Below are 72,089 nucleotides of genomic sequence, written 5' to 3'. Positions count from 1 at the left end.
GGAATATATAATTGGCAAATTGTAGTGTAAAGTGGTAGAGAAATTGCCAAACAGGCAACAAATCCAGGCGTCTTGCCGAAATAACAATGACATTTGTAGGTTTGTTATTACTTGATACCGTTGGTAGGAGTGTTATTCCTTCTTTATGATTTTCATTGTATGCTTGTGCATACAGTAGCATACTGAAATAGAAGGTATACGTAATTCAAGGAACTGTTCAAAATGTTTCTGTCAAACATATAGACTTCCATTCTTCTGAATATAAGGAGTTAGTTTTGTCGTATAGAATGTCAATCCGGTGTACAGTAGTAGATTATGGTCATTGAGCATCAACGGTGAGGGACTACGTTGACGCGGTGTGTCTGAGTGATCAACAGGTTGTCGTCTACAACTTGTTGCTCTGGGAGGAGACTGATAGTTTCGGATTGGATTTACCATCTTGCACCTCTTCCTTCTCTGTGCACGAACGTTGTTGGTTACTGATAAACAGATTAACTTGTATTTTTCTCAGTTTTCAAATAAAGCACTGTACTTTCAAAATGATTCGACAAAAAAATTAATAATTTTTACTGCTTCGTCTAGTTGTGTAGATGAATTATTGTTGAAATAATATCGTGGTTATAAATTTCAACAGGCTTTCTTGTAATATTAAAGTGCCTAATTCATACTAAACCACGTTACTGAGGTATAGCTAGGATGTTATATATCCTCAGGTCTGTAGCTACCTCATGTTCCTTATTTTTGTAAAAAATAATGTATTTTGTGTTGCTATGAGATGTGTTATATCTGAGAGCCTTGCAGCAAAGACGTTTCTTCTGTAAGCTCCGCATATCTATCGCGACACCAGCCTCAAAATGTGTGCAAGATGGCGGCAACACAAGCGCTCTTGATCGGGCCGCAGTACGTTGTTATGGAGCCATACGCGGGAATATTATTTCGCTAATGTCTATTTACGTATTTTGGGCATTTATCCTCATCAGGAATTTTGATGTCTCACTGTATTTGTAGTACTGCGCGCAGATTATAATTGCCTGATGACTGTCAATATCCGATGGTGGAATGTTTTCCTGTAAACCGTTGTGCGCCGTTATGCCTTTTGAATATCCTGGTTCGGAATGACAGATTGGAGGACAGACATTCACCCAAACATTTAATTTTGGGCTCTAAATGTTATGTTGTGAATTCGCCGAATGTTTTGTTTGTTTGACGCTGCAATGTCCGCGTGGATTTAAATAAGGGCCAATAATCAGAACCATCCGTTGGTTGGGTTGTTTCTCCCAGTTATGTGCCAGCCTTCATTTTAGGATGTCTCTGTTTGCTGAAAATCTGAATGACGCAGAGCTAATTGCCCGAAAGAAAATTGTTACATCAGATTTGCATGTTATTTGTTAGATACAAATAAGAGTGTATAGTAAATGAGATAGTGTTTAAAATATACATGCAGTTCCTCTCATAGCGCTCCTCCTGGATAGAGCAGTTGTTTTCTTGAGTTTTAGTTTGACGCTCTACACAAATTTATTTAAATGATGTTTGATGTCAGTGTCTGCTAGGGAACAGTGAGTGAGAAGTGAAGTCGCGTCACTAAATGAGCCTCTTGTTTTATTTTCATAAATTTTTAAGGTGTATCGTCCTGCTAACTCAAGGACCGGTAGAGTTACGGCACAAATTAAACTGAGGCTTGGGGTTATTTACCGTTGTTGGAGCAAACATCCAAGTGATACCCTGCAGAGATTTACAGAAGACATGTAAAGTGGAAAAGGGTGGGCGGGAATTTAAACCGCGTTTTCTCCCTGTAAAGATTAATGTAGTAATGTTGGTATTTGAGAAGTGTTACCGAGCTATCCATTGGATTCATAAAATCATATAATTTTAAGATTAATTTGCGACAAACCCCAAAGCTTACCAATTCAGGATTATCCGATATGGAACCATTTTAATTGTTAAGGTATCAGGGAACTTGCTTAATATGGACGTTCGTCATTGTATTTACGAAGTAAATTTAGCAACTAATTTTGCCGCAGTTTATGGCTTATTTTGCTTTTTCTTGAGAAACATTGGGTATCGACCATGTTCTTGAGTACAGATCAATTGTTCAACCTAAATGGTCGGTCACATTTGATTTACGTTAAATTTATTTCTTCTTTCATTGGATTGATATGTAGCTGAGTACTTGTCTTTTGATTTAAATTTGCCATCTCGAGTGTTTTCATTATGTAAGATGTCGAAGCTTCTACATTGGAAATTACCTGTGCTTGCGCTGACTTATTGGACATTATCTTCTTCGATGTGTCACATCGTGGAGTCTTCATAAGTGCATTTTGTTTCAGAAGTAGAAGTGTTCGTCTTAGTCACAGTCTAGACCATCAACATTAACAATCGTTTTACACCTTACATGAATCAAATGTACATTAACAATAAATTTTATTTGCGATTTATTTATTGCCTCCATAGGGGCACAGACTTCATAATACCTTTGGCCGGAAGGTTAGTGTTTAAATATGTCACTTTTAGTGTCATAAGACACTGAGCGCAAGCTCAGTTGTAAAAAGGTGGGAAAGAAATCCTGCCGATGGAACAATTCTTATATTCTGCTATAGTTCTCTGGAGAAACCAAAATCGAGCTTGTCGGAGAGATGTCAGATGTCCATGTCATTAATCTCTAAAAGTATTTACAGAGGCCATTCCGTTGATTGGAAGGGCAGTCCAAAGAAATTTGGTAATGACTAAGCTGCATGTGTAATTATAGTTCAGGAATTGAGTTTGTATAGCGTAATCACTGTAGTCATGTAGTGTTAGAGAGAAACCCTTGCCACTAGAGGGAGGAAAAGTCGAGATGATGAAATCGATCGTGGCCGTAAAGAATATAAACGATAGATGTAAGTACTTTCTTGAAGGAAAAAACCCAAATGGTGAAGCATCCCAAGCTTTTAAATTGGCTTCCATGCTACGAACCACATCCATGTTGATATTTATTGACCTATATGAAATTTTGTGTTTCATTTGCGGCATCAGGATCACAAGGAGACTTACTTCTTTATCGTAAGGCAGTGTAGTGATTAAGGCACTGGAATCGTGTATATTGGCCGTGATTCAAATCCCTGGCCTGGCACGCAGTCTTAAGTTTTCAGTTTCTTCGTCATTAGCCTGAGGTGAATGCTAGGTGGTGGTGCCCCTTCATCAAGACCGTGTACCATTCCTTTCACAGTTTTCGTTTAGCGACTATTGCTGCGTCTCACACCATCTCCTGAGTATGGGAGCTTTTTCGAATGTCAAGATTTTAAGGAAACACCCCTCAGGCGTCTTAGATACTGTTGAAGGAGAAAATAAGTTATGTCTGCCAACACTGAATCTCTGACTGCATCACTCAAAATGCTCCATTCTGCCACAGCTGCCGTGTTATCAACGTTTAAGGCTATCCATGGACGAATGCTGTGAAATGATATTGCAGCTCAAATTTGAATAAAAATGCTCAGATTCCGTCACAAGACCATGTATTGATTAATAACAATAATAATAATAAGACTAAATGGCTGCACAGCAGCATCTCTCTGCAAATTTTTACTCTCCCAACGAAAGATATTTTCACTTTGTTCATTACATAACTGTTCTGGGGTGAAACTTCCTGGCAGATTAAAACTGTGTGCCGGACCGAGACTCGAACTCGGGACCTTTGCCTTTCGCGGGCAAGTGCTCTACCATCTGAGCTACCCAAGCACGACTCACGCCTCGTCCTCACAGCTTTACTTCCGCCATTACCTCGTCCCGAGTTCGAGTCTCGGCCTGACACACAGTTTTAATCTGCCAGGAAGTTTCGTATCAGCGCACACTCCGCTGCAGAGTGAAAATCTCATTCTGTTCTTGGGTATCAGATTTGATTCATTGCCTCAGTAACATAGCTAAAAAGACACAGATTAGTGCTGTTTCATAATTTTCTGAATAGTTTCGCACCCAGAGTTGTTTCAATGTCGACGATGAAATACGCCGTTTTTCTCCAGCCTATTGCTCGAAAATGAAGCCAGTTATAATGTAGGGCACGATTTGTTCAAGATATTCGACCTTGGGGACTAGTTGCACTGTACTACACATTGTTAGCACATGTTTTTGAAGACCGTAGAGACATGTATGACAGGGTTAATAACATATGGGTTAGGTGCCGCTAGATTTTGAATGATGGTCATTGATATGAAATTGTGGTCGCAAGTCCACTTAAAATATCTCGATAATGATGTAGGAGACAGGTAGCCAAATATCACATCAATGGGTAACGAGCTTAGTGAAGCAATTTGAGGCTGAAATAACCTGAGGTTCACAAACCTTGAGTTGTAATTGTTGTTGTTGTGGTCTTCAGTCGTGAGACTGGTTTGATGCAGCTCTGCATGCTACTCTATCCTGTGCAAGCTTCATCATCTCCCAGTACCTACTGCAGCCTACATCCTTCTGAATCTGCTTAGTGTATTCATCTCTTGGTCTCCCTCTACGATTTTTACCCTCCACGCAGCCCTCCAATACTAAATTGGTCATCCCTTGATGCCTCAGAACATGTCCAACCAACCGATCCTTTCTTCTAGTCAAGTTGTGCCACAAACTTCTCCCCAATCCTATTCAACACCTCCTCATTAGTTATGTGATCTACCCATCTAATCTTCAGCATTCTTCTGTAGCACCACATTTCGAAAGCTTCTATTCTATAAAATTCAGATTTTTATCATTTTTGGTGTGGCAAACTGATAATAAACAGAGCTTGTTAGTGGTGACTTAAACGGGTATTGATAAATGACCATTTCGAACTATTAACCCGTTCCCTACCACAGTGTTTTGTATTATAGTTTCCTTCACATAAACAGGAAGTTCACAGTAAAACTATGGTTTAACATAATGTAATTCATTTTGTCTGTGTTAATCCAAATAAACCATGAACAACCTGTATGTGAAACTGTGTCCAACTAGGTAACTGTGTTCTAATATGTACATCTTTTGACGAACAGCATGTGTCACTTGTAATTAACGTTTTGTAAACTTTGGGGTCATTAGAGACAGTGTTCATCCGGGATTGGTAAAGAATAGGATTTAACGTCCTGTTTAGGACGAGGATATTGCATATGTGCATTGACTTAAAGAAAGGAACCATCCCAGCATTCATTATAATCGATGTAGGGAAAAGCACAGAAATCCTAAATCAGGGTGGTAGGAAGGGAATTTACATCTTGATCCTCGCTCAGTTGTACCAGTCCGAATCAAGATGACGAAATCACTTCACTTCGAAATTTTTGCAGTGAGAAAGCACTTTTACCCAACTGGTATTCGTATCTCGGTTGTCTCGGATACGAATCAAACAGTTCGTTGACACTGCAGTCACATTTGATAGGAATGGGGTGCAAATTCTGATTTAAAACAATCGTCTTGCGGACAGTTCGTAATTTACGCTACGATCAGTCGTGTCTGTACTGCTTTTTCGTCCAGCGTGGTACTTCGCCACTAATGTCACGGATGTTGACAGCAGTTCTTTTCTTTTCTTCGCTGCGTCGTGGAGCAGATCGCCTTCAGATGAATTTTGAGCAGTTACAAAAGTTCCACCTCAGCTACCCCTCCCCCTCCAGCACAGAACACGTTATAGTGTGAAACTTCCTGGCAGATTAAAACTGTGTGCTCGAACTCGTTCGAGTCTCGGTCGGGCACACAGTTTTAATCTGCCAGGAAGTTTCATATCAGCGCACACTCCGCTGAAGAGTGAAAATCTCATTCTGGAAACATCCCCCAGGCTGTGGCTAAGCCATGTCTCCGCAATATCCTTCCTTTCAGGAGTGCTAGTTCTGCAAGGTTCGCAGGAGAGCTTCTGTAAAGTTTGGAAGGTAGGAGGCGAGGTACTGGCAGAAGTAAAGCTGTGAGCACCGGGCGTGAGTCGTGCTTCGGTAGCTCAGTTGGTAGAGCACTTGCCCGCGAAAGGCAAAGGTCCCGAGTTCGAGTCTCGGTCGGGCACACAGTTTTAATCTGCCAGGAAGTTTCATATCAGCGCACACTCCGCTGCAGAGTGAAAATCTCATTCTGGACGTTATAGTGTGATTATTACTTAATGCAAATTATCGTCGTGATTAAAAAAAAATTGGGCGCTTCCACTAACAAAAACTGAGAGCTATTTTGAAGGACCCTGTCTCCAGCGCCCGAATTCATGCAGACTATTATTCTGGGTCTTTCTCAGGACTTGTATTGTGGTGGCGCCCCTCTGTAATTCGTATGCAGCTTTCACGATTTAATTTTTTCACTGTTACTCATTATTCAAATTTCGTGGAGCTGGTCGCTTATAACTGAATACCGAGGTGAATCTCCCTTCCACCCTGTTTCCTGTTTTGCGCCTATGATTGCGTCTGTTTTTACAATAGAAACTAATGTTCCACCTCTATCGATCTCGCTGCCGATGGAACGACAAGTTCGGAAAGTTGGTATCTGTGTCAAAATGGCTCTGAGCACTATGGGACTTAACTGCTGAGGTCATCAGTCCCCTAGAACTTAGAACTACTTAAACCTAACTATCCTAAGGACATCACACACATACATGCCCGAGGCAGGATTCGAACCTGCGACCATAGAGGTCGCGCGGTTCCAGACTGTAGCGCCTAGAACCGCTCGGCCACTCCGGCCGGCAAGGTATCTGTGTCATCCTATAAAGAAAATAGTTGGACACTGGACGTTGGGTACAGTCCTGAGAGAGACAGTGTGTCTGTGGTCGCTTGAGAAGAGTCCTCGGTGGCGTTTCTCAGGCGTCTGGGAACGTGGTCGCAACGCCTTCGCACGTTATATGTAACGAGCCTAGCGGCCAGCTTTCCACTTTCCAGTTACTGCCAGCATTTTGCAAACGCCTACTCCACAACTTTATAGAGTAACCACGCGCTACTGGTATGAGGGCCGCGTGAAGAGCTAGCGTTTGCAGCTGGGATGCCCCTACGAATGCTTTAGAGAAACGATCTAACGTCGCCGTAAAGTAGGTAGACTATTGGTACGAGAAGATCTCAAAGAGATGAGAGGATTATGCCTAGTAACGGAAGCATTGCATAATTTTCGGGTTTGATGTCGATACTTCCGAAGGTGGTTCCGTTTGCTGCACTTTGGTAGGAAAATGTTGCACAGAAATACGACAGTTCATTTAGTTGCGATGTTTTGGACACTAATAATAGTGAAATGAAAACTTCGAGTGTTTAGCTACTCTAGCTCATAAGCTGCACACCAAAGACAGCTAACACTGGTAATTTGCCTATTTGGGGCGAAATCATTAAGCCGTGGCCGATTATTCATTGCGTCGACTTTTGTGCCAGTTAAAACTTTGCAGGAACAAACCGACCTATCCCACATCCGATCTCATCAGAAGTCAGTCGGGATTAATCATCGCTTCGATACATGAATCGATATAAGGGGACGATCAAAAAGTTTCCCTTCGAAGGCCTTATAGTCCACAATAGGTATGCCAAACAGGCGAAATCGCAGTGAGCATTGAGGCAATAATCCCACCGACGCACAAGGTTGAAGGTATCCGTTTGGCACAGTACTGTGTCCTGCCGCACGAAGTCTGTAACTGCCTACTGCACATCCTCGTCCGACAGCAATCTTCGACCCGTTGAGGCCTTTTTTAGGGGACCGAGGGGAGCGTGTTTGACTCCCACTTGAGTTGGCGTAACAGCCTTATGACATTTGCGATATGGAACGTGCGTTACCAGGAAGACCCTTTTCATACATATCGATAAAACAAATATTACACTAGACTAATATGGGGATACACTACCGAACGGGCACGTAAAATTCCTGTTTTAAAATAAGTTTTTTGTCACGGGAAACAAACGAACGCCTTCCGTCGACACTGGCTGGGCGTCGCATGAAAGACGTGATGAGCAGTAGTCGTTTGGGCCGACTCCAGATACACAAAGCAAAAACGAAATTGGAATTATCTGCTAAAACATCAGAGGAACTTTGCGTGACACGCTCTGTATAGCGATCCCAAAACGGTATATACAGTGCGTCGTTTCCCAGTAAGCTAGGAGCTGTAAGCCTAACAGGGTCTTTATTCTGAAGACTGGGTCGATGCAGCTCTCCGTGCTAGTTTATCCTGTGCAAGCCTCTACATCTTTGCATAACTCTTACAACGTACATCCGTGCCATCCTGCTTACCGTATTCGGGCCCTGTTCTGACTCTACAATTTTTACTACTCCACACTTACTTCCATTACAAAAGTGACAATGCGTCGTACAAACCGATCCCTTCCTTTATTCAAGTTGTAGCGTAACTTTCGTTTTCCTCAGTTCGTTTCAGTTCCACCTCATTTGTTATTCGCTATACCTACCCAGTCTTCAGCATATTTATGTAGCACCACATTTCAGAATCTTCTCTTCTTGTCTGGTGCTTATTGCCCATGTTTCATTTTCATACAAGCTACACTCGAGACGAATACCTTCAGGAAAACCTAAAAACACAATAATCGTAATGTGAGTTATCTGTAGTTACAACTCAAACCGCGTAATGCTATTTCAGACGAAACGGTAAGTATTCTGTTCGGGTTACCAGAAGTATTTATCGTGCTATGTTGTCGCCTGCGGTGTGATGTGGTGTTCTGGGCGGTAAATTGCTGCAGTGTTGATCGATATGACTGGAATTTCACTACAGCTGGAAACGTAACTTAGTCTGCAGGAAAGGAACGAAAATCTGATTGTAGAATGTGTAATATGTTCACGCCGTATTGTGTCATATTGTCACAGTCGCGACTCGGACATTTTCATATCTAAAAGCGACATGCCAGATGATTGGAGTTTAATGATGAACGCGGTTTCTATTTCGTTATGTTGCGACGCGATGCGAGTAACACGCGGACGCACGTGCTGGGAGCTCGACCGCGAAGAGCCCGTGATGTTAGTGAGATGGAAAAAAAAGGAAATTAAAAACGGGCATATGCCGATACAGTGGTGGTTTGAGCGTTGGGATCTGCCACATCAGTGTTAAGTGCTGCGGTACAGCGGCTTGTACGCTTCGCTGCGAGCTTTCACGGCTGGCGTCACCCGGAGTGAAGTGTTTGATTGCGTGCTGGAGTCCTTACAGTCGCTCGTCCACAAATCACGGAGTGGGCACGCCTCTCTGCAAGTTTCACCGTCTGCTGCGATATGCAGACTGTAGGTGTAGATTCACCGAACTCCTACATCCTTTGTGTACTCTTTGTAACCGCTCGCTACCACTCGTCATTAATTTCCTCTGTTTTGTTATACGTTTTTATTGGTGTTTGGTCATCACTGTACAGCTAGCCCTATGCACCTGCATAATTTATTCCTGAAACCTGAATGTGGATGACTGGTCGGGATTTTGAACCCTTGTGCTTTCGAATCCGAATCCTATGCTGTAAGCAGTGTGCAACCTAGTTATGTATTCATTTCTCGTTTTTTACGTCTCCTAGTTTCTAACACCCTGCAGATGTTGCAGATTATTTGGACCGGTCATCCTATCTTCCGCCACCCTAATGAGCTGGTTAATGTTCCGCGTATTAGCACCCCCCCCCCCCCCCCCGCCCCTTTATTTCTGAAGCGTTAGCATGCTTGGCCTACCAATTACTCGTTCGTTGTGCGCCATTACCAGTGATTATGATCTTCTGGAGACCAAGTGTACTTGTCCTTAGCACATCACATAAGTATGCTGTTTTCTGGCTTCAGAATTGCTTATTAAGTCCCAATATGTTTGAACAACTTTTGCTAGCTTTTTTTTCCACAAGTTTCAGTGCTTCACCTGTATGGGTACATTTCAAATGCTTCGCGTTTCTTTGAGGAGGCAGCGTTCAGAGTCCACATCCGAGAATCGTGCAACAAATTTGACCACTGATCAGCTTTTGTACGAGTTGGTGCTACCTTCACACAAGTTTTTCTGCTTCTTAGCAGCATTTATCTTCCATTCTATATTGGATGTTATCTTTGGTTTTTGTCATACTGTTTTCCATGAGGATATCAAAGATACATGGAACGGCTGTGCAGAAGACCTTGCACAGTATTGTGTCTCGTCAATATTTGTAGTGATAGCGAGCTAAGTTTAGTTTCTATCCACTGTCTTGGTATTATAAAAAAAATTATTGGTATTAGTACTGGGTGAAAATGTGTATAATTTAAAACATAGTGCTGTCAAAATGTACAAGATCCTAGACAGTGATTACAGAACAAACTGCAGGTTGTGACGAATACCCACTGTGACTCGAAAGGCATCGCACAAAAGCCTTAAGAAACGTGTCAAAGAATTTACTTTTTCTAGTTATTGAAAGAAAATGTATTTTTACCAACCTGTAAATTTTTTGCGGTTGTACAGGGTGTCCCAGGAGAAATGGTCAGTATTCAGGGATATGACGAACGATCATTTGAAGCAAAAAAGTGTGGTAACATGGGCTCTAAAATGCAGACCTTAAGATCTGTGAGTACTTGTTCAGTGGAAGAGATATGTTTCACAGGAATGAAGATGAACTATTGCTCTTAGCTCTTAAGGTGCCTGTACGCTCTTTAGAGCCCATATTTTCAGGAATTTTTGTCTCGGTTTGGTCCATACTACCATTTATGAAAATATGGAAAGCAAAGAGCTTGCAGTAAAACACTCTCTCGACTCGTAAGGTACTTGACGTCTCTGCTTAAGAGTGATCGTTCCTGCCGTATCTCCTCGTGGGACACCCCGCGTCAGCTGATCAACACATTCTACACAGCGATTATTTAGCCGCGAAGTCGCTTCTCCAAGTTTGTCTCCGCGTAGTGCTGTGAATTTAAGTTTGTCATTAATTCGGTGACTCCGCGTTGTAACCGTTTTAAGTCATTTCGAGTAGTAACCCTCGACGACATCTAAGGGACTCGACGCAGACGCCCCGAAATCTGCATACTTGACAGTTAACAGAACTAGATCTCTTACTGTTACTGATGTGTTTTATTAGTCTTCATTTCCAAGGGCGGACTTGCAGTGGTGCAATTAAACATCGTAGTGCACTCTTATTCCCTTACCTTAAGGTGTCTTTATTGGCCTAGTCGACTAATTTTATTGGCCTAGTCGACTAATTTGGCGCATCACGGAGTTATTCGCATCGCAATAGAGAAACCGTTGAGCTCTACTGCTTGTGAAGATAAGTACTTAACCAGTCGTACAAGTTGCAGCTCAGTAATTCTCTTAGTCATTGTTGGAGCTTCGGCCATCCGGACACGGTACCAGACCTATTTAAATTTCCAACTTAATCGCGTGCTGTAAGCAGCGTCCCTACTCGCAAATTATTGATTCCCGTAGGAGTTCTGGCGATAATAGTGCATCCGCACTGAAACAAACGTTAAGGAATCGTCGCTTGGTTAGGAGAACATTAATAAAACCGACAAACTCCACGGAAATCGTGGGAAAAAAGGTCCTATGAACGTGTGTCCGGAAATGGACGGTGTGCGCGCAACGACAACGAATCGTCAGAGAACACAGTACAGCATCCATATCCCAACAGACGTTCAAGTGACCTCCATAGCTGCGCGGTCTAGGGCGCCTTGCCACGGTTTGCGCCGCTCCTGCCATCGGAGGTTCGAGTCTTCTCTCGGGCATGGGTTGTGTGTTGTCCTTAGCGTAAGTTAGTTTCAATTCAATTAAGTAGTATGTAAGCCTAGGGACCGATGACCTCTGCAGTCTGGTCCCATAGGAACTTACCACAAATTTCCAAGTTGAGGCCACATTGAACGACTTAAGCGTCGATGATAATGATGATGATGATGATGAAATGATAATGAGAACAACACAACACCCAGTCCCTGAGCGGAGAAAATATCCGAGCTGGCCGGGACTCGAAGCCGGGTGTGTTACGTGGTATTCAGGCACGCTGACAATTCAGCGAATGAAGCGGACTGCTTTGCAAGACATACAGCCGATTCTCTTTTCCATCCTTTCGCTGTCTGAATTCTTGTTCCACCTGTAATTATCTCGTCGACGATGCGACATTATAAACAATCTTTTTTGCTTTTTCCCCAACTACAGAACTTCAAAGTGTTCGAGAATGGGTTATAACTAAGTGGATACTAGAATTTGTCAGTTTTGCTGGGCAGTTCGGTGGCCGAGTGTGATTATCTCGTACTAATGACGCCGTATCGACAGGATGTTTAGCCTTAATAGTTTCCTCCGGCTACGATTGTGTCCAGAATATTGAGGCTGAGTGATTAGATGTGAGAGGTGAGGCGGCTACGGTGTTATGGCTGGTGCGAAGGCGACAGAGCCGACACCGTCGCGCTTCCCTGCACCCGATGTCAACGCTCCGTGGCTTGCCCGCAGCAGCGTAACGGGAGGACAACTCCGGGCTGTATCAACTGCTCACCTCTGCCTGCTCCATGCTCCAGCTGTTGCGCCTGTCAATGAACAGTCCTATCATTTACTTAATACGGTGTTGGTTCGTGTGTGTTGCTGAGGTACTATAACACTGATGTGAAAAAACTGAAGAGAGACAAAAGGAGAGTTTATGGCAGCGGCCCGTCGTGTAATACGGTCCGGAGGATAATTAAAATCTTCATCCGGCAATCAGCGTTAAGGTTTTTCGTGGTTTTCCGAAATAGACTGAGGCAAATGCCGGGTTGTTTCCTACCATGAGATTGCGGTCGATAGCCTCTCTTATTGCCCCCATTCAGAGCTTGCACTTCGTTGTCGACACGAGGTTAAATCCTAAGCTTTCTTCCTTGTGACTCTCGGCAGTATTTCCGTACCGAGGCAGCACTCTGTCCGGAGACAGTGTGTGTAGCGTCATCGACGCTGGAGCCTGCCCGCTTCAGCCATCTGTCTCCTTCAAGCACCAGAGGGACTTTCTTGATGTGCTGTTCCGATAATTCGACCGGAAACTTTCTTAAACCGCGACACCGAACGAAAATGTGCATTTACTAACCTGACCCAGTCGGGATAATTACATTTTCTCGGCAGTTTTCCAGTGTTCGCTTAGGTTCTTCTGGGAATGTGGCATCATTCGCACAACAGCGAAACGAATCTCTTTACATTACGTAATAAATTTTAGATGTTTCACAGTACTGACACGAAACGAAACGTGGACATTGATCGACAACTGTACAAAGGCATCAAAACATCGTCGGGCTCGACCACACGTTCGAAGGAGAAAATAAATAGTAGTAGGTAACGTTCTTCTTACGCCTTTGAAAACTCATTCGCACACTGGCGAACCATTCAGTACTGAGAGTTGCATTACATATCCAAAGCGAATAGACAGAAGTTCGGGCGGCCAAGTAAGGTCGGCAGTAAACTTACTTTGTGATTCGGCACAGGATGGGCCGCTTGGTGGCAGGAATAGCGTACGCATTACATAACATGTAGAGTAGGATTCTTCCACACAGTCACACTGATAGATCGCTCTTCATCTGTGTGCAAGTTTTTTTGAAAGAATATTAACCGGTTATTGTTGGATAAAACATTCTCAAAGGACGCAGTTTTCCTCAAAGTCTTGGAAACGTTTCTGGGTTGTTAAACACCGAAATTCAGCGAAACCTGATTCAACTGCTCTTATATCGTCTTTAGAGGGGAAAGGTAGGAATGAATATGAATTAAGGAAATTTGGCTATCGCAATTAATGAAGGTTCGTTTTGATCGAGTTACTGTCGGAAGTTTCGCTATCACATACGGCATTAATGTTATTGGCAGTCTGCCTTCGGGGAATTGTGGTGCTTTTATTTTGCGATACCGTGAACGATGAGCAAGCATCGACGACTGTGGGAGCAACTGGTGTCGGGCCCAGGTGCGGTTTTTAGCCACGAGTATTTCCGCCTCATTCGTAGTCACGCACGCGCTGCCTGTCGCAGACGCAGTCTCTGCGGTACCTCTCGCATTCCCTCTCAGGTGCCTACATTTCGGAGATTCTTTCATTGCCAGACCCTCGAAGAAAGCCGAATCAGCATGTGTCACTGTAAACGATTTGCTCGTAGATCTTGAATGGAAGAGATGACCCCACTATTTCCTGCAGAGAGGTACATTTTTTGTAATGCAGTGTCTGTTTTTGTTCCCATCTGCTCATCATTTTCGCGGCCGGACGGTGACTGACAGTGTTTTACCCGCAGGTAAGAAGATGATGACCAGCTAATTAATTAATATTCATAAAAAATAGAGAATGTCCTGTAAATTTAGCTCCGACCATTAACAAGGCCCGGTCGAAGGTGGTTTGCCATTTACGTGGTTAACTGGTTACGCGTTCCAGAGAGAGGAAGGAGAGGGGTGGGGGCTGGAACTGCAACGCCAATGAATAGTAATCGTGTGACCTGCATCGGGTGTAATCCCAGTTATTTTGTCTGTTTTACCTGTGACGTATGCAACTGAACCACCTAGCCTCGCAATTAAGGAATTCTACATGCTCCAACAGTCCGCAGTTCGTGGTCGTGCGGTAGCGTTCTCGCTTCCCACGCCCGGGTTCCCGGGTTCGATTCCCGGCGGGGTCAGGGATTTTCTCTGCCTCCTGATGACTGGGTGTTGTGTGATGTCCTTAGGTTAATTAGGTTTAAGTAGTTCTAAGTTCTAGGGGGCTGATGACCATAGATGTTAAGTCCCATAGTGCTCAGAGCCATTTGAACCATGCCCCAACACTTAAACTTGTTGAATAGGCCACTTACGGCTTACTGCTTGTGAAATAAACCGCATTTCTGTCAGGATGATCTAAGCTACCTTTTAGCTTTTCTTTGTTGCCACCACGTTACTATTTAATATAACTGTCACATTTCGTAAGCAGTATAAAGCATCGCCATTTTTGTGGGGCTTACTATGCGGTGAAAGGCTCTTTTCAATGCAGAAAAGCATAGTATGCGACGTTGGTTCGCAGGTTTTTTTCCGTAGATTTCAGAGTCCTGTGAATTGTCCTTATGGAATGATGCAAAGGTTCACCAACTTGTCAGAGGTCACTTCCCTCTCGTGTGAACCTTACAACAAAGATGATGCCTTACCTGCGTTTAGAAAAACGGGATAACGAATCGGTCTGTGGCAGGAACCACCTGCTCATTAGTCTCAAAATGGTTTGGAGAAGCCAGTAAACCTAAATCAGGACGGTTGGACAATCCTTTGTTACTAGTCCGGTGTTTCACAACTCCTACTTTTCGCACAATATAATTTAGCTGAGTATTCAGATTGATACAAAGCACAGTGGTAAAATTCGCTTATAATAAAGCGTGCAAATATGTGTCCATAATATTTGATGCAGTCGAGTGCTTGATCGGTCGCCGAGGGAATTTTGTAGAAGATACTGTTCCCGGAACAGTGTGTTACATATATTACACACTTTTGGTTTGAGGTTGTGTGTAATACAACTGTTCGCTGCCGTTATTGTAATCCTTCAGACCAAACGATGAAAAATCTCGGGAATTATCGTTTTCTGATAATATCGCCTATGACCACGATCGCGGCCACTGGATTTAGTGTGTGTCATATTTCCTCATCTGAATGTTACCTGCTACCATCATGAAACCGAGACAATACGAGTGATACGTAGGACGCGGATGGAATTTTATTTGGCCGTACTACAGTTAGAACGAGAGAGAGTGTTCAGGATAGCCGAAGAGAAATAACGGAGGAGTCGTGTACCAATCTCCCCGCCCAGCCGCAGTGGTTTAAACAGCATGTAGTTCATTTCAGACACTTAGACTAGGTATGGGATGATTCGAAAAGACAACGGCGATTCTTTCTGTCATCAAGCTTGTTCAAGTAAGCTATAGCTGCACCTTTCGTGACGCAGTGTCAGACGGACCATAACTCCAGAAATAAAAATGTTAAAAAGTTTCAGAATTGCTTGGGCTTTCGTGGCCGCTTGTTGACAGATTGTCTGTTGACTTCTGTCTCGAATTCTTCGGCCGACGTTCGTTTGATGATTTTTTGATGTTTCGCCAGCAGGAGTGGCTGACGTTTTGAAAGTTTCACCGTACGTTGCTGGTGGTGGACTGATTAACGTTTTGCGGGATTGTAGCGATGAAGGAATTAGGAGACCTGCATATGTTTTTCCTCCTTGTTACGAAATTGAACATAACTGTAGACTCTGGAGTTGTGTACGCTCATGTATAGTATTTGCGTTACGTTACCGGAAAAATGAAAAAAAGAATACAGGTTTATTTTCTAGGTAATTTCATCGCTCTCAAATCTTGTCCGCCTATTTTGTTAATCAGTTTCAACGAGGACTGCGAAGCAATACGAAATTACTATTAATAATTGTTAGGTTGGTGCATAAGTTAGTAGCTCTTTTGTGTTGCTGAATGTTGGTTTTGCGGTTGCTATGGGCTTATGTATCGATTGCGATTTTTTATCTGTAGCTCACTATTGCTATTTGGGCTTAAACATTGTCGTTTTGTGTTTAGAGATAGTGAGTGGAGCTGTGGGAGCTAGAAAATGGAGTACCGACATATTCTTCTGTTTCAGCTCATTAGAGTGGAGGCAGCCAGAAGCATATGTTTGCAATGCCATTGAACCGAGCACGGTTCTCTCGTTTTAAGGAGGATCGTTTTGACGTAAGTGACTCTCCACGTTCAGGAAGACATCAGTCCACAATGATCCACGTAATTGTACACGAGCACTGGCAAATGTGCTGAACCGTGCTCATTCCACCATCGTGCCACATTTGTACGCAACGAAGAAGATTCAAAGATCGGCTGCTCTAAACCAAAATCAGACACCGACCGCTCCTATCCTATATCGTTACTGGTGACGATAAATGGTGCCTTTACGCTAACATACGGAAGAAAGGAACTGTCGAGCGCAAACGAAACGGCAAAACCCCGTACAAAACTGCGCGTATCCACAAAAGATAACGTTACGCGTGTGGTGGAACAGCGACGGTGTGGCGTGCTACGAACTGCTTCCCCAAAGTTTAAGCTTCACTGCTGACATTTATTGCCAAGTGAGACGTCTTTTAGGCGCAACCGACGAACAACGGCCAGGAAGATTGCGCGATACGATGCTTTCCCACGATAACGGCCGCCCGCATTCTGCTAGACCGACAAAAGAGTCGGCTCGGAATGTCATTCCGCACACATCTCGTTCACCCGATCTCGCGCCCTCAGATTTTCACCTCGTCCGCTCTCTATCGAGCGACCGTCGAGGAACTTCCTTTCTAGATGAAAATGCCCTCCGAACACGGGCCGACGAGTTTTTCGCCTCAGAGCCACGCGATTTCTACAGCCTCGGAGTCGGTTAGCAGACTCGTAAATAGCGAAGGAGAATATATTATTGATGACTATAAAGTCCCTGTTATATAAGCGTTGTGTTTATTAAACTTACGCACCGCCCAAAATATTTGAGTACCCCACCCGTGTCGAGCTGTGAGCAGCTAGAATGCCCGGAGCCAGCTGCGGCAGCGGCGCCGGCGACTGGAACGGCGGTCGGCGCTCGGCGTGCCCCTGTGGCCGGCTGGCAACAGCGCAGCCTGCTGGCTCGCGGACACCTCGGCGCTGCTCCTGCCCTGCCGGGTTTCCGGTGCGGCCGCAGCCATTCCCACCCGGCCCGGGCTTCCATCAGCTGTTGCCCTCCTCACCGGCCACTCGCCGTAGCTACTCTTTTTCTGACACACCAGTCGCTTCCTAGTCGACGAGCCCACGAGCAATTCGGATCGTGACCGTGTTAAATATCTACACTGCAGTTTCAATGGCAGTACTTCTTTCGTACATGGTTAAAAGAATGTACTCGACATTTCTGAGAGGTGGCGGTGCGGACCAGAACAAGGCAAAATGTCCAGTAAACGTATTCTCTCAAAATCCGTGCCTTAAAAGCTATGAGCACTCGTTCATCTTCGCTACTGCGAAACACATCTCGTCTACTGCACGCTCTTTGCTGTTACGAGCGACCTACAGAATGCAGCAAATATATGGGGTCGCATTTGTCTGTAATTGTCGACGGATGCAAGACGTAGTAGCCGGCGGATGTGGCCGAGCGGTTGTGGGCGCTTCTGTCTGGAACCGCGCGACCGCTACGGTCGCAGGTTCGAATCCTGCCTCCGGCATGGATGTGTGTGATGTCCTTGGGTTAGTTAGGTTTAACTAGTTCTAAGTTCTAGGGGACTGATGACCTTAGATGTTAGTCCCATAGTGCTCAGAGCCATTTGAACCATGGCTGGCTGACCGTGAGAATAAAAAGGAGACGCCAGCCACTCTGCAACACATTAAAACCTCACTAGGGTATAGAGGACTCAGAGGGACAAAGGACATGCGCTAACACTTAGATCCAATGATAAAACCCACCCTCACGAATAAAACGTAAAAGTAAAGCTGCTGTTGGCGAATTGTCGTCCAACTCGTAAGGTATGGTGTTGGGAAAGTTAAAAAGTCCGCCGCAGAGCGTCGCGAAGGAGGTAACCCTGCGTCAGCCGCGTATGACCAATGCGAAAAATGGGACATGAATAAGCGACTACGTTATTCTCTAAGACGTGGCGGAAACTGGTTTCTTTTGTGTTACGTGGACGATACGGGCATAAGTACAGTCTAGTAACAGGTGTTTGAAGCAGTACAATATTTCTCAACCTGGCAAAGGCAGTCGTTGATATAAATTAAATCTCGGTTTTGCTATGTTGGTATATATTGCATAAAAACGTTAAGTTCAGTAACGTCTCCATCTTAGAAATACTTTTGCATATCAAGCCTTAAAAAGTATTTGTGTTTGTGTGTGTGTGTGTGTGTGTGTGTGTGTGGCAATTAAACTCCGATACTTTTTCTTTTTTTTTTTTAATTCCGTGTACATTCACAGCACGGGAGGTTTATTAGGTGTCTTGTACTACATTTGCAACAGTTAAGAAATTGGTAACAATTCAGACGTGCTATACTTCTCTCGAAGATGATCAACATGAAAGACATCCTCAGAAAGCAGCGCACAATATGGTATTGGAAAATTAAAGATAAGTCAGTACATTTTACATCAAATTTGTGTGCATAATTGGCGCAACGTTTCCTTAATGGTGACTACACACAAAACGAAATCGTATTGCTCAACTATGTTCCCGTTTTAAAAAACTATCAAAATTTGTTTGCCTGAAACGAAATATCAAACATTGAGAGAGAGCCGGTAACTCGCCAAAAAAGAAAGAATGCAATGGGCAAATTATTAGGGTTAACCAAACGAAAACGAGACAGACGGAATAACAACCGTAAACTTTGTATAATTTGAAAAGTAATAGGCATAACGATTAATACATTTATCCCACTATGAGATAAGACTGTCGATGCGCCGGCCGCGGTGGCCGAGCGGTTCTAGGCGCTTCAGTCCGGAACCGCGCGACTGCTACGGTCGTAGGTTCGAATCCTTCCTCGGGCATGGATGTGCGTGAAGTCCTTAGGTTAGTTAGGTTTAAGAAGTTCTAGGGGACTGATGACCTGAGCTGTTAAGTCCCATAGTGCTCAGAGCCATTTGAACCAAGACGTAGTAAACATCTGTCAGTGTTCGTACTGTAAACCGTATTCGTGGCGAATTTATTTATTTATTTTTTATTTTTAATGTGGCCTTAGGACATTATCCACTCGGACCGCCTCCAATACGTGATATGACGCCGTTTAAAAGGTGCATCCAGTCACACATCTCTAGCCAAAGACTCGCGTGTAATATTTGTATAAGAGTTAAGTCACGATGCGTTCAGCTGCTGAAAAGTACAGCGATGGAAAGAAATAGCAACACCGAGAAGGAACTGTGTGACACGAAGGTTGGTAGGAGTGTTCCTACATCTGGAAGATTATGTCCGTTCAATTTTCGCGCCACTCGCGTAAGAGTAGCGTCACTATTAGGATGCATAAGGTTTGTTCGAAATGAACGCTGTAACGGCGGTGAGCGTTACTTATCTTTGAGACTGGACGCGGTGAGTCAAGAATGCCTCGAAGGTGACAACAACCCTTTGTGAGTTTGGACGAGGTCGGGTAATAGGACTACGAAAAGCTGGATGTTCTTTCTGTGATATTGCAGAAACACTTAGAAGGAATGGAGCCACTTTAAGTGATTACTGGCAGCGCTGGTCCCTAGAATGTACGGTCGCAAGAAGACCGGGTTCCGGACAGCCACGTGGCACTACCGTCGTGTTCGGCTTACGGCTCTGGCGCATCTTATTGCATCTGCTGCAGTGACACAACGAACTGTTATAAATCGGTTACTTCGAGGACAGCCGCGAGCCAGACGCTCTATACTGTGCATTCAACTGACCCCAAACCACCGCCATTTGCGACTTCAGTGGAGTCAAGCGAGTTGATTGGAGGGCAGGCTGGGGATCTGTTATGTCTTCTGATGAAAGCTTTTTTTGCCTCAGTGTCAGTGATGCCGTGTGTTGCTTAGGAGACGACCTATTGAGGGCCTGCAAACAACCAGTTTGTGCGCTTGCACACTGGACCTACAGCTGGGTTTAAGGTGTGGTATGTGATTTCGTATGACAACAGGAGCACATTCGTTTTATCCCGTGCATCCTGACTCCAAATTTACGTTACGTTTCTTTAGGATATTAGGACACTAGTAGGACATACAATCCTCTTCGTAGGTAATTACCAAACACTGTTACTCCTTTTATCATCATCATATAACGATTAGTTATATCTTTTAGCTGTTAGGCTATGATTATTATTATTGGCTGCATTGGTGGATACCGGGAAAAATCTCGTCTGTTATCGTTAAGGACACGGCGTAATAGGAATGTTACGCCTTTCACGAGCAGCAGTGTAATGTAGACCAAAACCGCGCTTTCTAAAAGTCGTGAATCACACACAGGACATAGTGGTTGAGAACATCATATGCTATGCAACCCCTTTTTCGAACAATTTATCATCATTCCGTTTCTCCAAAAGCACTCTGCGTGTTCTGAAACTCCTCACACCGTTGACTTTGTGAGGGAATTTACTGCTACGTGAAGTTAGATTTAAAAATCTCAAAGTTGATTTCCATTCCTCCGTATGTGAAAACGCCACAGCCTCGACTCTCATTGACTGCATTAGAATTGTCTCGAGCGATGAGTCCCGCATCGGACTGAGCCCGAATGACCTCTGTGGAGCCGCCGCAGACAGCACTGGCTGTTGGCCGATAACTGCCAATGATGTTCTGCCCTGCATGGCAAGTCATCCTGGGCACGGCTTTCAACTGCATGTCATCGCGCTTGCTAAATCCTACCTTGGCCAGCGAGGCTGCTCGATCTCCGTTTGGAGCATTATGGGCAGTGCTCTCAGACAATATGGGGATTTTTCCTATCTGACGTGCCAATTGGACACGTATCACTCTGGAGGACATCCGACAACTCTACCAATCAATGTCAAGCCGAATAACTGCTTCGCAAGGGCCGTAAGTGGACCAGCTTTTATTGACTTGGTGAATGCGTGGAAGCTCTTTCTCTCGCAGCTCGTGGTCTAGTGGCTAGCGTTGCTGCCTCTGGATCGTGACGTCCCGGTCGTGTTGGGGATTCTCTCTGTCCGGTGACTGGCTGTTTGTTGTCCTCGTCATTTGTGGAAGTGACTGGGTTGGACGGTGAAAAAAATAGTCTGTGTAAAAATTGGGACTTTGTACTGGCGCTGATGACCGCGCAGTTGCTCGCCCCACAAACCAAATCGTCTCGAATAAATCGTCCAATTTTTCTGAAATGGTAATATTTGTTTGTCTGGACATGTACATCACGTCTACCGATTTCCGTCTCATTCAGATAATTCCTTCGTGGTGCGTCGGTTTCTTTCTTCTTTTTCCCTTAGAGTGAAAACCGGCCGCTATTACTGAATGTAGTACGTACTTTTAAAATCTCCACATATATATGTTTCGAAGTTATTTCTGTGCTATGACAGGTCGTTTGATGGGCGTGACGGTCTAGCTGGAAGCGCTTTAGACTCGGGCCTTGGAGTTCCCGGGTTTAGTCCCGGATAGTAGCAGAGTTCTGCTCCTTCCTGTCCCTCCTGGATGGTCTCAGGTCCACTCACTCTACTGTCAAATGAGTAACGGGGATGTATCCAGGAGTAAAAGGCAGCGTCACCCTCCCCCTTCTGGTGCCGTGGCGGAGAAAAGGGCAGTAGCCCTGTCAAGGGGCTTACACCGCAGACTTTAGCTTTGTGACGAGTCATGTATTTTAAACTGATTATTGCGATTTATGAACATTTCTGGCACGTATGACCAATTATTGTTATGTTCAACGTTTTAGACTGTCGTTGGATAATACGTTTAATAAACAGTGTATACCAGAGCGTTATTGGGCAGATCAGAATTAGAAAGTAAGATTACATCTAGACTCACAATCTAACTCAGGATCTCGAGTATTTTAACACAAAAGTCTGTCCACTGCACTAACTGGGCACCGGAGTGACGGTGCTCAAACACGCCTTAGTAAATATTGTGAAATGGCCTTTTTTCAGTCCTGAGAGCCATCCTTGCTCATTATAACTTCCAGCCACGACATTAGATCCCCTGTAGTTGTTAGAAAGTTGTGTAAAGCAAGCAATTTGAAACGTAGGAACTAGTACACATGTCTGGAACTTATCCGTAACGATAAATGCATTATTTTATTCGCGTAATACTTTCTGAAGTAAGGCTGTAACCTCGAGATTCTGTAGTAATGTGTTACGGTTCACATGTCAAGCTGTGCACGCATCCAATTAGTTCCACGTCAGTTACCTATATGATGTTTAGACTCGCACTTTCTCCCTGTTCATATTATTTACCTATATTTTCTCTCGCTGTTAGTGGAAGCAAGTGTATTTTAGGTGTATTCCTGTATGATCGCTACTATGTTTCTGACCGTTTTATCGGTCTTTAGGCGGATAATCACGGTGACCTTGATAACGCTATCTCGAGATAGGCTCCGCTGTATTATCTCAGTATTAATGTCCGCAGCGCTTCCATCGCTGGTGATGTTAAAAAGCGTTCTACATAGGCTGTCTAATCGCTGCCGGTTCCCCTTCCACAGTGTAATTGATGCCCACATTATGCATCATACGAGAAATGTCTGATACGGCAGTGGACTGTTAACAGGCGTTCTGACAGTTTGCATCCTCGGTGAACCGTTTGCCTTACCTAAGAATAGTAATTTCATCAAGTTGATACACATATTTTTCAAGTAATTTAAAAACGGTACTCATTTGGCGAGGTACGTGATGAGCGTACCGTACGCAGATGAATCCTTCTTAAGTGACGCCCCAGTGCGGCTGAATGTAACGGTGTTTCACGTACTAAAGGAGCATGCACAATTGGGGACAATGTATTTCGGTTTCGTGATCGCTTCATTCTATTCCCACTGCTATAACCATCACGAATTAAAGGATAACCGATTGTGGCTCTCTTCGCTATGGGATAGCTGGTCCTCGTCGGTGTGGGATGGCTGCCAAGAGATCTCTTTGTTCAGTTTAAAATATAATAGCGCCTCCTCCCTAAGAAGTTTTTTGAGTCATCGCAGTACACTTCGTTTAGTTACTGAATCAGGTTGGAATGCTATGTACTTCTTAGTTGACTCCTATGCGTCATGCTCAGTTCGAACAGAAAAACTAGTAAAAATGTAAAGGTTGTATGACCTTGTTGGCTGGGATATCCCCCAGTGTGGGTTCAGCCGCCTCTCTGAAAGGGACGCACATAGGTCACTTTCATTGAGAATACGAGACAGTTGTGTCGTATGTGTATTTGTAGACTAGAGTGTGTGGTTAAATGTAATGGACGGGTGTGTAGTATAGTGTATGTTTGAGTTGGGTGGTGGTGTTGTGAGAGAAAGGAGAAACCCGGTCTGGCACATACTCTACTCCTTGGCCGACGAGCATAACGTCCCCATCCTGCCGACAGATCACCATCAACAGTGTCCTATGCCCTCACTGTGGAGAGGTTTGGAATTTAAGCCAGGACTTTGGCGCAAAGGTTGATCAGCGACTTGACGCAACCACCTCTCGTCTCCTTGCCGCCCAAATACTGCCAGGATTAGAACTGGCTCATCTCAAGAGTCTACTGCACAGGCGTGCGTTAGCTGTGAAGGCGGAAGAAAAACTAGTCATATTTGCTTTACGTCAGCGTTCCCTGTACCGGCTTAGCAGACTCATTGCGAACATACGAACCTGCCACCAGCGGATTTGAATCTTTCCAGGCCTGCAATGCCTCACTCTTCTTCTTCTCCTTGGAGACTATACAGCGAATGCCTTCTATCCTTCGCCGGCCGCGGTGGTCTCGCGGTTGTAGGCGCTCAGTCCGGAACCGCGCGACTGCTACGGTCGCAGGTTCGAATCCTGCCTCGGGCATGGATGTGTGTGATGTCCTTAGGTTAGTTAGGTTTAAGTAGTTCTAAGTTCTAGGGGACTGATGACCTAAGATGTTAAGTCCCATAGTGCTCAGAGCTATTTGAACCATTTGAACCTTCTATCCTTCACACGAATAGGAGAGACATACAAGGGTATCGTCAGGAGTGCCCCAGGGAAGTTTTATAGGACCGCTGTTCTCTATTTACATAAATAATTTGGCCGACACGGCGGACAGCAATCTTCGGTTGTTTGCTGATGATGCCGTAGTGTCCGGTAAGGTTTCCGCCCAGCTAGCCGCGCGGTCTAACGCGCTGCTTCCCGAGCGGGAAGGCGTGCCGGTCCCCGGCACGAATCTGCCCGGCGGATTAGGGTCGAGGTCCGGTGTACCGGCGAGTCTGTGGGTGGTTTTAAAGACGGTTTTCCATCTGCCTCGGCGAATGCAGGCTGGTTCCCCGTACTCTGCCTCAGTTACACTATGTCGGTGATTGCTGCGCACAATAACCCTGGTTCCGGTGTGGGGGGCAGTGGGGTGGGTGGACTGCTGTGGCCTGTTGTGGGGTTGTGAACCACTGAGGGGTACGGCGGGACGAAGCCTCTCCGTCGTTTCTAGGTCTCCGGTTCAATACAATACGGTAAGGTGTCGAAGTTGAGTGACTGTAGGAAATAAGACGACTCAGATAAAATTTCCAGTTGGTGCAGTGGATGGCAGCTAGCCCTAAGTGTGGAAAAATGTAAGTTAATGCGGATGAGTAGGAAGATCAAACCTGTAAAGTTCGGATACAGTATTACTAGGGTCCCGTTTGACACATTCAAGTCGTTTGAGTGTCTGAGAGTAACATTACAAAGGGATATGAAGTGGAACGAGCATGTGAGAGCTGCATGTGAGAACTGTGGTAGGGAAGGCGAACGGTCGACTTCGGTTTATTGGAAAAACTTTAGTAAAGAGTGGTTCATCTGTAAAGGAGACCGCATGTAGGACGCTGGTGCGATCTGTTCTCGAGTACTGCTCCAGTGTTTGGAATCCGCACCAGTCGGATTGAAGGGAGACATCGAGCAATTCAGAGGCGGGCTGCTGGATTTGTTACCGGTAGGTTCGAACAACACGTAAGTGTTACGGAGATGCTTCGGGAACTCAAATGGGGATCCCTGGGGGGAAGGCGATGTTCTTTTCGAGAAACGCTGCTGAGAAAATTTAGAGAACCGACATTTGAAGCCAACTGCCGAACGATTCTATTGCCGCCAACATACATTGCGCGTAAGGATGACGGAGATCAGATACGAGAAATTAGGGCACAGATGGAGGCATATAGACAGTCGTTTTTGCCTCGCTTTATTTGCGAGTGGAACAGAAAAGGAAATGACAAGTAGTGGTACAGGGTACTATCCGCTACGCACCGTAGTACGGTGGCTTGCGGAGTATCTGTGTAGATGGAGATGAAAGTCTGATTTGTGTTATCAGACCATTTGGACGCAACGACGGTGTTTCTAATGCCGAATAATGAACCAGTTTCACACATCTTAGAGGGCAAGTACTTGTTTCGAAGGGATTTCATATTCAGTGTAACTAAAGATGACGCGAACTGAGCTTCTTATCTCGGTCCGCGACTTGATAATTTATTCTTCGTCGGTTGCAAAGTACCGTTTCTGACTCAGTTTCACCAGTGACAGCAGATCAGTTTCAAGAAAAACGTAAAGTGGTTAATTTGATCAATTTGGTTCACCTTGCGGTGAATAAAGGCTGTAGAATGGAGCAAGCGAGTGCAGAATACCTCAGGTGCAGGTCGGAGGAGACGATATGGCAACCAGAGCGCGAGGGGGCCTTTGGAAGCGACCGGCTCGGGGAGGGGGCTTTGTGTAGCAAGCGCGGCCGCCCGCGCCCTTTCTCGGGTTTGTCCGGAGCTTCATCTCTTGCTTGTGCTTACGGCTGTGGCCTTCCACCTTCAACGTTTCCTTCACTTCTCCTTCCCCGTATTAGCCTCCTGTCCTCAACTAGTCTGTAATTTTGCCCTCTAGACCTGTTGTAGCTACAAAATTTGAAGTGCTTTGGGATCACTACGTGGAGCAGAACATTGTTAACTTGTTTTACTTTAACCGTACAGGCTGAATGCTGTTTTGTATAAATGGTGACCTCAGAGTATTTCATTGTTAAGCAAGCAGGGATGAAAACTGTGTGCTAAAAACTGAGCGCAAAGGTTTTATTTCCTATGTGCGAGAATTTCGCGACAAAACGCTTACGAACTGCAGCATTCTACTTTTACCATTTTCTACGTCTACATGTATACTCAGCAAATCACATTTAAGTACCTGGCAGAGAGTTCGTCGAACCACCTTCACAGTGCTCTATTATTCCAATATCGTATAGCGCGCGCGAAAAAAACGAACCCCTATGTCTTTCCGTGTGATCTCTGACTTCCCTTATTTTATTATGGTGATCGTTTCTTCCTCATCTAATAATTGCGCGCGCAGACTGAAACAGCGTATGGAAATTTGTGTAGAGGCCAGGATTCCTGCTCAGTTCCCAGATGCGCCAACCACGACGCCACCCTGGCACAGTGGCTTTGCGCAGATGCACGGCCTACCCTAATACGACCCCCTCCTCAATCAAATTCCGGTTCACGCCTCAGCCCACGTAATATTGTTGAGCAGGAGACCGGGATCAAATGCCAGGCTTGGTACAAATTTTCATTCGTCGCTTCAGTCTGCATGTATACAAGGGTTGTTCAGAAAGTAAGGCGACTTTTCAAATTGCTCGGGCAACGTACATTCGATTATCGATCTTCTTTTTTGTTATGTTGGTACACATGTCCCGAAAATATGTTCACAGTTTCAAGTGTACAGCATACTTCGTTTGTTTTTGACAGATAGAATGGCTAGAAGTGTTTTAGTGTGCTCGGCGCTTTTCGATTATTGTAAAAAATAGAGCAAAGAGTTTGCATCATATTTTGTGTGATAAGTGCTCCAAAACTCTTGAAATGTTGACAGCGGCATACGGTGAGTCTGCTCTAAGTTAAAAAAAGGTAACAAGTGATACAAGCATGCATGTCCCAAGATGGCCGAGAAGATGCCAATGACGAACTTCCCAGCACATCAACAACAGATGATTACCTCGAAGCTACGAAGAAAATTGTTTTGGAAATTGTCGAATTACCGTAAGAATAGTTGCTGACGATGTAGGCATATCGGTCAGCTGGTGTCATGTAATTTTTTCGGACGTTTTGGGCATGATATGTGTGTCAGCGAAATTTGTTCCAAAACTTCTCAATTTTGATCGGAAGAACCGTCGCATGAGCATCGCTCAGGAGCTCTTGAATGAATGATGTCAATGATGATCCTGATTCGCTCAAAAGGGTCATAACTGTTGACGAAACATGGGTTTACTGTTACGACGTCGAAGCCAAATCCCAATAGTCCCAGTGCAAGCATCCCGGAGAGCCAAGACCGACAAAAGTACGACAAATTCGATAAAATGTCAAAGTTTTGCTCACTGTTTTTTTTCAATCACCGTGGCGTAGCGCATCATGATTTTTTTGCCTCGAGATCGTACGGTCAATAAGGAGTATAAGCTTGACTTTATGCACCGTTTGCGAGAAGCAAAACGCAAGAAACGCCCGGAATTGTGGAAAACCAATTCACGGCTTTTGCATCACGACAATGCACCTCCTCATTCATCGTTGCTTGTGAAAGATTTTTTGGCCAAAAACAACACCTCAACAATACCTCAACCACCATATTCACCGGATTTGGCCCCCTGCGTCTCTTTCCTGTTCCCAAAACTGAAGAGACCTATAAAAGGACGAAGATTTTCAACGACTGAGGAAATAAAAACTGCATCGCTGGAAGTACTCGAGGCTGTACCAAAAACTGCTTATGAGAAGTGCTTAGAGGATTGGAAGAAGCGTTGGCATAAGTGTATTATATCTGAGGCGGATTACTTTGAAGGGGACAACAATAATATTGGTGAATAAAAAAATATTTTTTCATAAAAATATAGTCACCTTACTTTTTGAACATACTCGTACATTATAGATGTTTGAACCTTGAAAAGGTCACAGTAACGATACAGTATTTTTTAATTTTTTTTACAAATGTTGTGTTACGGGTTATAGCTCTGAAGTTGCCGTAAGTTGGTCAAATTATATTGTTCCGAGAACGTTGCAATAAAAATTTCCAACGTAGCCAGTTGGCCAGTGAGTGATGAGTGGAAGCTGCGCTGCGTGGAGCGGCAGCTGCAGCTGCGACGTCCAACGGTTTTCCTCCCCAGCCGGGGGAGGCTATTCTGCGGCCGTGTCCCCAGGCCCGCCAACTGTTGCGTGTCACGCCGCACGATCTCGGCCTTACGGCCAACCGAAACCCACGCCATATCCGACCCGTTACTGCCACTCGTTCTTCGTTTCGCGACGGAACACAGTTTGAGGACTATTCTCTCTGCGTCACCGTTTGTTTGTTTTACTAAAATTGGCACTCAAGCATGTTGAAAAAGTCTATAACAGATTTTGGAAGTGTACATATTCTCTCCCTGGTTACCCCCGTTGTGACTTGCCTCCGACGTGTTGGCACTCCCGTCCCTCTGTCCACCGGGAATCCCAGTTCTGTCTCGCCATCACCACCCGTCTTTCTCAACAACGCTATACCCGAGCCTTTCGGGCACACTTCAAAGGACGAAGTGACTGGTGAGCCTCACATTGTGTGGATTTCATTGGAAAGTACAGGAAACCACATGACCTCAACATTTTCAAGTGGGAAAACGTTCCCAGAATTTCTGTAGTTGAACAGAGCTTTCAAAGTACTAGGTTCACGCAATAAGTAATGTTCCACTTTTTTTTCTCAGAACATATTTATGGTTAAGAGTCAGAATTTGGTGACAATATACACCAACATTTCTTCTCCACGTCTTATTTTTCTTCGTAGTCTCTATCACGTTCTACGGCCGTACGCCAATGTTGTGGAAGAGTATGTATTCCCTGCTGGTAAGTGCCTTTGTCTTGTAGGCTTAGCCATGTTTTCACAGTATGACTGACACTCTCGTCATCTTCAAAGTATTTTCCCCGTAGAGAATCTTTATGCAGCTCAGAGAGATGGAAGTCTGGACTGTAGGGTGGATGAGGCAATGATGCCCAGTGGCTGTGACAGGACGTTCCGAGCGTGGCTGATCATGGAGCTCTGTTTCTGCGTTTCCTGATGCTGTAACTTTCTTCACCCATCGCCCAACTGTACTCCTATCAACTGCAGCATCGCCATATACTGCACACAAACTTTTATGGATGTTCACTACGGTTTCTTTTTCTGCGCACAAGAATTCCATAACAGCACGCTGCTTGTACCGTGAGTCGTATGTAGACGCCATTTTGACGCTGCACTGCGGCTCTGCCATCTGCTAGAACGATTCGAAACTTCACCGGCGCACGGAACAAACATCAAATGTGAAACACCAACAAGCTCGTTTGTCTGTTTATAATAGTGGCATAAAAAATGGGGTTTTACTTATTGAACGACCCTCGTACCTTCTTTCTGCCTGGAAATGTTTCCTTAGTGTAGTGCACCGACTCAGTACTGTTATCAAACATTGACGAGCTGCAAAGTATTGTTGGCAAGAAACATGATATGTTTGGGGTAATGAAATGGCTGTAAACATTTCGTATCTGTTCAACTGGATTATACACACAAAAATGTTTGTGAAAGCCTTGTCTGGGATTACATCGCCGGCCGCGGTGGCCGTGCGGTTCTGGCGCTGCAGTCCGGAACCGCGGGACTGCTACGGTCGCAGGTTCGAATCCTGCCTCGGGCATGGGTGTGTGTGTGATGTCCTTAGGTTAGTTAGGTTTAAGTAGTTCTAAGTTCTAGGTGACTGATGACCTCAGATGTTAAATCCCATAGTGCTCAGAGCCATTTGAACCATTTGTAATATTTGTTTGTCACGACGGAAATCGAACCCTAACCTACATCTTCAGGCGACAGTATTGGAGTTTATTTCGTCTGAACATCCATCGGGAAAGTAACGACGTCAGATGCCTCAAAATAATTTGAGACGCACAGTATTTATGCTTCTACAGAAGCGGCACTTTTGTCATAAATTAACTTTATTCGATGTTTGCTAACGGTAAATAATTTTAGTACATCTAACTGCACTGTGTTGCTAAGGGCTATGCTGGAGAGCTAAAATCCAGATTGTCTCATGAAGATCTGAGTACCATCCGAAACGCAGCGTGATTAATATAAATTTCAGTGACTAATGCTTAAATGGTTAACTAGCAGTGTGTACAGGGAGTAAGTGCAGATATTCCTGTTGGTGACAGAGGAAGGTATACTGAACAACATTAAATCAGTATTTAAGTCATTTGCAGACTAATAATTACGCTATTACAAGTCATACGTTTTTAGACTGCTTAGTACATGGGGCAAGAGCAAGCTATTAATGCTTATTTTTCTCTGGGCAGCGGGGCAAGTGTTGAAGCGTGGAAACAAAACCTTGAGTCTATACTGACAGGCGTAGTGTACTTAGTGGTGCAGTTTGAGTGTGCAGAAAACATCAGGTCTTAAAGTTCTTGGAGTGTTTAGAAGACTTCGACGCAGAGAAAAAAACTTTCACAAATAAAAATAGCTGTACTTATACCCGTCAAACCCTATATAATTTTTGCTATTAAAGAAATGAACTCAGGAAACGTGAAAGTTTCTGTGGCATTGTACTGCCGTGACATTTTGTGTTTGAGAGCTGGGACGGCAGTATAAGTAGAGAAATATCAGAAGGTGCGCCATGGTCCGGAGTCGCGCGAAAACTTTCGGACCCTTACGCAATTTCATTAATGATCAAAAATTTCTCTATAGATCTGTTGCATCTTCGTTTCGAGTTTTGATGTGTGATCTCCCTCTCCCCGCCTCCCTCCCCAACTTACCCTCTCCTTCATCCACCCACCTACCTAGAAGACCTGCCACAAAGAGGCAATCGCGTCGATGGTTTGTGAGCAGGAGCAATAAATGAAAAAAGAGGCAGATGGAAAAAAGTGGTAAGTAAACTGTTTATTATTTCAAAAGTTATCGCCGTAACTGTTAAACATTTATCTGAGTGTGAGACAATACGGTCAATGCCTTCATGGAAAAATGTTTGCGGTGCGTATGGAACCGTGTTGTGTGCCCATATGATGTCAAGGTTGTTTCGCTGGGAAGTCCTTACACATCCTCCATCCAGTCCCGATCTGCATAGTTTTGGAGCCGTGAAGAAACACATTCGTTGTCGTCGGGCGAGGAGGTACACGCCTGTGTACAATCGTGGTTACGTAGGCAGCTGGAGGCATCGAGAGTCTTCAAATGGTTCAAAAGGCTCTGAGCACTGTGGCACTTAACATCTGATGTCATCAGTCCCCTAGAACTTAGACCTACTTAAACCTAACCAACCTAAGGACATCACACACATGCATGCCTGAGGCAGGATTCGAACCTGCGACCGTGGCAGTCGCGCGGTTCCGGACCGAAGCGCCTAGAACCGCTCGGCCACAGATGCCGGCGCATCGACAGTCTTATCTCATAGTGGGATAAATATATTAATCGTTACGCCTATTACTTTTGAAACAATACAAAGTTTACGATTGTTATTCCGTCTGTCTCGTTTTCATTTGCTTAACCCTTATAATTTGCTTTGTGAGGTTATTGTTCCACATATTATCAGTTATGGTTGGAGCTAATACAAAACCTATCAAAAATTTCTTGACTTTGGTAAGACCGGTTGCCAAATTGATAAATGTGTAAATTCCTGTGGAGTGGTCAGCTGGAAACTGACATTTTCGTACGTTACAAGCACAAACAAACCAAAACAAGTTAGATACCTCACGTTCTTGAAGAAGGCTTTATCCGCCTGTAGGAAAGTATACAAACATTAATGACACTATTCTTCTGGACATTAATTCGATCCATACTTCAACAGTACAGTTGACAAACGCTTTACCATATTTAAAATGCTCTTACCGCATTTTCTCAACCGCGCGGGATTAGCCGAGCGATCTAGGGCGCTGCAGTCATGGATTGTGCGGCTGCTCCCGGCAGAGGTTCGAGTCCTCCCTCGGGCATGGGTGTGTGTGTGTGTTTGTCCTTAGGATAATTTAGGTTAAGTAGTGTGTAAGCTTAGGGACTGATGACCTTAACAGTTAAGTCCCATAAGTTTTCACACACATTTGAGCATTTGCATTTTCTCAAGATGAACTTACTGAAATTGCCAAATTCCATTCCTGTTCCTCATTCCCAGTAAGTATTCCTATACAAACGGCGCGATGGACTGTTTCCACATGCGCTTGTAAGTATAATTTCTGTATTTTGTTATCGATGAGACGATAAAAATTCAGTGTATTCTCGTAAATCAATATAAGGAAGAAAACAAATCGGTGTATCCGCCACTAACAGCAGCAGTGAGCTGACTGAACATATCACCGTTTTTCTAGTGACCTACACTGATACTTAAAAATCGGATGCGTAGACTAGTTTTTATGGAGTGCAAAAGGTGCTGAAACTTCATTTATCGACGAAAAAAGCCAAGAAAAAGTTGCTGTTCCCATTCATTTCATAAGTGCAGTTCATTTGAATGAGCGGCTGTGGATATTGCGGATTTTTCTTTGTATCTCATGCGTAGATAAGCTCCCTGGACCGTTTCTTCATTCTTCCCCGTCTACTACTCTGTGTTGCAAAAACTGACATTATCCGCATTGCTTATTTCTGGTGGCGTATTACTGCGCGATTGTTTCCCGACCTAGAACTGTGTCATTACACTGTGAGAAGTTTCATCAAAACTGAACTAGTGGTCAGTATAAGTGGTTGAATAGTTTACTAGCGACATGTTCCTACGGTCTGTGGAAAGGCAAAAATTAATATGCGTAAGTGTTTTGAGCGACAAATACAGACCTGTATGAAATGGTCCTGCCTTTGCTCTTCGGTACAGACAATCGTTTCATACAGCTCTCCACGCTTGTGTGTCGTGTGCACTACTGCAACCCACACCCGTTCCAACCTGCTTACTACACCCAAGTCTTCATCTCCCTCTAAAATTTTAGCCACACTTTCTTCCATTACCAGAGTGACAATTCTTCGATCCCTCAGAATGTTCCCCATAAAGCTATCCCTTCTATTACTTCGACCATAAATTTATTTTTCCCCAGTTTCATTCAGTATCTTCTCATTAATTATCTGAGCTACCAGTCTAATCTTCCACATTTTCCTGTAGCACCACATTTCAGAGTTTCTGTTCTCTCCTTGTCTGAACTGTTTACTCTCCATATTTCACTTCCGTAGAAGGCTACGCTCCGTGATAAATACCTTCAGATAATACTTTCCAACTTAATTCCCATCCGATGTAAACTAATTTGTGAAATGTACAAATTTGTAGCATCAGTTTCATTTCTTGTCACATGTAGCTATTTGCCTGCGGAGCCTAGAACACACTAGTAGTAGAATGCTCGCCCACTATCACTGAGTTCATCGATGTTGGTTATACTTGTCTCAGGATAAAAACGAAACCGCAGTAACACACAAAGAATAGTCAGATCTGCCTCGATGCATTTGTATACAGCGTCTTCAGTTCGTCGATAATGTGCATACATCTTCACAGTGTTCTAGAATATGATGTTATCTAAGTAAACTGCAAACTGTCTACCGTATAACTAATGCTTCAAAAGTGGAAAGCTATAGTAATGAAACGTGGAAAAACAGAGCCTTCAGTAGTGAGAATCCTTTCACTGCCAAGGATCTTCTTACCCCCTAGTCGAGGATTTTTATCATAATGTCCTTTGATCATGACTCACAAGTCGCATTTGCCTGGCACGGTCTGCTTCCATCGACTGAGGTGGTCTCTCATTCTGAGCTGTTGTGATTGAAGTCCCTGTCTGGCCATTGTCGATTTACATGATTGCCCTACAGCGCTTTGTTCATTGACAAGAGCACGGCAGAGTTGCTTCCCCATTGCTTGTTATGCAGCTGCGCTAGTTCTGTACGTTTAGCGCGCTCGATATATCTCCTAAACTCCGTCCGAACAGGCCATGGAAGGCCCAACGGTACCGACCGGGTGCCATATCATCCTCACCACACAGGCGGATATGGAGGGGCATGTGGTCGGTACACCACCCTCCCGGCCGTATGTCAGTTTACGAGACCGGAGCCGCTACTTCTCAATCGAGTAGACCCCCAGTTTGCCTCACAAGGGCTGAGTGCACCCTGCTTGCCAACAGCGCTCGGCAGACCGAATGGTCACCCGTGCAAGTGCTAACCCTGCCCGACAGCGCTTAACTTCTGTGATCTGACGGGAACCGGTGTTACCACTGCGACTAGGCCGTTGGCGTGCTCGACATATACAGGACTATAAACTTTCTTCGTAGACCACGAAATAAAGCCTAAACTCCTCTCCTCCCGCCTTCTTTCGAGGCTATAAACAGAACGCACAACTCCCGTTTCGTCGACGAATAGCTTAGCCCCGCACTATCTTTCTCTTCGTGTGACTAGAGTTACAACTCGTCTGACAGATGCTGTGCCTTACCATCGAAGGTTGTTGATGAATGTCACTAACATTGTGGAGGGAGGAACTGTGTGTAAATCGGTTTTGAAACGTTGAATCTTACTCAAATTTTTGCGTGGTTATTGTTTGCTTGTATGTCACAGTCCGGTGTTATTGTCCTTAATGCTGAAAATATATCTGTTCTCAGTCGTAAGGTTGATTTGATAACCAAACACGTTCGTAAATTCTGCAGTAAATAACAATTATTCATAAACAGCAATTATGGTGTGCCGTACTGACCCCTATAGTACATACAGTATGTTCCAAAATTATCTTAACAACTTTTAACGCGCATGTTTAGTTCCAGAAATGGGGTAGGTGGAAAGGTGCGGTTTGAGGCTTCCATCCTACCATGTCCTCATTAACGTGTGTTATTGCGAGCTCGAAGTTCCGTAAGGTCCCGCACCGGGGACGGGTAGGCAGCGTAAAAACGTAATGGGGGTTCCGCTGTACCCGATTGTCAAACATTTCACATGCTGTGCCATCTGCTGGAGAGGAGGGGGGGGGGTCAATAACTAGCCTGAAAAAACAATGGAAAAACTTCAGGTGTGTGAGAACATTGTGCCGCAAACCGCACCTTTCTAGTTTCTTCCTATCTCCGATTCAGAAATATGCGTGATGAAAGTTGTCAAGATCATTTTGGAACACCCGTACAACTCACGCATTGTAAGAAGATTCTTGGCGTGGTACCTGATGATGGAAACAGTTGAATCTGTAAAAGTCAAACGATAGTGAACGGTATTGTTTGTTTTCTGATTATTTCCAACTTGAACTAGCAGACAGTTTCGGGCGCGTACAACTACGAAACCAGACGTGGCAGGCGTAGTTAACGATCGATAAAGTGTTGTAATTGTTTGATATCATCTTACATCTTAAAGACGCATGAAACACCGTGCCGTCACTAGCAACTGCAAAGCGTCCAGAGACAGCCGGCGTATTTCGAATACTCGTTTCAAGAGAATTTTCCTGCTCACCCTCCCTTCCGCCCCCCCCCCCCCCCCTTCACTCTCTCTCTCTCTCTCTCTCTCTCTCTCTCTCTCTCTCTCTCTCTCTCTCTCTCTATCTCTATCTTAGACACTCGCTCACTGTGCTTCTTTTGTGGCACTTCTTTAAATACGTTGCGGCTGTGACATCCGTAAGATTCATACTTTTGCTAGGACGTCCAGTAATATCGCATTTATCACAAGAAAAAAGCATAATTGCCGTCTAGAAACAAAATACATTGGCAAATGAACATATCACAAAACAGTCACGAACAGTGTCAGATTGTTTGTTTACGTATAAGTGGATTATTCATATCTCCGTAAGTGTTCCGATAAATGAGTTTTGCTGAGTATCATGGTTCTCATGATTGCTAGAGTGAGAGAGAGAGCGCTTGCTATTTGGTGGAATTTGAGAGAGCAGTGTGTCTGGTTAGAGCCTCTGCTTTGCCGGTGATAATGAGCGGCGCACGTTTCCACGCACACTCGTCCCCGGCTAATTACGCGTGTAACTACTGCTAACCACAGCGCGTACGTCTTTATTGTGCGGACTCGCACATTAAGACACAGCGATGTGTACGCCGCTTTTCCTCAGGAGCCAGCAGCCTGTGTGTGTGTGTGTGTGTGTGTGTGTGTGTGTGTGTCGCTAATAGTACGTCCGGGCGCTTTGACAGTATCAGCGATTCATCACTTAGCACTGCTGCTAGGTGACAACTACCATATGTTTCCGTCGCATTTGCTTTTCTCTGAAGTTGGGAGCTGGTCTTACTTATAATACGGTTTACTACCACGAACTCTTTAAGACGGCTATGGATCCTACGCGCACAAGCTGGATAAGCATGTTTCAAGTTCTTATTTCTCACGTCTAAATGCGTCAATTTTGAATCTGATATTCGGAGATAGTCATACGATTTTATGGAAATAAGTAATAAATTCTTAACATTTCTGTGAGCATGCAGCGTAGTGTTGAGTTTAAAATGTTGTCCTCAACTAGGTTAGTCTGGTCTTCGCAGTACTTAACTATGCATGACCCTGTTGCAAAATGTATGCTCTTCCTTCGAGATTTGAACAGACCTTCCCAGCCAGTTATAGTGGAACCTCAGAACTACGGTGCAACGTTGCCTTTTTCACATACGTAAATCGTTTGCTTTGGTGACAACTTTTAAGTCACAGGAAAAATCCTAGGACATTTAACGGATTTTCCTGTCTCGTTTAGGTAGAATTTGTGCCTGAAAGCGAAATTATAGGTAATCGGGATGTCTCTGCCGAGTGTTGAGGACCAGTGAAAACGGAATTGCATATATGTACTACAGGTGTAAGAGGCTCTCGGTGTTCTAGCCACGTCCACGTCATCCTCGAATTAATACTCAGTAAAATTAGCACAAAACGTACTACTGATTTTCCCTTGTGTTGTGGCTCAAAAATGGACTCTAAGCGTGCTAGATAACGTCAGCAGTCACAGGAGAATGGGATTCCGACGTGCAAAATATAGGAGGTGATGGTGATGGAATACGCCCTGTCTCCACTTCCTCCCCACAGTGCCATAGGTGAGCCATTTAAACCTAACTTTCCCCGTTAACAGCACTCTGCATCTGTGTCACGTCTCCAGTCATCGTTCTGTCTATGATTCCCAATCTTGAGGAGCTACACTGGATTTGTACATGCACCAGGATTTTCACCAACTATCGTGTTAACGACGTTAGCTTATGCAGACTTATTGCTCTCAGTCTAGGACGACCAGTCTTATTTCTCCTGCAGCTAAACTGCTGCTGAGAGTGTTGACTGGAAGGCTACATGACAAGCTAGATAGAGGGATTGCAGACGAGCAGTTACGATTTAGAAGACGAAAAGGAACAAGAGATTCCACTGGCCTGTTAAGAACTATAGGGGAAAGGGTAGCGAAATCATTGCTGTTTTTATAGATTTAGAAAAGGCTTTTGACAGAGTTCAGTGGAACAAGCTGATGGATATTTTGAAGAGGAAAGGAATAGATTGGAAAGAGAGACAACTGATACAGAATCTATAGTTACACCAGAAAGTAAGGATAAGGATTGGAAATGAAATGTCAGAAGGAAGCAGCATTGCCCGAGGTGTTAGACAAGGTTGTTACCTTTCCCCTTTCTCTAGTGTTGTTTAAAGCATACCCCGAAGAGATTATTGCGAAAGGCTTAGATGGGAAAAGATGAATATATACTGTATATTGGTGGAAAGAAAATAGAATGTATAAGATTTGCTGATGACATGGTATTAGTGGTAGGAAGTCAGCCGACAGTGAATAACATGCTGAATTATCTGAATGAAGCTTGTGTGGAATATGGGATGCAAATAAACACAGCAAAACCAAAGAGTATGGTCATCAGTACAAGACGCAGACTGTCCAATATTAAAATAGGACAATCTACCATTACCCAAGTAAGTGCATTTAAATATCTTGGAAGCACAATAACTGAAGACTTGAGATGTCACCAGGAGGTGAAAACTCGAATTGCCATAGCGAAGAGGGCATTCAACAGAAAGAGGAGACTGTTATGTGGAAAATTAGATAAAGGTCTAAGGAAAATGCTTGGCAACTGTTTTGTCTGGTGTGTGTGTGTGTGTGTGTGTGTGTGTGTGTGTGTGTGTGTGTGTGTTTAGACTGTCCATTAGTTTCCGAAGTGTTAAACCTTGTATTTATCGTGCATTTTACTGCAGTTGTTGTGTAAATCCCGAACGGCTAAAACAGGACTGCACATTTAATGTTAACTACGGAAGATTGGCAGATATGTATGTAGTTGTTGTGCGGTGGCACTCCACTTGGAAGTAGGCGGCTCGAATCATGATAGTGGAAGAAACCTCAGTGAAATTACGTTACACTGACAGAAACACTAAAGCCTCTACCACTTATGTCGGCGGTATTAAGTTCTTTTGTACAGGAGACCACATCATTCTGTAAAGCAAAATAGCAACTACAAATCAAATGCCGACGATTCGGCTGATTTGCAACGGCCCTATTTAGACGAAACTGCAGTATGCTCCAAATGACTTCGTCACCACATTGTCCGCCAGTTTTATGAGTTAAAATGCAAACCTCTTCGCAGTGTGTTATGAAATGAGTGTGATACAGTCGGTCCAGGACATTAAGTTCACCTGAGAAGACTATGGTGTCAATTTTAATCGTACTCGTCGGAGTTTTAACCAACCAGAGCTCACAAAGTGGCACCGTATTTTACGTTTTCAAGACACTGTGCACTTTTTGCGTTTATTATTTGACTCGAAATTAACATGGCTCCCACATCTGAAAGACCTATGAACTAACGGCTTCCAGTTGTTGAACACTTTGAAATGCCTTGGCGGAAAAGTATGGGGAGCTGATAGGTCCCGGCTCCTGCTGTTTTATAGGGCATTTGTTCGATCACGCATAGACTACGGCAGTGTCATCTACGGATCGGCCCGTCCTTCCTACCTCCACATGTTAGAAGCTGTCCACCATGAGGACATTCGGGTATCGACTGGAGCCTTTCAGACCAGCCCAGTTCAGAGTCTGTGTGCAGAGGCTGCCACCCCTCTGGATTCGGCGATGTATCCTTTTGCCTCGACAGGCGTTGAAAATCTCAGTGTCACCTCAGTCATTGGCATTTAGTTCAGTGATCCAACCCACTTTCGAAGACTGTTCAGGAATCGGCCCCAAGCTACCCAGCCATTTGGCATATGTGCTACGGACTGTCTCAATGATCTGGATCTCTCGAGCATGAAAATACACACCCAGGGATGGAATGCACTGCCGCCTTGGTGTCTTCAGAGGCCCAAAGTGATTTTATGCTTGACACAGTACACGCAATGTTGTTATCCAGATGTGGTTCTTACAACTTCGTTTTCGTCTATTTTAAGTATGTACCATAGTTTTATCGTTATTTATACAGATGGATCCCAGCAGGAGAATGCTCTCGGTTGTTCTGTGATTTTCCCTGATGGGGTTTTTGAAGTGCGTCTTCCAGAACAATTTACAAATTATGATGCGGAGTTAATGGCATTCTGATGGCACTGGAGAGGGTTCACAGGCATCACAGTACGAGTTTTCTTGTCTGTTCCAACTCCCTTAGTGCACTGCAAGCACTTCACCAAATGTATTCGGTAGACCCGCTTGAGCAAAACAGCATCCTCTGCCAGTTCATGGGAGTTACTCGCTTGTGACAAACTGGAGGATGTTTCTGTAACCATCACGCCCCATAAGAGCTTAAATATGGTCCAGGGTATCATATTACACAGAGACGTTCTTTCGCAGTCCGAAGATGAGCATCGCGCCAATTTAGAGCGGCGAGGTGTACATTTCGTCCGGCGTGTCCACCGGGATCCGAAGGATAATCAGGTTGCCACCGGTGCTTTCATATTGGCCTTTGACGATGATACATTGCCCGAGATGGTCAAGGTGATGGTCTACCGGTGTGATGTTAAGCCCAATATCCCTCCCCCGTTGCGGTGCTTTAAGTGCTGGAAGTTCGGCCATATGTCTTCCCACTGTACTTCCAGCGTCGCATGCCGAGATTGCGGACGCCCATCATTCCGGTGCTCAAACCCAGTAAAAACCCGCTTGATGTGGATAGCTATCGGCCCATCAGCCTCACCAACGTTCTCTGTAAGCTGCTGGAAGGTATGGTATGTCGGCGGTTGGGTTGGGTCCTGGAGTCACGTGGCTTCCATCGAGTCTGCCTTCCGAACAGCCTTTTCCAGGCGGCAGCACCCGATTGCCGTCTTTTTTTACTTACATAAAGCATACGACACGCATTGGCGACATCATGTCCTTGCCACATTGTATGAGTGGGGTCTCCGGGGACCACTCCCGACTTTTATCCAAAACTTTCTGTCGCTCAGTACTTTCCGTGTCCAAGTTGGTGGCTCCCATAGCTCCATCCATATCCAGGAGAGCCGGCTGCGGTGGACGAGCGGTTCTAGGCGCTTCAGTCCGGAACCACACGGCTCCTACGGTCGCAGGTTCGAATCCTGCCTCGGGCATGGATGTGTGTGATGTCCTTAGGTTTAAGTAGTTCTAAATCCTACGGTGCTGATGACCTCAGATTTTAAGTCCTATAGTGCTTAGGGCCATTTGAACCATATCCAGGAGAATGGACTCCCGCAGAGCTATGTACTGAGTGTCTCTACTTTTAGTGGCCATTAACGGTCTAGCAGCGGCTGTCGGGCCCTCCGTGTCACCTTCTCTGTATGCAGACGACTTCTGCCTTTCGTACTGCTGCTCCAGTACCACTGTTGCTGAGCGGCGCCTCCAGGGAGCCATCCACAAGGCGCAGTCACGGGCTCTAGCCCACGGCTTCCAGTTTTCAGTCGCAAAGTCGTGTGTCGTGCACTTCTGTCGGTGTCGTACAGTTCAACCGGAACCCGCACTTTACCTTCATGACGATCCACTCACTGCAGTGGAGGCATATCAATTCCTAGAACTGGTTTTCGACGCTCGATTGACATGGCTCCCTCATCTTCGTCAGCTTAAGCAAAAGTGCTGACAGCGCCTCAATGCCCTCCGTTGCCTGAGCAAGACCAGTTGGGGTGCAGAGAGCTGTACGGTGCAGCAGCTCTACAGAGCCCTTGTCCAATCCCGAATTGACTGTGGGAGTGTGGTTTATGGTTCGGCAGCGCCTTCAGCATTGCATTTATTCTACCCTGTGTACCACTATGGGGTTCGATTAGCAACAGGAGCTTTTAGGACGAGTCCGGTGACCAGCGTACTGGTGGAGGTTGGTGCCCCTCCACTGCAGATCACACGTGCGCAACTGCTCGCAGCACACATTCATAGTTGCCCTGAGCATCCGAATTACCGTCTCCTTTTTCCGTCCGCGGCAGTCCATGTGGGGGCTAACGATTGCGGTTCGCATGCTGTCCCTTCTCTCCGAACTGGAGTCCTTCCGTTTACCACCTCTACTTGCCGTCCGTTCACGTACGCGTCCGTGGTGTACGCCTTGGCCGCAGCTTCGTCTGGACCTTTTGCACGGTCCTAAGGATTCCGTTAACCCCGCCGCTCCCCGCTGTCACTTCCTCTCGATTCTTGACCGACGGCTCAATGGCTGATGGTCACGTAGGCTTCGCATATGTTCATGGAGGACATATTGAGGAGCATTCCTTGCCAGTTGGCTCCAGTGTTTCCACTGCAGAGCTGGCAGCCAATCTCGTGCTCTTGAGTACATCTGCTCATGCCCTGGCGAGTTATTTCTCCTGTGAACTGACTCACTGAGCAGCCTACAAGCTATCGACCAGTGCCTCGCCACCCTCTTGTAGCGTCCATTCAGGAGTCCATCTATGCCGTGGAACAGCCCCGCCGTTCCGTGGTGTTTGTGAGGACCCCAGGACACGTCGGAATCCCCGGCAACGAACTTGCCGACAGTCTGGCTAAACAGGCGACGCGGAAACCGCTTCTGGAGATAGGCATCTCCGAAGCTGACCTGCGTTCTGTCTTAAACCGCAGGGTTTTCCGGCTTTGAGAGACGGAATGGCATAACAGCACGCACAACAAAGGAGACTATGAATGTGTGGAAGTCTTCCATGCAGGCCTCTCGCAGGAAATCTGTTGTCCTCTGCCGGCTCCGCATTGGCCATACGTGGCTAACGCGTGGTTACCTATTCCGTCGCGAGGACCCACCTCTGTGTCGCTGTATCTCCCAAATGACAGTCGTCCACCCCTTGCTGGACTGCCCACTTTTAGTCGCTCTACGGCAGACTTTTAACTTTCCCAGCACCCTGCCTTCGGTGTTGGGCAACAATGCCTCCACAAAAGCTTTAGTTTTGCGTTTTATCCGTGAGAGTGGGTTTTATACTTCTATGTAGGTTTTAGCGCATGTCCTTTGGCCCTCTGTGTCCTCCACCCTAGTGCTTTTAGGTTGGAGGTTTTAATGTGTTGCAGACTGGCTGGCTTTTCCTTTTTATTCTCGTGGTCGGCCAGCCACTGAAATCTGCTTAAGTGTTTTACTCTCTTCTCTTTCTAGTGTCTCTCTGTTGTTTTCTTGTCCTCTTTTGTTTCTTTTAGTGTTCGTTGCCTTCCTTTCGTTCTTGGGGCTTTTCCTTTCTTTCAGTTTTGCGTTATATATTTTGTCCGTTTGATTCTCACACTTGTGGCATTGTTTTATTAGGAACAAGGGACCGATGACCTCGTAGTTTGGTCCCTTCTCCCGCCTTTAAACTAACTAACCAACCAAACCCGCTGACTCAGCTCATCCATGACTCCTTACAGCGGCTCCAACGCCGTGGCAAGGAGGTGATCTTTTGCTGGGTACCTGACCACGTTGGGATACAGGGGAACCACATGGCTGACAAAGGTGCCAAGGGAGTTTGTTGGGCTGGTGCTGTTCATCAATGTCCCATCCCGTTGCATCCCATTATCTCATTTTCTGACATGCATCATGCGTCAGTGGGAGACTGAATGGTTGCAGGTCTCAGACAACAAACTGCCGTCCCTCAAATCGACCGAAAAAGATTGACAGACTTGGTGTCAGCCTCGCCGCTGGGAGGAGGTTTTGCTTACCAGACTGCGCATCGGGCATAGCCCTTTCAGACATGGGCGAGAGGATCAACAATTCTGTGAAATTTGTGGCGTGCCGCTTTCAGTTCAGCATATTGTAGCTACGTGTGTCCTGTATAATGATATTAGAGCAGCCCTCGGTCTCGCTGGAGATCTGCCCACCATCCTCGCAGATACCGATACCAGTGTTACCAGAGTGGTGAAACTGTCAGGCCTCATCCCTAAACTGGTTGGGATGACCGGCAGACTTTAGTACGTTAAAACTACTCCGCATGTAGGGACAGATTTCGTCCCCACCCTTGAGATTTCCTGTAAACTTTTCGTCAGGGCGTTGATGACCATGATGTTGAGTGCCCCCTCAACTAAATCATCGTCATCACATTAAGCTCGGATGCCCACCTCGGTGCTCTTCGGGGGAGGATGCGAAGTGCCGACTGTGGTGTACTGTGTTTCGTCGTCATAAACACCAGAAACTTGACAATGCACACACTCCCACTGAAGTCGTCGGACACCCAAGTTTTCGTGATGGCCTTTGCTTGATGCCATGAGCCAAATAAAATAACCATTTCTTGAAGAGAACGTCGTAATTTTTTGGAAGTTCGTATTGGCAAAGGGGACATCTGTCTGTGCTACAGCTGGCCTCCTCTTGACCACCGCTCCTGCTTTGTATCTTCACATGAGAACTTGTTATTTCTATTACATATTCGGATTCTACGCCAAAAAAATATTTATGATTTACTCAAACTATTATTTTCCATTCGTGGTAGATGGCGTTGTAATCGACAAGTATCAAGTGTGCCCGTTTATGTAATTAAGAACCGACACATTCGATTCTACATTTCAGTACGATGTAAATGTAAACCTTTGTGTGTTCTAACGGTTGATATTTATTTAAAAATTTACTTTAGCGTTGCAAGTTTTATTGTACTGTACGGTACAGTATGGTTAGCCGTTTCAATGTCTGGTTAGAAACTACGTTTAGAGCGATCCACGAACAACGACGTGGGTTTAATACTTTCCTGTTCCCATCGGGATGCTCGATTTCGGTGAGTATCAGTGGCAGCTGCACCTGTCACTATCAGTTCACGGACGTTTCACCTTATTACAATGGTTGTGGTTTGTATTCCGCCATAGACGCGTAGCAGCCAGCGCGAGAGATACGGTGGTGGGATGGAAACACACGCCGAAATCATTCTCTCTGATGGCAGGCTTCATGGGCGTCCACGGAAATCGAGAACTCCGATTGTTTGGAGACTCGACACAGTCAACCTCGTAGGGAACAGAAAACTACGTTACCGTACAAATACCTTATTTGCAAGAAATGTCAATGTCTAGTCATATTATTTGTACTGTACTGTCACATTTGCAACACTGCACATGGGAATCAACCGTTAGATCCAAAGATTTACATTTACTTCGTAAATGAACTGTGGAATCAAATACGTCGGGCCTTAACTACAAAAACAGGCACATTTGATATTTTCCGATTACAGCGCCATCTACCACGAATGGAAAACAATGGTTTGGGTACACCGTACAAATTTTTTGGCGTAGAATCCGAATATGCAATAAAAATGAGGGTTCCCATTTGAAAATAACAAAGTTGGCCCCGCCCACTCACGGGAGGTGGTCAGTTGAAGCACAACAGATGTCCCCTTTAACTTTTCATCTAGAACACTTTTTTCATACGATGCATCGTTTTCGAAATTCTTAGTAGTCTCAAGTTAAAACAAACATCTGGTCTGTTCTCACAACATAAGTATGCCGAACACTGTTTGGTGTCGCCCGTTAACGTTCAGTGTGGGTTCATTTCCGAAATTAAGTGCTAGAGGATGGAATCGTGTTGAGTAAAAGACGTTTGAACTCACGTGGGCGTGACCGATGTTGTAGCAGTGAAGAAAATGGCGTGAGTAGCCCTTGCAAAGAAGCATTCTGTGCGTGCTGCTACAGTTGTGGAGAAGCTGGTGGACGAGCTTTGATTAGTCTGGCCTTCAGAAGCACTTTCTGTATATGAGCGACCCATCTCGTCATCACACTGCCCTTCCCAAAGTCAGCCACGCGGATTTCAGGAAACAGGGAGCTCATACTGGTATGTTTTATTGGAAACTGGTTCATCCGCCATGATCCTACGATGTGAGGTAGTTTAATCGCCCAGCAAAGAGAGAGACGGTGTATTGGTTAAAATAATTGTAAACTCGAGTAACGTTGAATAACGTAATTTCTTATGAAAGGCAACGTTAGTGAATTGAATTGGCCTATTACCAACCATTGTTGTACCCTTCAGCCCGAAGCCTGGTTTGAGTTAACTCACCAGTTAGTGAGACATGTTCCATAGGTCATTTGAACGATTCTTTTATCGGAATGATGTGGAACGAGAGCACGCACGCACACACACACACACACACACACACACACACACACACACACACACACTCTTTGCCATTACCTAATTAACTGTTTCCGAATGCCCCAGGATGACTTCTACCAACGTACCTTTTTCTTTTAATCAATTTTCAGCCGTGCTGACATGACGATGTCAAAATAACGGTAACATTATTATGAATCTGCCCTGTCGCTTTCTAGAGATCATGCGTTCACATCTAAGGTTTTAGATTTGTACCTTGATTCAGAATTTCCTACGGAAACGGTTGTCACAATGATTCAGACGCTGGATTATTTTGTATTCGGAGGCTCAACACTCTCTGGAAATCATGACTCAGGTTTTCCGTACATTTTCCTAATCACTTAAGATGAATTCCCATTAACGACGCCACTACCTGTTTCGTTCACTCTTCTTAAATTATTAAAGCTTTGTTCTTAGAATTTAATTTTAGATTGCGTTCATATTCCTACACAAACTTACGTGCAAAAAAGGTACAGGAATTTAAACAATTCCAACTTCGTTTTTAGAAATTAATTTGCAGAAAAGAATCAATGACATTTGCTTTACTTTTCGAGGTGCCGACCTTCTAATTATCAGGGTAACGCCAGGAATAAAATAATTACTATTGCTAGTTGTCTTGCCATTCCAGTAGAGGAATCTCTACTAGTCGCAATTCTTCGCCGTCGGTGGTTATGTGGTTCAAATGGCTCTGAGCACTATGGGACTTAACATCTGAGGTCATCAGTCCCCTAGAACTTAGAACTAATTAAACCTAAGTAACCTAAGGACATCACACACATCCATGCCCGAGGCAGGATTCGAACCTGCGACCGTAGCGGTCGCGCGGTTCCAGACTGAAGCGCCTAGAACCGCTTGGCCACACAGGCCGGCGGTGGTTATGTGACGAACTTTAGCACCGTACAACAGTTAGTGTACGATCACTTACGACAGGTTGGTTCTGAAGTCATACCCTGATCGTTACTTCCCGCGGACACTGCGTTGCGCGCCGATTCAAAGCATCAGTTTGTCATTACCCCGTATCTTCCAAGCGTCACAGTGTAGCACTCCGAAGAGACAGGATGTAAGTGAGAGTTCCACGTTTCTAAGGCGACATGTTTCATCTTCTATGAATGTATTCGCAGTTGCGAGTATGGACAGCCATCAGCTGTATAGTGGAATGACGGCTATGAAAATTTGTGCCTGGCCAGGACCCGAACCCGGATTTCCCGCTTATTGCGAGCGGTCGCCTTAACGTTAGGCTGACCGCGCGCGACTCACGGCCGCACCCAAACTTCCACGTGTGTCTACAAACGGCACTCATTCATTCATTATGTATATTCCTGTACAGGGGAGACAGTTTAATTTAAAGTCGCTGACCTGCGTCGGCGGATATATACGATACTGCAGTTCCCGTGTTGTTCAGAAGTACGAAGCGATGCTCCTACGGACGAAGGAACTGTGCATCTTTCTTCTGGATTTCGTCTTTAGTCGAATAATCGCTGCGATGAACACTGAATCACCGCGTAATGCAGCGAAGGACGGGCATTTGGAATCGCGTGTCCCGGTATTGTGCACAATCACAAATGTAAACTTCGCTACTCATTGAGCGTGTCTTCCAAATGACAACAACTGTTTCGGTGTGGAGGGGTTTGACACAACAGGTGCGTGGGGAACAGAAGAGAGGATATTTACGCATGCGGCGTTTCCGCGTGGCGGCCAGGTGCTTGCCTGCTCCCACGGCTTTGTGTGACCCCGCGCTGTGCGTCAGAGAAATCGCTGCATGCGGCCACCTGCCGCCGCTCCGCATCTGTTACGCCGCTCGTAACGCACGCCTCGGCCGCCCCCGCATTACCATTCTTATCGTTCAAATTTTTCTCTTTATTAAAATTACCATTAATTACAACATTTGGTATCTCTGTGTGTCTGATGTAAAAATAACACACAGTTCCACTCTAGTTTAAAGCGCGAATTTGATGACGAAAAAAATGTTTAAGTATTTGGCCGGTTAGTGGAAGCGCACAGTTTCTTATAAGCATACTGAACCGAGAAGTTACTTGTTACGAGGACAAGTCTATCTCGGCATATTTTCTGGCGCAATCCGACATGTGCTTTACCTATTGTTTTTTCGGTAATTTGGTTGTATCCCGGAAGTAAAATTTCGGATGGGCTACTAAAGAACCCATCTATGGTTGCCATTTCTCCAACATTAGAATACAAATGTTTTATACCTAAAAAATTCATTTAAGTATGAGAATAGGTAGAAGTCAGTCTGTGTAATCTGACGCATGAAGTCGTTATGACTTAAATACCTCTACTCCCCAGTGTTGTAGTACTTCCGTGGGCAGGTTCCTTGTGATCTTGAAATATCATTTCCCCATATTCCGTACAAGTCTCAGGTATTAGCCGGCCGGTGCGGCCGAGCGGTTCTAGGCGCTTCAGTCTGGAACCGCGCGACCGCTGCGGTCGCAGGTTCGAATCCTGCCTCGGGCATGGATGTGTGTGATGTTCTTAGGTTAGCTAGGTTTCAGTAGTTCTAAGTTCTAGGGGACTGATGACCTCAGATGTTTTGTTTTTTGGGGGAAGGAGACCAGACAGCGTGGTCATCGGTCTCATCGCATTAGGGAAGGATGGGGGAAGGAAGTCGGCCGTGCCCTGTCAGAGGAACCATCCCGGCATTTGCCTGGAATGATTTAGGGAAATCACGGAAAACCTAAATCAGGATGGCCGGACGCGGGATTGAACCGTCGTCCTTCCGAATGCGAGTCTAGTGTCTAACCACTGCGCCACCTCGCTCGGTGACCTCAGATGTTGAGTCCCATAGTGCTCAGAGCTATTTGAACCATCTTCTCAGGTATTTTTCATGAAGCTTCCCCAGATTTCCTGTGTGTTTAGCAGTATTTTTTTCTTTTTCAATGTAAACACTATGGAGAACCCCTTTTGCATCCTAGGAAAACTAATTGGGCGTAATCTTACCATCAGATGAAATCTAAGAGTTTTTTGTGAAAAGCGAAAGGTCTCCAACGACTGCTTCGATTGCTATTCCGTTTCAGGCAAGAAATGTTCGATAAATGTCTTATCCGGGATAAACAATTTCTGCACAGATTTCTGTTCGCGTCAGCTTGTGATCAGCATTAATCAAATGTTGTATGTATCTTGCGCTAAGAATTGTCTTACTTTTCATTCTTGTGAAACGTATTGTACCCTTTTATGCTTGTAACATTATCTGTCTCATACGTCTTTAATCGTCCAAAACCAATTTTTTCACATCCTGCTTTCATCTGTAGTTACAGAAAGTCCGTCTATACACTGTTACGAACAAAATCTTTCTAAACCGTATCCAGCTGTAGATGAATTTACACCGGAGATAATCCGCCCAAATTAACATAATTTCCATAACGGCACAGATTCCAATGTATTAATTTCAACGAAACACACACAATATTGTTAATTGAAAAAAGGGGCAGTAGAAATTTACAAAAATTGTGCAACATGTAGCTAGCGAACAAAAACAAAAATTTATAACGTCACCTCTGCGTGAAACGCCTCACTTCATGTACATTCTGTGGTGTCACAGCCAGACACCACACTTGCTAGGTGGTAGCCTTTAAATCGGCCGCGGTCCGTTAGTATACGTCGGACCCGCGTGTCGCCACTGTCAGTGATTGCAGACCGAGCGCCACCACACGGCAGGTCTAGAGAGACGTCCTGGCACTCTCCCCAGTTCTACAGCCGACTTTGCTAGCGATGCTACACTGACCAATACGCTCTCATTTGCCGAGACGATAGTTAGCATAGCCCTCAGCTACGTCATTTGCTACGACCTAGCAAGGCGCCATTACCAGTTATATTGAGATTATATTAATGTCTAAACAAGAGCGATGTTCTCCAATTGTGGATTAAAGTTAAGTATTCCAAGAACTACGTTCTTTTCTTTATAGGATAATTACTTTACCTTGTTTCAGACCTCACGCCAATCTGCGTGAGCTTAAAAGCGTGCATTTCGGCCTCCTCTAGCAACACGGTGTTGGCTCTTCTGCCAACACTTCACATTCCATACTTGGCGGTTTTGAAATTTGGGATGGGGGGGGGGGGGGGAGAGAATCAGTATCAGATGTCTCTAACAACATGTTTGGTATGACATTCGACTTCTGAGAAGCGGAATTGAATAGTGGTTGTTGAAAAAAGCTTGAATGGCCAGTATTTGATCTCCGGTTGGTGGCATACAAGATTATTGGACTTCGTGCTGAATTCGGATTAATTCCCGAACGTGTCCGCAGTGTCTTACAGACGCACGTTTATGGTCAGCTGCCCACTTTGTGGGGATCCTAAGCGCTGCAGCCATCTTGGTGCTATCGTCAACGAATGTGTGGTTCATCTGTTATGCGGTTTCTCGCACATGACTAAGAGATGAGTTTTTTCACGTATCTCCAAAGAATTAGCCGAGGCAAAAAAGAACGCTGGCGTGTCAGATACGGTACTTGTGAGAGCATAACATGCGTATATATTGAGGTGCCTCAATATCTTCTTAAAGCTTTAACTTTTTCTTTTTTTTACAAACAGTATGCGCAGAAGAAAAAGTTAACAACGGTTCTGGGCCCGTAGTGCAAAGATGCATTCGACCGTCGTAATATTTCATCTCCATAATGAGTCTCTTCACATAGTTTGTTAGCTTAATCTCTCTTAGACTGTGTCAAATGGTTTCGCTACAGGCAAACCCATGAATCCCATAAAGGAGTGAATGGGTGTGCGAGAAAAAATGGCTGGATGAAAATCGAAGCGCTCCGTTCGAAAGTAATACATACTTAGCTGTACTGTTTTGCAATTACGTCAGAGAACAATGAAAACACTGCTCATATTCTGAGCAAATGTTTTAAGAGTTACAAGGATGAGGGGTTTGTCAACAGGCATTTGTCCCAGGTAGATCCCTGATAGACTACTGTAGTAACTTTAGATTTCCGTCGTCTCATGGAACAGAAAGTGCAATCCGCCCCCTTAGCTGAGGTGGTCATCGGTCGTGGCTGCCATGTAGCGGGCCCGGGGTTTGATTCCCTACAGGGTCGGACATTTTCTCCGTTCGGCGAAAGACTTGATACTCGGTGGCCGAACTTCCCCAGGTGGGCACTCCCGGGCATCAATGCCATACGATCATTTCATTGCACAAAAAGTGCAGATAAATAGGACAGTAGACTGTAAAGTTGACCTGGTATCCATCTTATCTACACTCGTGTGGATGACGAGCAGAAGAGGACGGATACAGAGGAATCGTACGCTGAAAGAGAGCTATTGTGCAAATACATGTTGGAAGTGACATTTGTAAAGATGCTGAATTAAAACGTGTATTCGGAATAATCTACCCGGCCATCCTGGTTACAGTATTCCGCTCTCTCCAGGAATCGCAATAAAGCGTGTACTGGAATGGTTCTTCTAGCAGATATAGTCCTCAATGTCTACAGTATTTTAATCACTTAACCTCAACGTAATTCATTTATGTGACCTGGGCAGTAGGAGAGCTACGTGCCAGGACATTATTCATATACTCTTGACTAAGTGTAATCCTGCCAGTGCTTCGTGGACCTAAGACAAAACATTACAAATAAATCTACTGTAATGTTGATTCCCGGATAAAATGCAGATGGCAGATAATTTCTTCCATTTGACTGACGAAGTCATCCATATGTAAGCTATGCGACCACCCAGCCTTGGCGTGTTTAATTACTAGATGCAGATGACAGAGCTGTATGTGCAGTGTGCAATAACTATTTTGTTATAGGGGTACTCTGTGTCCCCTGACCGTTATCGGTCTCGGATAGTCAGAATTATATTACTATTAAGTAAATGATTCAAACCTTTCGATGTTGACAGCGTTCGCCACGCAAAAACTATCAGTCAGCTTTCTCTAGTTAGAGGTTTCTTGTACTCCTCGTTTCTATTTTCTTCTTCCAAAAAACTTCCAATGTACACCAACCTTACTTCCATTGCTTCGTTCTTTCATTTATCATTTTATTTAATTTTATACGTTTGTTCCAACACGGACATAAAAAATTCAGAGTTCGTAAGTTCATTTTCTTTTGTTTCACGTGCCTGCCGCGGTTCTGATATGTATGAAATGATCTCTTTGAATGAGCTCAAAACCGACTGTCCGAACGGATTCTTAACCGATTTCCTGGACACAATAATGGGCCTCGATTCAGTGAGATGAAAAACACATCAGCGTTCCGAAGAAAAGCCAAAGTTGAAAACCAGCTAGAAATGTACTGAAGAAAGAAAGGAGGCTAGGAATGTTGACAGAAAACAAACTTGGTAATACCGGATGCAACGTGAAGACCAAAGGAAGGTGCAACTGAAATGTGGTGGTCCATAGCCGACCGAAACTGGAGAAAAGAAGAAGGAATCCATTTAAAACAGGAAATTTAAAGTAAAGTGAAGGGAGGTGGAGACTGTGGTGTACGTTTGAGAGAAGAGCGAATCCCCGAGTGTGACAAGATGAAGAAGGCGTTTGTGAAAGAAACACGTGTAGCGTGTGATAAGCTGTAGCGGCAGCGGCAGCGGCAGCTGCAGCGCAGGTGGCGCGCTGCGACCCTCAAGGTCACATCTGCCCAGGAATGTCTGCCCACGCCTGTGCCGCGCTGCTTGCCGCTTCACGCTCTTTTCGTCTTTGTGCTAGCCGAACACTACACGTGATTTATTTTAGAAAATCTGTTCGTTAATCCGTAAACGTCGCATCTGGTACGTGTTTCTAGACAAATTCTCTTTCTATTCGTCACTGTGTTTGCTGACGTCAAGAATGAGCCTGGACTTGCTCAGCCAGTTGTAGCGGAACCTACAGTTTAACGTGCACTCCGAACGACGGTGCAACTCGGAATTTTTCACAACATACGTTGTCACAAGCTAAAAAAGTGATAAGAAGCGGATAAAAATTCTATGAATGGGCAGCGATCGAACCCCAGAACTGTAGTTGGTGGTCTGGCACTTAACTACTGAGTCAAACTGACCGAAAATAACATTTACGTCTCCCCTGAAGCATGCACGATTTTTCTGATAATCTCAGACCAGGTTCTCTTAGGAGGAAGAATATTCCTGATAATGCATTATAGCAAGGCTTCCCATCGAGCTCCTCCCATTTCGATGTTGTTGTTTTGCACCGTTAGCTTATCAGAGAACTTACCATCAGCTTTTATACTGCATCGCGCTCCTTTCGCCACACCAAGTCTAGTGGCACTCTACAATTTCCTTTGTGCGTCAGCTCTTGATCTGTGTTTCTCTGCAACGGAATATGCAACACCCGCAAGAAAGAACTTTACTCGTGCCACGTAGCCTGGCACTGCTCTGAGTAACTGGATGCGTGCGACTAGCTTGCATCACTGCCCTTTGTATGAGCGTCGCTCGCCACCACCCCGTCCACTTTACAGAGGAGGAGGAGGAGGAGGAGAAGAAGAAGAAGAAGAAGAAACCCACTAGACATTATTTATATGGTTCTTAAACCCCACTGTGGCAGCAATACCTGCAGGTGTACTATCGAAATGCATCCAGTGTAAGATGAAATGGAATGAACATGTAAGGATTGTAGCAGAGAAGATGAATGGTCGATTTCGGTTCATTGGGAGAATTTTAGGAAAATGTGGTTCATTTGTAAAGGAGACTGCATATAGGACGCTAGTGCGACCCATTTTTCAATAGAGTGTTTGGGATCCGCACTAGTGATGACTGGGTGTTGTGTGCTGTCCTTAGGTTAGTTAGGTTTAAGTAGTTCTAAGTTCTACGGGGACTGATGACCACAGATGTTAAGTCCCATAGTGCTCAGAGCCATTTGATCCGCACTAGGTCGGATTAAGGGAAGACATGGAAGCAATTCAGAGGCAGGCTGCTACGTTTGTTACCGGTAGGTTCGGACAACACGCAAGTGCTACAGAGATGCTTCGGGAACTCAAATCAGAATCCCTGGAGCGAAGGCGACTTTCTTTTCGAGGAGCACTCTTCAGAAAATTTAGAGAACTGGCATTTGTGACTGGTTGCAGAACGAGTTTTCTGCCGCCAATGTATATTTCGCGTAAGGGCCACGAAGATAAAATCATCGAAATTAGGGCTCGTGCGGAGGCGTATAGATAGTCGTTTTCCTCTCGCTCTCTTTGCTAATGGAACAGGAAAGGAAATGACTAGTAGTGGAACAGGGCACCCTCCGCCACGCACCTTACGGTAGCCTCCGGAGTATCTACGTATATGTAGAAATTATCGCGGATGTATATACGTATTCTGTGGATTCAATGGTCATTCATGAAGCGAAACAGGAGGAGTCGACTGCCACGGTACAGGCAGCGCCTGCTGCCGATCTCCAATCTTTTCCTTTGATGAAGAAATCTAGCTCTGACGACGTAGGTACCTGGAGGACAGTATCAGGATACAACGGAGGAATTATGAACTGAACAGAGTGGGGACGAAGTATTCCGGTTTAAGAAAAAGCAGAGGTTTAGCAAGGCGCACAATACATCAGGAGGGAAACCTAGCTAACACAGTGTTTTGGACTACGCGCTCCAGGATAATTAAAAAGTGATTGACACTGAAGACTTTCAGTGTCTGCTGTGAGTCTGATCCGTGTTTGTTTGCGTAGTTTATATATTTGGCCAATGGTTTTTCTAATATATCCTGATTGATTTTGTAATGCAACACCTTGTATTAAAATAAAACAACAAAAATAATAATAACAATACGGAGAAGACTAACCTGTTTCGTATGTCAGTCCGATATTGCATTTCCACTGTGTACATAATGTACGGGCCAATCTAAAGTGTAAATTAAGGACGAGTCCTGCAACGGCTATGAATAACTGCCTAAGAATCGCAAGTACTGTGACTGAAGTACTAGTCAATCGGTCGTTAATCTTTCTTAAGATGCGAAGGCTGTCCGCAGTAGTTCTGTCACAGAAATGGCCCTGACCGTGACAACTGCTTTGTAGCACGTCCAATTCCTGTTTCGTAAGGATTTTATTCCACAGCAGTGACGAGCATAGCGTTACTCATTGCACCTCACTTAGTCGCGACATCGGATGTTTGGTGGAACTTACGGATGAGTTTTATAAGCAGGTTGAACGTATCAGATCAGTTAGGCTACCAATTGACGATGTTGACTGTTTTGGCTTGGCACTGTTTAAGAACAGCGGCTAAGCTCATACACAATAACTGGAGTCGGTGCAGAGTCACTGTCTTCTCGTATCAAAATGATTTAGGATGTAATTCCGAAATACCTGCTGTATCTAAATATGTTGCAACCGAGGTTACATGATAGGGTTGCTGGGACGATTTGTTGTTGCAGAGCTGATGGACTTGTAACCATAACAGAGTCGAGCACATAAAATATACTTCCAGAGAGACTCCAGCACCATGACGTCCTGTGCCTCCGACAGTTCCGGGCAGAGATGAAACAGATAGAACACACAATACCCTAGTCATCATCGAGGGATGTATTGTCATTGGTAGATTACGTGGTACGCCATAGCGTCCGCAGACTTAGCGTCCATGACATTTTCTTATCATCAGCATTTCTATGTTCTCCGTGTTTTGTTTTGCAGTATATGCATCCATCTTGATATTTTCTCATCAAAACTCCACACGTATTTATTATGCGCGACGACACACTTCGTAAAATGGCGACTAACGTAGTTATACCCTAACTTGATGTAGCCTGTTCGAAACCCTTTGGTAGTAGAGACATACATTATCAGAATATCTGCGACCTAGGCAACGTACTGGAAGCATACATAATATGTCCTGAGCGGTAATCTGAACATCGGTATGAAGCGATCACCCAGTCAAGTGGGAGTCTAAAATCGGGTGCTTCTCGGTGCCATTCGAGGTTTTTGCATTCGTGCCACAATACTACGTCGCCAAAGAACTCGTCGCAATTATCAGCTGGATAGAGGGAGACAACGATAAACCACCTCCATTTACGAGAGCGTGCTGAAAAGTAATGCCTCCGTATTTTTATGTGAAAACTCTTAAAGCTTTTTAAATAAAACACGCGTTATTAATATACTACATATTTATTCTTCACGTCTACATAATTGCAGCCCTGTAACGCTATAGGGCTCCGTATTGTAGCGTGTAACTTATCACTGTGTAACGTAACTAAGTTGCAGCGTGAGAAACAGCGTGCTGTAATCGAGTTTCAAATTGGAAGAGTGCGTAGGCACTCCTTCAGCATGACAACGCCAGACCACACACGATCGCTGCGACATCTGCACGAGTGCGACGCGTTGCGTTCAGGCCGTCCTCCATACAGTCCTAACTTGGTCCCATCCGATTCCCATCTGTTTCCCAAGCTTACAGAACATCTTCGAGGATTTCACTTTGATGATGATGAAGCGGTGCAAGTAGAGGTGAGGTTGTGGCTCCGTCAACGAAGTCAAACATTCTCCATCGACGCTATCGACAAAGTAGGCCGGCCGGGGTGGCCGAGCGGTTCTAGGCGCTACAGTGTGGAACCGCGCGACCGCTACGATCGCAGGTTCGAAACCTGTCTCGAGTATGGATGTGTGTGATGTCCTTAGGTTAGTTAGGCTTAAGTAGTTTAAGTCCTAGGGGACTGATGACCTCAGATGTTAAATGCCATAGCGCTCAGAGCCATTCGAAGCATTTGAACAAAGTGGTCTCTCTTTGTTTGTCGCTAGGCTGACTATGTTGAGGAATAAATACGTAGACATGAAGAATAAAGATGTTTCATTTAAAGAAAAAGGGTAAGAGTTTTCGCATAAAAAATTGGAAGGCATTACTTTTCAGCTTCATAGGTTCTTACTCAGCCGTGAAACAGATGGAGTTTCTATAGTAGAATTAATGCATGTAAGTCACGTACACCAGCCGCAACAAATAATAGTGTTATTAGACATCTTAAAATTAGTTGGAAGGGGCAAACAAAGTGAAGGTGACGGGAACCATCATTCAGTGTATGATATGTTTTTCTTTTCGTGATTTTAGTGGAAAGATTTTTATTTATTGTATTTTATTTTTTGTTTGTGCAGAAGGCAGCGCAAGCTTAAATGTTTTTATGTGTAGTTTAGTTCGTTGTAAGGTGCTGGGTAGTAAGAAGCAGTAGAGGCTTGACAAGTAAAGTTTCCGCCTTGATGCGTGGTGCATCGCTGAGAAGTGGCCACACGGGCTGCGGCGGCGTGGGCCCGCCGCGTGGGCGCCAGTCCCGGATGAAGACGTTTAGGCGCCTCCTCCTCCTCTCGCTGCAGATTTAGCGCCCCACTTGCGCTTTGTCATCCTCCGTCGCAGTCTGTGCTGTTTCCGCTACTAATCACTCAGATGTGCACGGTATGTACCTAAGGGACCCAACGTCATCGTTATTGACTGGTCGTGTAAACCGTACCTGACCAGTTTACGAGGTATATTCAAAAAAATCCGGAACATTCGTAACTTCGCACCAATGTAAGAACACAACATGTGACAAGGAAACGTCCTTTAATGTGGCAAGACAATTCGTGGCTCTCGCATCACAATAATGCACCCGGACATTCGTCCCTGTCGGTGCGTGACTACTGCACAAATAACGAAATCACTGTGCTGCCCCATCCACCGTACTCTCCAGACCTAGTCCCTGCGGACTTTTTTATTTCTTAAGTTGAAAACCCCGTAGAAAGAAGAGAAGATTTGCAGCGATAGACGAAATAAAAAAACATGTTTTATGCTCGACAATTATGACGTTCTTGGAAAATGAACAGCTCGTCCATAAAAATCGACACGGATTCCGCAAACAGAGATCCTGCGAAACTCAGCTCGCTCTGTTCCACGACACAGTGGACAACGGCGCTCAGGCTGATGCCGGGTTCGTTGATTTCAGTAAAGCATTTGACACCGTCTCGCATACCCGTTTGATGAAAAAAATACGAGCTTACGGAGTATCGGAACAGCCCTGCGATTGGATTCGAGACTTCTTTGCAGATAGAACTCAACACGGCGCTCTTAACGGAACAAAATCGACAGATGTAAAGGTAATATCCGGAGTACCACAGGGAAGTGTGATAGGACCGTTGCTATTTACATTATATATAAATGATCTAGTAGGAAACGTCGGATGCTCTTTAAGGCTATTCGGAGATGATGCAATTGTTTATACCAAAGTAGCAACGCCAGAAGATAGTAAGAATTTGCAGAACGACCTGCAGAGAATTATGAATGGTGCAGGCTCTGGCAGTTGACCCTGAATGTAAATAAATGTAACATGTTGCGGATACATAGGAAAAGAAATCCACTACTGTACAGCTACACTATTGATGACAAACAGCTGGAGACACCGTCTGCCGTAAAATATCTAGGCGTAACTATCCAGAGCGACTTTAAGTGGAATGACCATATAAAACAGATAGTGGGAAAAACAGACACGAGACTCAGATTCATCGGAAGAATCTTAAGGAAACCAATAGAGGAATGTCCGCAGCTCGTGGTCTAGTGGCTAGCGTTGCTGCCTCAGGACCACGGAGTCCCTGGTTCGATTTCCGGTCGTGTTGGAGATTTTCTCTGCCCGGGGACTGGGTGTGGTGTCTTCATCATTGCGTAGTCATCATTCGTGACAGTGGCTCGATTGGACTGTGTAAAAAAAGAAGTGGACTGCGTAAGAATTGGGGCTTTGTACAGGCGCTGATGATAGCCTCGCAAACCAAACATTATCATCAATAGAGGAAGCTTTGTGTGTATTACTTTATGAACATTTCGTACAAATTGTCTGAATTACGATGAATTAAAGTTAAGAATACGATGCCACGGCCACCTAGCGAACAGCCGCCTGAAAAGCTGCAATGTGTTGAGAACACAGCAAGTGGAATCTAATTTGTATCTGGCGTGGTGGTTTAGCGGTAGAGCGCGAGACAGGAAACCCCAAAAGTTTCCGGATGGAATCCTGGCTGGGTCACTTTTTTTTAATCTGGCTTTTAACCCAACATTCACTTCTCAGTGATGTGAGGAAACGCATTTCGAAATATGATGACTATTTCAGACTGCCAATTTCTGCTTCCCTCAGATTAGCAGTCGCAGTTCGGACTGACAGTTCACTGCAAATTCTTCGAACAGTGGGAGTGAGCTACTCAGCTTAGAAGTATCATATTAAATGTGGCCAATAACGAAAAGATATCATCATCAGACTGTGATGTCAAGTTTTAATAATCTAATTTTTGATATGTTTAAAACCAATGTAAATACTATATGCCAATCATGGGCGTATGTATGTGTGAGAGATTAAGTATGTATCGAAGGCTGGCTGAGGTGGCACAAATAGAAGAAAAACACAAATGGTATACATGTTTGGCTCGTGTTTCAGAGCGCCTCTTGTGAAGCTTAGTACGCTCTGTGATGCATTGTCGTGGACTCTTTATGGCAGATTTCTTCGCCTAGCTTTCGGGAAACTGAAAGATGTGCGAGAAACAGAAATACTTCAGTTCTAGCTGCCTCCTTTTTTTATGGCAGTGCACGTATTATCAGATTCATTAGTCGTTACTATCTGCTCTACTTGTAAAACTGTATTAATTGTTTTTGTAGTGATTGACAGTCTCTTGGAATTCCTTATGGAGCCATTTGTGATATGTCCTTGTGTGAACGGACAAAAACCTATTTGAGCCAGAAGGTAAACCAACGATAAACGATCTTTGGAGAATTTCGTTACCAATAGATCTCGAGTAAACACTTTAAGACACAGCAGGCTACACGCCTTACGTCACAGAAATTTGATGGAAGACGACTCTTCCATTGCGTTTGTTACGTAATTTCACCAAGCCAAATCTCGGTTTCGCTTGTATACAGCTCATTAGTAAAACTAATTTTCATTTAAGTGAAGTCCCTCGTTTTGAATTAATGTATTTCGTTGTTAAAAATAGAAATTCGGATACCTCTGACTGTGTTGGTTCCTGTCTCACCCATAGAAACCCGAATAAGTGCGTTACGCTCTTTCCATCAAAATTCGTGATGTCCCGGCACACGCAGACTCAACTGGTCAGCACCTAATCGTATTTGCTATTTATGAATCTTGCGTGTGCAGCCGAACGAAATGATACAGCGTACAGAAGTCGCACTCTTGTTCGCCAGGAAGGAGATTTAGATATATTGCTGCGACTATCCCGGATTAGATTTCATGGATCCTCGAAAGAATCACCCCAGGACTCTGATAGTTACGAACCGAGACTTTCAACGTGACTAATGGCACTGACATTGACAGGCGTCATACCACCACGCAAAGACTTTAACGTTGCGTGCATTTTATGTCTCAGTAGAACTCCGTGAACGATCCATTCGTTTTCCTTTGTCTTTACCGCACGGGCAAATTGCTTGCGTCTTTCCCTTAATATGGCAGGCTTTTATTATGTCCACGACAATAACGAAAACCGTAGAATAACTGTTCCCTCCCACGTCGGTTGCGATATTGCTCAGGTGGTTGGACCCACACTGATGTTACACCCGCAACTTCGTATCTCCTCAAAGTTTCTTACAGCGTGACAGTTATTGAAATAGATGAAATAAAGTCGTCGTAACTTCGGTTTGCGTTAGAACTTTCAAACTGCACGGTTGGCCGCGGAGCATTATGGGAATTAGTGTGCGCATTACGGTTTGGTTTTCCGTCGAAACCCAATTTCATTTGGATGGGTTCGTCAGTAAGCAAACTTGGCGCATTCAGGGGGCTGAGAATACGCATTTCGCGATCGAGAAGACTCTTGACCCTCAACGGGTGACTGTGTGGTTTGCAACGTCCAGTCACGGAATAGTCGGTGCGATATTTCTCGATGACACAGTGACTACCGAACGGTACGTGAAGGTTTTGGAAGATGATTTCATACCCATTATCCAAAATGACCCTAATTTTGACAAGATGTGGTCCATGGAAGACGAAGTTCGCTCCATCGAAGCAGGAGAGTGTTTGATGTCCTGGAGGAGCACTTTAGGGACCGCTTTCTGGCTATGGAGTACCCAGACGCCATTGCCATGGGCGTCGAGTGGCCGCCATATTCTCCGGATCTGAACACACGGGACTTCTTTTTGTGGGACTTTATTAAAGACAAGGTGTACAAAACCATTGGTGAGCTGAAAACAGCCATTCAGGAAGTCACGGACAGCATCGATGTTGACACTTCAGCGGATCGTGAGGAATTTCGCTGTTCGTCTGCGCCACATCATCGCCAATGATGGCAGGCATATCGAACGTGTCATAACCTGGCATATCGAACGTGTCATAACCTAAATCTGAATATCTGTAGTGACGTTACCGTGTTGAATAAAGTGTGTACGCGCCGTAGTTTGTAAATAATTTGCAGGATTTTCACATATTTCAATAGTTGTCACACAGTATATGCCGCTTGAAGATGATCATTCGTTCCGACTTCAGCTGCCCCTCTCTCCATGATGGGACATTTCACTGTTGCCTCCCCTCCTCGGCCACCATTATTCAATTTCTCTCATAGTTGAACTGAGAAGGCTACAGGTTAATAATTACGTCTCGGAGAACGGAGAGAACTTTTTCTAGCAATGCCAAGTCCACAGAACAGAGAAAAGGTTGCTAACGTGGATAGCTGCAATATTTCGTTGGACGTGGTTGACGCCTCCACTTCCGTGCGACGTATAAGGAAGAAGTATGTGCGCACCCTGTGAACACAGCAAGGTAGTTTCGACGAAACTGGAGATAACTATTTGGTCACTTGCTTCAGAGTACTCCGCAACACCTAAAGTCCCTTTTACACGATCGACTTTCGTATCTAAATTACTACTAGAGACAAAAGAGTTTACTGCGGCGCCCCTAGCGTTTTATTCCCGTACTGAGTCTCGTTTGCGTTGAGTGGCCATTTTCGTTTTCACGTGAGCACCAAAACTGCCTGTGTTGAGAGAGAGCTGTCTGCTGTGCAATTTGGCCTCTGAATGGTGAAGGTGAGGTTATGGTGGATTATCTTTTTTTATAAAAAAATCGAAATATAGTAACAAAATTTGGGAAAAAGCAATGACAGCAGAGTTTATTAATGACGAAAGTAGAATTCATACCGGTAGTGGAAGTTCTTGTCAAAGGTCGTGCAGTAAATTTTTCAAACTATTGAGAACTGAAAGAATAGTTTGTCATCAAAACGTTTCAGAATGTATACACCTATTTGTCCAAGAAAATATATATTTGCAAACACATCAGACAATATGCAGAACGCAGTAAATATCGCCTTTTTGCTTTATCCTTGCTGAGTGCCAAATAACATCGAAAATTATTCCCCCCCCCCCCCCCCCCCTCAACAATGTTGACTTCTTTCTCTGTTGAAATAATTTTCGTTAACACGTTTATCTATTCACGTTCGTGTTTATGCATAGTGTAGGCCTTATCTCTGTGAAACGTAAATACTTTTTGTTTTCATATATTTCGTCTCTCTTGCAGGACAACACTAGTAGGAAAAAGTACGGGCAGCTTGGGTAAATTTTCAGTGTGCCACGAAAACAAAGTAAACAGCATATTAATGATGAAGAAGGCACGAAAGCACAAAATCCATTTCTCTAATACGAGTGAGCTCGAGCAGAATAAGCATTTAGGACTCCACGCGGCGCAATCTATACATCATTGAAGTCATATAGACACACTCGTGTCATAGTTGGTAGCTAATTTACACGCAGGAACGGAAAGCGCGCCCACTTCGGGTGGCCGATTTTGAGCAGAAAGACGCTCGTGTGAAACGGGCCTAACTGCCTATGCGCGCGCGACAAGCATCACTCAGTAATACTGATCAGTCCTGCAGTCGTACTAAGAAAAGCAACCAAGGCCCGTCGTTTGGGCCTAACACTTATCGGTTTCAGGTAGTAAATTATACAGTACAGCGTTCGGCCATGTCAGTACTTCATATGGTGGAAGGAATGTTTTGGAATACGGAGGTAGCGGTAATGTGTTGGACGCGCCGTTACTGCTTGTTGCTCCTTGGACGGAAGGTTCGTCCTCTACCTCGCCCGGAAGTTTACGAGTACACGCAGCCATAAGAACCTCGTGGTGACCTCAGCCGCCGCTATCTGTGTAAAACTCCCAAAGCTAGGCGCTGTACCTGCGCTGTACTTTTGATAAATAATGTGTTTAAAGAGTTGACCCGTGCGCGTTAGAACGCCTCTTCTGGGATTCGGGGAGGGGATATTTCCTGCAGGAGAATCAAGCAATGAGACAAAATAAGGTGGGACGTTCCTTCATTAACAGTTCAAATGGAAATGACGTTCGAGGAAATCAGCTGTTTCCTTTTTGAAGAAACTATCTCGAATTTTCCCCGAAGATATTCTTACCTATATGATAAACAAAATGATGTAGGGAAATCATAGTTTAGGTAAATCAAGGTATTAGCAGGAATTTGAAACTCGATGGTTCCGCGACAGTGACATGGGGCTTTCTTCAAACAAAATACAGGTATTGGCAAAGTGTTTTAACTTTTTTTTAGCTTCATAGTTAAAGTCCGCAGTATAAAACTGGCTGATTTGCTGTTGCATATAGCGGGGTGCGTGGGTTGTTCTACACATTATTTACTCACTCCAACTATACGTCACCGACGTAAATAATTGGAATGTCCTGTCACTTCGTGTATAATATACAGTAGTTGCCGGAGACCGTCCATTAAGTGGAAACGTTCGTCTCCATTCGAGCTATTCTCAAAAGAAAGTTTGCTGACAATTTACGCCACGACTCCACGCCTTTTCTTGCGTGTACGTACTGATACCCCACGTTGAACGCTCCACGATCCTACAGATTGAGCACTCATATGACGTTGGACAGTATAATGTTATCGCAATGGAAATCACGTCTTTCAGAGTTTCTACGCTTTGGTAGCTAGGGACAGTAGCTCCCAATGTCACAACTGATCGTGTGACTGTGTTGTTGGCCTTTGCGGGCGCTGCTATCGGCGCTGGACAAACACAACCGCTGTTACGGCACACGGAGTTCTTTGTCTCCGGTGAACCTGATAGGCAAGCACGAGCCGGTCTCCGGTGACTAATACTCTCTCTTTTACAGCTGCTTTGGGCAGATCACCGCGACACGCGGTATTTTCCCCCTTCTTCCTGTATGTTTAGTGAACTTATGTCTTTGAACATGGTAGTTGTGTCATTCCGTGAAGCCCAGGTGCCACAGCTCCCAAACCTCGTTTGTCTCTATATTCTTGACATTCGTTTTAAATTATGGGCCATAAAATGCTTATGCATCCAAAATGACAGAACCGAAAGTCCAGTGTAAGTGAATTACGAACTTTACTTGTCAGGGTCATAAATGTGTTGCATAATTCCATTAATCATTCACATCGATAGCTCTGTCATTTGCTATGATAAGATCTGCCATTGTGCAAGTTTTGCCTATTTTTGGGCGTGTCATTAGACGTTGATGATCTTATATTGCACCACACTGTATCCTCGTTTTCTCAGGTTGGTATTGCACCGTGTGACGCCAGTTCTTAAGCAGTTAAGCGGCCTCCTGTCGGAAACGGTAGACGATTCCCAACAACCAGATGTTATTCAGGTTTTATTAGCGACTGATTAATACTCAGGCGCTTCGTGTAAAGGGGTTCCCATTCGCATGAAACTTCGCCGGGACTTCAGTACGCTTGGCTGTATATGGCGTCCGCATAACGGGCGCCTGTGTCATCATTAGACAGTTTCCTCCTTTCAAACTGAAACTTGTTTTTGGAATTGTGGATGGAGCTATGCCAACAGTGAGGTAAATTTGTTGAATGGCGTTCGTTGTAGTCAGTCAGACACTAAGCGCACATCTCATTCTTTGGCGCATCGACATACACTGATCAGCCACAACATTATGGCCACCGAAATACTACCCCAAAAACCCGTCCAGGCGATAGCAGCGTTGCCTGACGAGAAATGATACGCACGTAGTATCAGCAAGCGTGCAGAATAAGGAAGGCGTGCGTTCCGATCTATCTTGAGTTTGAACGAAGGCAGATTATGATGGTCCGGAGGCTCGGCACCAGCATTTCGGAAACTGTGCGACTTGTCGGTTGTTCTAGGAGTGTTGTGTTGAGTGACTTCAACACGTCCAGACATCGTGGGGTTAGGCGGCCACCCCTCATTACAAATGTCGGACTTGTAAAACAGGCAGGCGGCGAACTGTGGCGGAATTAACATCAGACATTAATGCTGGGCAGAGTAAAAGTGCGTCGAAACTCACAGTGCACCGAACACTACTAACGATAGGCCTCCGCAGCCGACAACCCGTGCATGTGCCAATGTTAATACCACGATATTGGCAGCTGTGACTGAAATGGGCACGTGACCGTCGGCGCTATACGTTAATGCAGTGGCACAGCCTTCCATTGTCCGATGGTTCACGATACCTTCACTATGCCGATGGGAGGGCGCAAATCCGACGTTTTCTTGGGGAACAGCTCCTTGGCACCTGTTCTATGGGAAGTAGACAAGCTGTCGGCCCCTCTATCTTACTCTGGGCATCCGTGGGTCCAGTGGAGCTCGTGCAAGACACCATGACGGCCAGGAGGTATCGTACACTGGTTGCAGACCACGTACACCCTTTCGTGACGATCATGTTTCCCGACGGCAGTGATATTTTTCAGCAAGATAATGCGCCGTGTCACAAGGCCAGAAGTGTGTCGGAGTGGTTCGAGGAACACAGTGGCGAGTTCCAATTGATGTGCTGGGCCCCCAACTCGTCAGTTCTGAACCCGATTGAACACATCTGGGATGTGATTGAACGTGGAGTCAGAGCTCACCGTATACCCAACGGATGTACACTGAGGTGACAAAAGTCGTGGGATTGCGACATGTACATGTGCACTGCAGGAGCTGTCATTTGTACTCGGGTGATTCATGTGAAACGTTTCCGAAGTGATTATGGCAACACTTCGAATGGTAGTTAGAGCTATACTCGTGGGACAAACCATTTCGGAAATTGTCAAGGAATTCAATATTCCGAGATCCATAGTGTCAAGAGTGTGCAGAGAATACCAAATTTCAGGTATTACCTTGCACTACGGACAGCGCAGTGCCCTACGGCCTTCACTTAACAACCGAGAGCAGCGGCGCTTGCATAGCGTAGTCTGAGCTAACAGACGAGCAACACTGCGTGAAACAACCACAGTAATCAATGTGGGACCTATTACGAAAGTATACGATAGGACAGTGCGTCCCGCGTCCGGCCATCCTGATTTAGGTTTTCCGTGATTTCCCTAAGTCGCTCCAGGCAAATGCCGGGATGGTCCCTTTGAAAGGGCACGGCCGACTTGCTTCGGCGTCCTTCCCTAATCCGATGAGACCGATGACCTCGCTGTTTGGTTTCTTCCCTCAAACAATCCAGTCCAATCCAACAACAGGACAGTGCGGTGAAATTTGGCGTTAATGGGCTGTGGTAGCAGACGACCGACCCGAGTGCCTTAGCTCACAGCACAGCATCGCCTGCGGCGCCTCTCCCGGAGTGAAAAACCGTGGCCTTGTCAATCAGTCCCGATTTCAGTTGGTAAGAGCTGATGCTAAGGTTAGTGTGTGGCGCAGACCCCACGAATCAATGCCACCCAAGTTGCGAACGAGGCACTTTACCAGCTGTTGCTGGCTCCATAATGGTGTGGGTCGTGTTTACGTGGAATGGGCTGGGTCCTCTGGTCCAACTGCACCGATCATTGACTGGAAACGGTTCTGTTCAACTACTTGGAGACGTTTGCAGCCGTTCGTGGACTTCATCTTCCCAAACAACGACGGAATTTTTGTAGATGACAATGCGCGATGTCGCTGGGCCACAATTACTCGCGATTGGTTTGAAGAACAATCTGGGCATGTCGAGCGAATGGTGTAGCCACCCAGATCGTCCGACATGTATCCCATCGAACATTTAAGGAACATAATCAAAAGGTCAGTTAGTGCACAAAGTCTTGCAACGGCAGCACTTTCACCATTATGGACGGCTATAGAGGCAGCATGGCTGAATGTTTGTGCGGACGAATTGTTGAGTGCAGGCTACGTCGATACAGTATTAGGAATGTTACTCGTGACTTTCGTCACCTCAGTGTATAAAGTAATGGGCAATGCTTGTGGTAGTTGTACCTTCTCTTTCACATGTAATTTCGTGCGCATTTTCGTGAGGGGGAAGTACTAATTAATGTTCCACGCCGAATTTTGTTAGACGCCTGCCGTTGTCATTTGGGGATCTCTCCCCCTCGTGACTACCTATCGTTCCGTGTGCTATTCTTTTGTCCTGACCCGTTCTACCTCTGAAATCTCCTCCATTAGTACTTGGCGTCCTCTGGCGTCTTGGTCCACTGTCCGATCTAGCTGTGCATACAATTTTTTATCTAGTATGGTATATTGGGATCTTCAGCTGGTTCGTACCCTTCAGTGTAGGACACCCTTTCATAAGGCCGAATTAACAATTATTTTTTATTAAAAGACATCATAGTTGCCGTTGACTGTTTAAAATATTTATTGTTACTATTGCAATTTCGGCCTTATGGCCATTTTCAAGTAACACTGCAAAGTCACATTCAAGTGTTACTTGAAAATGACCATAATGCCGAAATTGCAGTTGTAGCAATAAATATTTTAAACAGTCAACGGGAACTATGATTGTCTTTTAAGAAATATTATATGACTGTGAATCCCAACCATGAGAAGTTAATCAAATTATTGTTGAATTGACGGGTGCACTTCATTATTATGTTCAACAGTTACAACAGTGGGGAACGAAACGTACCCAGCGGCAATGCCCTTCAGGATGATTCACGTAAAGAGCGTCCATAGACTGCAGCTGCAGATGAAAATATGGAAACCGTGTGCGATATGGTTTTGGGCGAGGGTCGAATAAATGCGTGTGAAATAGCTGAAGCAACAGGCACATTATAAGGGTACAAAATTTGATGATTGTTGACCAAAAGCAAATGCGGAAAGGAATTTCCCAGCAATTTTTGCGCTATTTTAAAAATAAGGTAGCATATCTTATTTGCAGAAATAACACATGTTGATGAGACGCGGATCCACCACTTATCGCCAGGAAAGGGAAGCAATAAAGTGCTGGCGGAGTGCCTTTAGAAAATAAGCCTGTTTTATCTGCCGGATATGGTTTCTGGTATACAAATTGAATTCTTCTCGTTAATTCCTTTTCAGTGCCAAAATAATAACTGATATATACGTGGTAAGTCTTTTGAACGAACTGGATTCAAACGTAGATGATTAATGGCTTCTGCAAGGGAAAAAAAACAACAGTGCTCTGAACAATATCTCTTGCGCTTTGGCAATGGGAAAACGAATGTGAAGTACAGTTGTTGGAATATTCATCCTATTTACTAGATTTATCGCCCACTGACTTCAGTCTATTTACACATGTAGAGAGGTTTATGATTGGAGAATAACTTATTGCAATTTAAAAAGGTCAATAAAGAAGTAAGGAAGGAAGGAAGAAATTGGTTACATGTGATGTAGAGGTTGCTATAGACAGATCGGACGACAAGGAATTCGGCGATGCACTTTGGACGGAATCATCCCACCACTGACCTTAAAACATTCAGAGGAACCACTGGAAACCGAAATCAACCCGGCTGGACGACGATTTTAAATGTGGTTCTCTCGAATACGAGTCCTTAAACATTTTGCCACCTCGCTCAGTAAGTTTGAAGTCAGTTTTTCTAATGTTTTTCGAAAATATTTAAAGTCAGGAAAGAAAACTTATACGAAGTAAGGGTGAGTGTAGAAATGTGTTTTTAAAAGTCTCATGTGATTTTACAGGACAGTCGCTTTTAAATGAATAAAGATACGAACATGCAGTTCATTTTAACTTAGGTGCGGGAGTACATTTTTGAACAGTAAAAGAACCATCCGCTCTTACGATCTTGTACGTGCTTGCACATATAACCTCGGTATACTTTATACAGTGAGGTGGCAAACCTCCTAACACGGTGTTATACCTCCTTTTGCCCGGTGTAGTGCAGCAGCCGGACGTGGCCTGGACTCGAGTAGTTGGAAGTCCCTTGCTGAAATATTGAGCCGTACATAATTGCGAAAGTGTTGCCGATGGAGGGTTTTGTACTCGAACTGACCTGTCGATTATCTCCCATAAATGTTCAGTGGGATTCGTGTCGGGCCATCTGGGTTGCCGAAGCATTCGCTCGAATTATCCAGACTGTACTTCAAACCAGTCGCGAACAATTGTGGCACGGTGGCATGGCGCATTGTCATCCATAAAAATTCCATTTGTGTTCGGGAACATGAAGTCCAAGTATGGCTGCAGATGGCCTCAGTTGGTTCTTTTGAACTAGAGGACCCACTCCATTTCATTTGAACACGGCCCATACCATTATGGAGCCACCACCGGCTCGCATAATGCCCTGGTGTTGGCTGCACTACACTGGCACCCTATCGTCAGCTCTTACCATCTGAAACCGGGACTCGTCTGACCAGGCCACGGTCTTCCAGTCGACTTGGTAACGAGCCCAGGAGAGTAGCTGCAGGCTGTGCCGTGCTGTTAGCAAAGGCACTCGCTTCCGTCGTGTTCTGCCATCGCCCATTAACGCCAAATTTCGCCGCAGTGTCCTAACGGATACGTTTGTCTTACGTCCCACATTGATTTCAGCGGTTATTTCACGCAGTGTTGCTTGTCTGTTAGCACCGACAACTGCATGCAAACGCCGCTTCTCTCGGTCTTTACGCGAAGGCCGTCGTCCTCTGCATTGTCCGTGGTGAGAGGTAATGCCCGGAATTTGGTACTCGCGGCGCACTATTGACACTGTGAATCTTGGAATATTGAATTCCCGAACGATGTCCGAAATGGAATTTCCCATGCATCTAGCATTCTGCGTTCAAAGCCTGTTCATTCCCGCCGTGCGGCCATAATGACGTCGGAAACTTTTTCGTACGAATCACCTGAGTACATATGACAGCTCCAGCTCCGCCAATGCGCTGCCGTTTTATACCTCGTGCGCGCAATACCACCGCCGTCTATATGTGGGTTTTGCTATCCCGTGACTTTTGTCACCTCAGGATTTAACTTTTCATTGACCTTTCACAAATGTTCTATCTGCCCCCCCCCCCCCCCCCCCCAACGGACGAGCGATCAACATCCAGGCGATAATCGAAGTCGTTGCAGACTCTTGGCGAATATGTGTAGAGGTTATTGTATGTGGAGGCATGTCGACAGAGTGGTACACAAACCTGACAAAAAATTCGCATCGTACAATATTAGACGCCAATGGTGCCTTACACTCCAGGTGCAGTACCGTATTCCGACCAAAATCGGGCCGCACAGCTGTTACTGAATTGCACCCGTTATTTGAACGGAGAATGGAAAACAACTTTCGTTGTCGAGTTACTGCCACCTCGACTCGTCGCGCACTGGCTAATGAACGAACGAGTTAGCAGCGCAGGGAGAACCTGCCGACAACCACACGAACCAGTTCCGACGTGTAAGTTAAAATTCACACCAATTTTGTGTCTTCATTCGGGTAAAATATATAGTCTTGCGAAATCGGACGAATCGTTTTGAAGCGACCTGTAGTGTTGTGGAAGTGGGCAGTCGCGTCTTCCAGATGCTGACACGGCGTGTTTGTCGGAAACAGCGAGTCGAGGTTTCGACGTGCGTCTGAAAAGAAGTCGGCGTAACCAGAAGCAGTGAGGTGCGGGAGGGAGCTGAACGAAGCGTGACTCTGTCGGAAGGGGAAGCGGCGTGTGTATGGACACTTCAGGCTCGGCCGGCGATAAGCCAACCGCGGCAGCGACCGTCCACCGCGGTCCCCGCACAGAACTCCAGGCCCGACGTGCACCGCCAGTTCCGCGAAACGCCTTTGTGGCGACCGCCTCTGTGTTCCCGCCGTCTGCGGTCGCACTCACACTCGCAGTGCGGAGTTACCTCCAGAGCACGAGCTGCGGTTTATCCAATAAATGAAATACTCTCTTCTGAGGGGCTCTGCGTAGCCAACGGAATTCAACCATCAAAGGAAGCCTCGATATATAAGTTACGCAGTAGTTAATTACACTTACACTCCTGGAAATTGAAATAAGAACACCGTGAATTCATTGTCCCAGGAAGGGGAAACTTTGACACATTCCTGGGGTCAGATACATCACATGATCACACTGACAGAACCACAGGCACATAGACACAGGCAACAGAGCATGCACAATGTCGGCACTAGTACAGTGTATATCCACCTTTCGCAGCAATGCAGGCTGCTATTCTCCCATGGAGACGATCGTAGAGATGCTGGATGTAGTCCTGTGGAACGGCTTGCCATGCCATTTCCACCTGGCGCCTCAGTTGGACCAGCGTTCGTGCTGGACGTGCAGACCGCGTGAGACGACGCTTCATCCAGTCCCAAACATGCTCAATGGGGGACAGATCCGGAGATCTTGCTGGCCAGGGTAGTTGACTTACACCTTCTAGAGCACGTTGGGTGGCACGGGATACATGCGGACGTGCATTGTCCTGTTGGAACAGCAAGTTCCCTTGCCGGTCTAGGAATGGTAGAGCGATGGGTTCGATGACGGTTTGGATGTACCGTGCACTATTCAGTGTCCCCTCGACGGTCACCAGTGGTGTACGGCCAGTGTAGGAGATCGCTCCCCACACCATGATGCCGGGTGTGCCTCGGTCGTATGCAGTCCTGATTGTGGCGCTCACCTGCACGGCGCCAAACACGCATACGACCATCATTGGCACCAAGGCAGAAGCGACTCTCATCGCTGAAGACGACACGTCTCCATTCGTCCCTCCATTCACGCCTGTCGCGACACCACTGGAGGCGGGCTGCACGATGTTGGGGCGTGAGCGGAAGACGGCCTAACGGTGTGCGGGACCGTAGCCCAGCTTCATGGAGACGGTTGCGAATGGTCCTCGCCGATACCCCAGGAGCAACAGTGTCCCTAATTTGCTGGGAAGTGGCGGTGCGGTCCCCTACGGCACTGCGTAGGATCCTACGGTCTTGGCGTGCATCCGTGCGTCGCTGCGGTCCGGTCCCAGGTCGACGGGCACGTGCACCTTCCGCCGACCGCTGGCGACAACATCGATGTACTGTGGAGACCTCACGCCCCACGTGTTGAGCAATTCGGCGGTACGTCCACCCGGCCTCCCGCATGCCCACTATACGCCCTCGCTCAAAGTCCGTCAACTGCACATACGGTTCACGTCCACACTGTCGCGGCATGCTACCAGTGTTAAAGACTGCGATGGAGCTCCGTATGCCACGGCAAACTGGCTGACACTGACGGCGGCGGTGCACAAATGCTGCGCAGCTAGCGCCATTCGACGGCCAACACCGCGGTTCCTGGTGTGTCCGCTGTGCGGCATGCTACCAGTGTTAAAGACTGCGATGGAGCTCCGTATGCCACGGCAAACTGGCTGACACTGACGGCGGCGGTGCACAAATGCTGCGCAGCTAGCGCCATTCGACGGCCAACACCGCGGTTCCTGGTGTGTCCGCTGTGCCGTGCGTGTGATCATTGCTTGTACAGCGCTCTCGCAGTGTCCGGAGCAAGTATGGTGGGTCTGACACACCGGTGTCAATGTGTTCTTTTTTCCATTTCCAGGAGTGTATTAGAACTCCAATGGTGTGTCACATTCAAA

This window comes from Schistocerca piceifrons, chromosome X (assembly GCF_021461385.2).
Source record: "Schistocerca piceifrons isolate TAMUIC-IGC-003096 chromosome X, iqSchPice1.1, whole genome shotgun sequence".
Classification (NCBI taxonomy): Eukaryota; Metazoa; Arthropoda; class Insecta; order Orthoptera; family Acrididae; genus Schistocerca; species Schistocerca piceifrons.
This window is presented reverse-complemented; position numbering follows the sequence as displayed.